General features: G+C 42.5%; 1 protein-coding gene and 1 long non-coding RNA gene across 5 annotated transcripts in view; both read left to right on the top strand.

The window, feature by feature from the left end:
- LOC105241769 overlaps window positions 1–3,064 on the top strand; it is a 14,516-nt gene extending 11,452 nt beyond the window's left edge. The window contains exon 3 of the long non-coding RNA XR_002144583.2: window positions 2,932–3,064. This is a non-coding gene — a long non-coding RNA (uncharacterized LOC105241769). The remainder of the gene's footprint in view (window positions 1–2,931) is intronic.
- A 23,133-nt stretch (window positions 3,065–26,197) lies between these two features.
- SMPX (small muscle protein X-linked) lies at window positions 26,198–53,426 on the top strand. Of its 4 annotated transcripts, none has more exons than XM_019809892.1 (4): window positions 26,198–26,227; window positions 36,299–36,356; window positions 48,610–48,696; window positions 53,265–53,426. In XM_019809892.1, the coding sequence occupies exons 2-4, from the start codon at window positions 36,318–36,320 to the stop codon at window positions 53,397–53,399; spliced, it is 261 nt and encodes an 86-aa protein (XP_019665451.1). In that variant the 5' UTR covers window positions 26,198–26,227; window positions 36,299–36,317; the 3' UTR covers window positions 53,400–53,426. The 4 variants fall into 4 exon arrangements, with proteins under 4 accessions (XP_019665451.1, XP_011234836.1, XP_019665457.1 ...); XM_011236534.3 differs by lacking the exon at window positions 26,198–26,227 and adding an exon at window positions 32,332–32,666; XM_019809898.2 differs by lacking the exon at window positions 26,198–26,227 and adding an exon at window positions 33,693–33,716.
- Window positions 53,427–72,089: the final 18,663 nt, after the last annotated feature.

Here is a 72,089-nt window from a genome sequence, read left to right as displayed (position 1 = left end):
GAACTCACCACCATGTTGTTTTTCAGGACTCAAGGTCTCTAGTTTGTCTACCTTCTTTTCTCTACCTTTCTGAGTCTCCTTATATTTGTTCGATATATAATGTCCAGGAGTATTAAGGTGTACTTAGTGGGTGAAATAGGGCAAAGTACAACTACTCTATCTTTCTGAAAGCAGAAGTCCTTTCTGAAAGTTGTTTTAAAATGCCATTTCATGGGGTCATACGCTTCTGGAGTGTTACCTCATGGGCTGCTATGGTGAGGGGAGAGTGTGACAGAGGGGAGTGTGAAGTGGTCTTTCAGTCTCTAGGAGTCCCTCCCTATGATTTCATAGAGCAGCTTCACTTTTGTTGATTTTATATATTGGGGTTCCATCTAAGATCTCAGGGATAGAAGGGTTCTGCTGTTTAAAAGAAGTTGGAAACCACTGCCACAAACTATTGAAATGTCCTCAAATTCCAATGTTTTGGTTTCCAAACTGTGTCTCTCTCACTGTCTTTCACACCTGAAAGAAGTGCAAAAATCTTTTGTCAAAACCATGTGTCTGTGTTTTTAATTTGGGCAACATGGTAGCCATAACCATATGCCATGAAAGCAAAGTGTCTTGGAAAGTTCTAGATATTTGCGCACCTAACACAGATTTTCCATTTTGCTGGTGGGACTGGGGAAAGGATTCAGCCTTTGAGGTCTAAATGCCTAGATTTGAGGCTAAACTAATTCCTGGCTGTGTGATCCTATACTAATGATAACTTCTCAGAGTCTCCATGTCCTTACCTGAAAACAGGGCAATAAGATCTAATTTATGGGATAATTTGTTAAATGCTGACAGCCCATACTCATTTAAAGGGCTGGCCTCTGCAATGTTGTCCAATTCAGCAGGCACTAGCCATGCATGTCTACTGAGCATTTGAAATATGACTGGTGCCACTGAGGAATTGAATTTTGTTTTATTTGAATTAAAATTTAAAAACTGATACTTGATTCAGTTATTGGAAAACTTTGTAGTATATTTGGAACAACTTGCGTTGTGAGTATTTGGAACACCTTGAGTATGGAACAACTGTAAATGTTATGAAATCTAAACATGGGTCAAGAATTTCTGATGAAAATTTAGTGTCTGAATTGTGGTGTGCTCTAAATGTAAGACACACTAGATTTTGAAGACTTAGTATGAAAGAGAATATAAAATTTTAATACTTTCTATATTTACTACATGTTGAAGTGATAATATTTTAGACATATTGGATTAAATAAAATATATTATTAAAATGAATTCCACTCAGTTCTTTTTATTTGTTTTTAATGTGGCTACCAGAAAATTTAAAATTATACAAGTGGCTTACACCATATTTCTGTTGGTCAGTGCTGTTCTAGAATGACACATATGAAGTAGGTTAATTAACATCACATGCTTTTTACTTTGGTGAGACTGAGTGATTCCTTTAGATAGCTTTATCGCTTAAGCAATTCAAATTTATTTTCTTAAATAGTTGAGCATATATGGGATATATAGAATTTTTGCCTAAAAGTTGGCTGGCTGAAGTTATAAGATGTAAGTTCCTCTCCTCATTGGTGGGAGTGCAAAATGATATAATCCTTACCAGATAACCATTCATTCATTCATTTATTCGGGAAGAAGTTTTTGAGCTTCTACTATGTGTGAGGCGTGCCAATATATGGGACTTTACTGAGCACTTAAATTTCATGGCATGCGGTTATTATGGCCACCATGTTTCCCAAACTAAAAACATAGACACATGTTCATGACGAAAGATTTTTACACTTCTTGCAGACATGAAAGACAGTGAGGGAGATAGAGACTGGAAGCCAAAATGTTAGAACTTACTGACTACTTTGGAAGTCAGTCATTTGAAAAATAATTACAAGAATAGTCATTTAGTTGTAGTTGTGATAGGTTCTACAAAGTAAAAAATACCTTTTAAGATAAACATGCCATTTGTACAGAAACTTTCCCTTTAGGAATTTACCCTAGAGAAATAATCATAGTTGTGCCCAAATATATGTACAGGAATGTTCCCCAAAGTGTTAAAATAGCAAAAATACCTTGAAAAAACCCAAATGGTCAACAATTAGAGCTTGGATATCTAAAGTAACCATTTGACAGAAAACTGTACAGTCATTAAAAATCATGTTGAGAAAGACATTGAATGATTTTAAAATGTGATCATAAAAGCAATATGTACATTATCATCCTGATTAAATAAAACATACAAATATTATAAATATTTGTAAAAATACAAATATTATATTATAAAACATAAAAGTACAGGAGCGATCTTCAACATGTTAATTGTATTTCTCTGGTGGGGCAATGAGTGATTTTTCCTTCCTCTTTTGTCTTTGTGGCGTTTCTACATTTCCGTCACAATGAACATCTTTTCATTCACTATCCAGAAAAGAAGATAAATATATATATTTTTAAAGGGAGCTGATTGAATCAAGCTGTATATCATTTCATAATTGTGCTTAATTGGGACAGAAGACAGGAAATGAAAAATGGGAGTGTTAGTCCTATAGGATTTCACAGTTAATTAAAAAAAGTTAGGCCATGTTTATTCTGTATTCATTGCTTGTTTGAAACAATTAACATTAAAGCCAAAAGAAATTTAAGATTAATGAAAAAGATAGCGACCTTAGCAACCTGAGGGGAATAGGAAATGATTGTTTCTTCTGTGCTTGATTGGGTTCATCATCATGAGCCAGATTTCTCTGCACATTTTGTAAATTCAGGTGCTTTACAAATTCACAGTAAAGGTGTTTAATCAAAGCTGGGATTGGTTCTATTACAAAGATTCAAGGTCCCCTTCAACAAGATGGAGATTACTTCGGGTTTATAAATAAACTACAAAAGAAGAAGCAGTCTTCATGTTTCACCAGCCACCTGATACCCCTTGGCTCATTCTGTGTTTTGCAGGACCAGGAGTTGGGTTCTTCCTTCCCCATTGTCCCTGCTCCTTGGGCTGTTCCTGCCACCGTCCAAGCAAAAGGCTCTGCAAGTCTCCTACTGTGACGGCCCTGAGGACTTTGTCTTCAGCAATAATCCTTTTTCCTTTCCTCAGGTAAAAATGCTTAGGTTTAAGTGGTTACTTAAACGGGGTTGGTGACACAGTGCCAGTGAGGGGAAGAGTGCCAAAGGAATCAGGGACAGACAACTTAGAGTGAGGACCAGACCAAACCAATGTTTCTATCTGCTCTATTATGAGGAGGATATACATTTCCAAATGCATGTCACACGCACCTGAGTAGAAAAAGAACTGTGGTCCGTTGGTCAAACTGCTGACCTGCAGAGTTTGAAGACATGTCCAGGGAGTAGAGGGGCAGGGATCAGTAAGGGAACATCACAAGGTCCCAGGCAAATAACAGCACACCAATAACAATAATTACTACATTAATTTAATATCTACTTTGAGCCAGACACTGGCCTGGGTATTTTATTTTTATTTATTGATTGGTTTTTATTTATTTGAGAGACCGAGCAAAAGCGAGCCAGAGCACAAGTGGGGGGAAGGGCAGAGGCAGAAGGAGAAGCATCCTTCCCACTGAGCAGGGAGACCGACTCGGGGCTCGATCCCAGGACCGGGAGATCATTCATGACCTGAGCCGAAGTTAGCCGCTTAAGGGACTGAGCCACCCAGGTGCCCCAAGGCCTAGGTATTTTAAGTGTTAGTTGATTTGCAAATTTATTCTCAAAACCCTTAAAAGGTGGGTCTTATTTTTCTCACTTTACAGATGAAGAAAGCGAGGTTGAGAAAGGTTACGAATTAATATGAACCTTATTACTATTGCTACCACTGGAACTGCTGGTTAATTTTATTGAGCAATAGCTATGCACCAGCTACATGCTCTGTATTTCTTTATCTCATTTAATCCTGGCAATAACTCAATGATGTAGACATCAGAACACACACCTAGTAACCTGGAATTTATGTCCAGGTGTGTTTGACTTCAAAGTCCAGCTCTTCCTATTACACCATATAGAGTCATTCACCACCAGTTATCTTTAAAAATGGCAATTTAACGATATAAATGAAGAATAGCTGAAGAATGAAAGTAAACTTAATTTGTCTTCTAGTTTTAAGTTTGCTGTAGATTTTTTTTAGGGGTTGCTAATAGGTTGTCTGTACCACTAATTTTTGTACTCCTCCTTGAGAAGATGACGTTTGGGGGACTTGCATTTATTGCAGTGTTTATTTCCATCCCATTCATTGAAGAAAGAACCCTTGGCTCACTCAGTGATGATTCTTGGACTTGATCCTCAATCTATTCCCATACTGAGTCTCTCTGCCAACCCAGTTCCCAGCAAACACGGAGCAGTGTCATTATTTTCCTTAAAAGCTTGTCCGAGATCAAATGGGAAATTATCTTCCACTTCAAATCAGGACGGTAGAGATTATGAATAAGTGTCACCTAGTCTATCGGATTTGTCCCCAGTGAGGTAAAAGGAATTCCCAGACCCAGCCATATGTTCTCTCTTAGGCACATTTGTTTTGTTCCTTCCTCTTACAGATCTTGTCAATCAAAAATGCTCATAAAAAAATTGTTTTGAACCTGAAAAAATCTAGACCACCCTGAGGCTCTTGTCAGTACGGTTACACACTTAAATGAAAAATCCAGTCTAATTCCAAAGCCTTCAAGAACAGTGCAGATCTTTATTCAATACTCAGCTAGCTCTCCTTTCATTTTTCCCTCCTTTTCCATTTATTTTCAGTCACTCACTCTTACAAGTATGCATTTCTACCTATTCCCCTGATCACAGTGATACCAAATATCAGAGCTGCACAAAGTAGAGGTTGGAGGGGCAGAAGAGTCAGGAGACACACTTTGTATATTTACAATTAGTGTCCCTGTTACTTTTTAAACAATGTCTTTGTCCCTTCAAGGTGGTGGTTCTCCACCTACTGCATCTTTGAATCATGTGGGAAATTTCTATAAAATATCTGAGGCCCCAAACCCCAGCCAGACCACTTAAATCAGGATTTCTGCATGGGACCTGGGTACTGTTTTTTTTTTTAATTTTTAATTGAAGTATAGTTGACATACAATATTAAACTAGTTTTAGGTATACAACATGGTGATTCAACAATTATATACATTATGAAATGCTCACCACAGTAAGTGTATTACAGTATGATTGACTATATTCCTTATATGCTAATTTTCATCCCCGTGACTTACTTATTTTATAACTGGAAATTTATACCTCTTAATCCCCTTCAACCATTTGGTCCATCCCCCTTCTGTTCCTTTGGCAGCCACCAATTAGTTCTCTATATTTATGGGTCTGGCTCTCTCATTTTTGTTGTTGTTGTTTGTTTTGCTTTTTAGATTCCACATGTAAGTGAAATCCTATGGTGTTTGTCTTTCTCTGTCTGGCTTATTTCACTTAGCATAATGTTCCCTAGCTTCATTCATATTGTGGCAAATGGCAAAGCTGGAAGTACCACAACCCCCAATTTCAGGACATACTACAAAGCTGTAGTAATCAAAGCAGGATGGTACTGGCATAAAAACAGACACACAGATCAATGGAACAGAATAGAGAGCCCAGAAATAAACACATGCTTATATGGTCAGCCAATCTAAGACAAAGGAGACAAGAATATACAATGGGGAAAAGATCATTCTCAAGAAATGGTGCTGGGAAAACTAGACAGGTACACACTAAAGCATAAAAGTGGACTACTTTCTTACATCATACACAAAAGTAAACTCAAAATACGTTAAAGACCTAAATGCAGGACCTGAAACCATAAAATTCCTAAAAGAAAGCGTAGGCAGTTATCTCTTGGACGTCAGCCTTAGCAATATTATTCTGCATCTGTCTCCTCAGGCAACAGAAGTGAAAAGAAAAACAAACAATTGGTACTACTTCAAACTAAAAAGCTTTGGCACAGCAAAGGAAACCATCAACAAAACAAGACAATCTACTAAATGGGAGAAAATATTTGCAAACAATGTATCTGATAAAAGGTTAACATTCAAAATATATAAAGAACTCATACAACTCAACACCAAAAAAAACAAAGAATCTGATTGAAACATGGGCAGAGGAGCTGAACAGACATTTTTCCAAAGACATCCAGATGGCCAACAGACACATAAAAAGATGTTCAACTTCACTAATCATCAGGGAAATGCAAATCAAAACGACAATGAAATATCACCTCACACCTGTCAGAGTGGCTAAAATCAACAACACAAGAAACAACAGGTGTTGCTGAGGATGTGGAGAAAAGGGAACTCTTGTGCACTCTTGGTGAGAATGTAAATTGGTGCAGCTACAATGGAAGACAGCATGGAGGTTCCTCAAAAAACGAAAAATAGAAGTAGCATACAATACAGTAATTCCACTTCTAAGTATTTACCCAAGAACAAAAACACTAATTTGAAAAGATATACACATCCCTGTGTTTATTATAGCATTATTTATAATAGTCAAGGTATGGAAACATCCTAAGTATCTATCAATAGATGAATGGATAAAGAAGAAGTGGTATATATACATATATATATATATATACGCAATGGGGAAAGCGTATTACAGTATGGTTGACTATATTCCTTATATGGTAATTTTAATCCCCGTGACTAACTTATTTTATAATTGGAAGTTTGTACCTCTTAATCCCCTTCACCCATTTGGTCCATCCCCCTTCCGTTCCTTTGGCAGCCACCAATTAGTGTATATATATACACTAATACACACACACACAATGGAATATTACTCAGCCATAAAAAAGAAAGGTTTGTTTTTCATCTCAGGTGATTTTAATGTGTAGCCAAAGTTTAAAACCTCTGCTTTAAGAGATCTGTGGTTGGATTCTTCTGTTTCATCTTTTCTAGGACTTAGCAAGTTTCCTTTTTGTCTTTCTTGCCTTTTTTTTTTTTAAGATTTTATTTATTTATTTGGGGGATAGAGTGAGCGAGAAAGAGAGCACACGAGCAGGGGCAGAGGGAGAGGGAGAAGCAAGCTCCCCTGCTGAGCAGGGGGCCCAACATGTGGCTCGATCCCAGGATTCGGGGATCATGACCTGAGCCAAAGACAGACGCTTAACTGACTGAGCCATCCAGGCACCCCTGTCTTTCCTGCCTCTTATTTCATTTTTTTGAGAGGTGATCCTGGGAAATCCCCGTTTGGGGATGGGGAAGTAAGACAGGGCAGGGAAGGCAGACAATAAAGGATGTATTATCCTGGGTGCCCAGTCTGGGCAAGTAGAGCTTAATCTGGTTGAAAAGGTAAACACATACCTTAGAGTTATACCATCCAAGGAGAAAGGGAGCTAGAGACTAGATCTACCAATTCCTGCCAGTCTTTGGTTGAGGACTGCTTCCAGGGGCTCTTAATTCTCTGCCACTTCTAGGCTGCAGGCAAAACGGGCTATAGTAGCTAGAGAAAGGGCTAAAGCCAGGACCACAGGTGCTGACCGCGGGAATTCTGGCTAGTACATGGCAGAGTCAAACCACACCACACTCTTGCTCTCAAGCACTGCTAAACAGATTCAGGTTCAGCACATTTACAACTTCTTTAGTATCTGCACCAAATCTGTTCTTCCTCAGCTTTCTTCTTTTTTTTTCCTCTCATTGTCTTATTTTATACCATAATACCTCACACTTCCTCTTTCCTCATATTTCTTCTCTCTTCTCTGGCACTCTCATTTGACACTGAAGGCTATCATAGTCTCCCTCCTGGGCAAATCTGCAGGACAGACTGGTGGTCTAAACACTAGTGTGTTTGTAAAACACATATTTGATCATGTCACTTTGCCAACTGTTTGTCCTCAAGATCTAGCCTTTCTTCTCTTCATGCCTTTACCATATTTTGCATGTGGCTGACTCATCCTTCAATATCTAGCCCAAAACTCACTTCCTCTGTAAAGACACCTTGCAAAACCATATTAATTCCCTTTCCTCAGTGCTGTCACTATGCTGTGTGTAAACCCCAATAACAGTATAATTACAAAACCTCCTGAGTATTTATTTACATGTTGGTTTCCTCATACATAACATGAAGACAGAAGTTATTTCTCTTTGTATTCCTTCCCCAGTAGAACATTCCATGAAATTATGTGTTCCAAAAATGTTTATAGGATTATACCAAATTCATATTGATTTGAAATTGGTTTTGAAATATGACCATTGTTTTATAGGTGTTCTAATAAATGCATTCATGGAAGACATACCTAATGGGTCTAGTCAGAGAAAATTTCATCAGAAATGAGTTTGGGAATTGTCTCAATACTGGGAGAGTGACAATAAAAGTTAGGAAGTGACTGAAATTTGAGGAACTATAATTATATATAGCCAAACTACCTCCTGGAGGACACATTATGAGAATATTCATTATGCTCAACTCATTGTCATGGTGAACTTTTATTTGCATGATAAAAATATAGAAGATCAATCCAAGGTACATGAAGCATCACCAGGTATGTGAGTCATAGTCATTTTCCATAGCACAATAAGTTAGAGGTGGTGGAGAGTGGTATTGGCCTGCCTTTGACTGAAAGAATGGCTTAAAAGGACCCCAGAAAGAATTTGAATCAGATAATCCATTGAAATGAAGCTGTTTTCATTTTGGTCTTGTTTGTAATTTTGTCTGTGTAATTTGACAAATCTGATTTAATCACCACATCGTTAGTAATTTCATTTAATACTTCACCTCCCTGAGATGTTGTTGTTCTTATGTTGGTACCTACTTGTATACATTTTATTTTCAACATTCTTGATTCAGGTGCAAGTTGGAGGTGCAGGCGCAGGGGTTTTACAGAGGGAAGGCACTGTATTGGCAATTGGTTTGGAAGTGGACCAAGTAAAATTTGAGGATGTCCTGGTAAATTTGCAATTTATGAGTTGGGGAACATTTCCTTATAAGGAATGGATAAAAGATTATCTCTGTCTTTCTTCTACCTGAATTTTTTAGCTACCTTAACCTTCTCCATTTTAGAGTAAATAAAATCAGTGTCTTAAGTATTTTTTCATTATTTGTTTATTTTTAATTTTGACTATTTTTTAGAAATATGGAAAAGTATGGAGACCAATATAATAAATACCTTTGTACCCATGAGCCATAATTTGCTAATGACTAACATCAAATTTATTTTTTATATAGAAGAGGCATTATAGCTAAACTTGAAATCTCTTTCCCCATTTTTCCCTCCCCTTCCTAGAGGTAATTGTTTTCGTATGTTTTGTATGTATCCTTATCATTCAATTTTTGGATTAATATATTTAGGTTTGCTTTTTAAATTTTTAGCAGAATTTTCTTTTATGAACATTCTTTTTTTTTTTTTTAAAGATTTTATTTATTTATTCGACAGAGATAGAGACAGCCAGCGAGAGAGGGAACAACAAGCAGGGGGAGTGGGAGAGGAAGAAGCAGGCCCACAGCAGAGGAGCCCGATGTGGCTCGATCCCACAACGCCGGGACCACGCCCTGAGCCGAAGGCAGACGCTCAACCGCTGTGCCACCCAGGCGCCCCTTATGAACATTCTATATCCCAAAGCTGGAGTGTCTTCTTCTAGGCTTCTCCACCTGGAAAACTCCTACTCATCCTTCAGAACCCAATCCAAAAATCATTATCTCTTTGAAGTCTTACCTCAAACCCTTAAGCAGATTAATGGTGAGTTCCTCAGCACTTCCATAGCATTCAGTACCTGCCTCTGTTACGCCCCCAGTCTGGTTACGTTTATCTGTTTTCCTCAGTATGAAACTCTCAGGGATAAGAACGTGTCTTATTTATCATTGCATTCCCAGGTCTAGTTCACTGCCTATCAGAAAGGAGCATCTCAGTAAATATTTGTTGAATGAATAAACTGAAGCTTAGAACATTCTAGTAACTAAGTATTGAATAAATATTTCTTTTATTCAAGGAAGAGAGTTAATATGGGAGTGGGGAGAAAGAACTTGATGTGTTAGGTAGTCTTCAAGAATTGGGACTCATTTGACTTGGGTTTCATTTGAGAATTAAATATGTTTACGCAAAAATCAATGAAGAAAACTAACAACCCAAGTTTGGTAAAAATTTACATTACCTGTTTGAAATTATGCTTATTTCCTCCATGATAAAGTGGAAATTTTAGGTTATTTCATCTAAGGAAGATATGTAAAAATAGGAGGAATGAAGGAATTATGAATATTCATGAGGGATTATTACTATATTAATAGAAAAATGAGTCAGGCCCAAACTTTGTTCAATCTGGGTCATAATTGCTCGCTGACATAAAATATGAGCTCTAAAGACAAGTGCCATTACAATTTTTATGAAAGCACATTATCCTTCAAAATATTTTAATTAAAAGTACTTAGGAAAACACTCAGAGCACATTCAAAGTTTTTTCCTCCATTTTTCCAGGTGGGGTGGTCAGGGAGAAAGCAGGTCAGAAACAGTTCTGGAGATGAAGAACAACACGCCTCACGCCAGCCCCAGAAGTGCCAATTGCAAGTTAACAGCTTGCAAACTGCATAGTTCACACTGTGGTGGCAAGTGATTTTTCTACCACTCAGCTTCATATTCCAAATTTGGGGGGATTTTAGATGTAAATGTTCCCAAAAACTCTTTACTTTAAATTTTCAAGGACGTTCAGGGCATCCGTCTAGTGTCTGACCTTGTTTCCAAGGGCTGTAAGATGAACGGGACCCCGAAAGATGACCTTGGGGCTTCCTGAGAGCCAAGTCACTGGTCATGGCATTTGACCCGATGGAATGCACCACAAAGATGTCTCTTCTGTTGTGTGTGTATGTGTGTTTGTATGAGCTACCTCACAGTTGTAAGATTGACCTGATAGCCATCTTCTAAATTCTACCTATTCCAGGGCTTCCTACCCTGGAGTTAATTTAGGGGGCTTAAGGACTTATATCTTTCTCTTCACTATATTCTAACCAAAATTTAGTACTTATCTCAATTATGAATAGAGGCAATGAACTATAACAATATTAGGTATTGATCTATAACTTTATCACCAACGGAGCATGTATTTTCCAAGGATGTTATAACTGTTGGAATTGTTGGAACACTTTATGTGCGTCAGTTGGAAATTATGACAGTTAATGGAACTACCTCTGGACTTTATTAGTGAATGCATTAATAAATCAACACATATATTATATCACAAGTTTATCTTTAATATTTTGATAACTATCTTGATATAATTGATTAGCTTTGTAGTACTATAGATTTTATTTTATGCATTAAATACATTATTCTGAGGAGGGACTCAAAGGTTTTCTTAAATGCAAAAGGGTTCATGGCAGAAAAGTAAGAATCCATGGTATCCAGAAGGACTGAGCTTCTTCAAATGAAACACTATAAATGCAGTTGTGGTGCAGACCAATGTTTTTGAATCTTTGTAAGGTCATTAAGCCCTGTCTTCAAACAATAGCTCTTGTGGAAGGCCAATATATACGGTACATCAAAGCATGGCCGCCCTGTTTGAGGTGGGACCCTTAGCCCACAGCCCCATCTTGTGGCCTGTCATTTCGAAGTTGGCCCTACACGATGTCACAAAATGAAGTCCCTGACTGACTACCTGTAGCCTTCAATGGTGTCAGAGAGGGCAATAGAGAACAGAGGTAGAAGAGAAAAAAGTAATGGAGGTTGAGGAAGGCCAGTGTAGAAAGCTGACTAACAAAAGATAGAGGAAAGATAGGGAGGCAAACCTTCATGCCACTGGGTAGGATATCTTTGATGTACCAGAGGCGGCTAGCCCTCCTTCCAGTTTTGTATTACAGTTGACTCTTGAATAACATGGATTTGAAGTGCGTGGGTCCACTTTTATGTAAATTTTTTACAGTGCAGTACTGTAAATGTATTTTCCTTATGATCTTCTTAATAACATTTTCTTTTCTGTAGCTTACTTTATTGTAAGAATACAGTACATACTACATATAACAAACAAAATATGTGTTAATTGACTGCTTATGTTATTGGTAAGGCTTTTGGTCAACAGTAGGCTCTTAGCAGTTGCACTTTTGGGGAGTCGAAAGTTACACTTGGATTTTCAACTGTGTGAGGGACAGGTGCCCCTAACCCCTGCACTATTCAGCTGTAGTTGTAGAAATCCAGTACTTTTATTATGAGAAGCCTGTTTGCTTGCAAGAGTCAGAGGAAAAAGGATGAAAATTTGGTCTTGCTGCATGAGGGCTGACTTGTACAAATGGGGTATCCTCTCAGACCCACACTGGAGGTTCAGGGGAGGCTTCTTGGTGGAAATGACCTCTAAAAGGGAACTCTTAGGACAACCTCTTGAATCCTAGTGGATGCTGTTGGTGCTCTGCCCAGATCTCTTTTTACTAGTCAGTGCATTAGCCACCTAGCTCCTGTGAGTTTGGAAGCCCCTGCTCCAGAGTTGCCCTTGGCTCAATGTGGCTTCTCCCACCTCCAGCCCCCCAGAAAAGACATAGGGGTGCCAATGCTGTCGCCTTATTGGCGGATGCCATTTGTACTCCAGAGCTCTTTACTGCATCAGGTAAAGCTGGTCTCCAGCTGCGACCACATTCTTGCAAAACATATACCCCTTCCTATCCTGTTTCCCTCACCCACTTATCCCCAGAGCACTCCCACCACAACCATGTGAACAAGAGTCCCATCTCAGACTCTACTTCCAGGGAACCCAAACTAAGACCTGGATTCCTTATTCCTCCCTCCCTCCCTCCCTCCCTCCCTCCTTCCCTCCCTCTCTCCTTCTCTCTCTCTCTTCTTTCCTAAGGCCAGTTTTATTGAAGGCAGGAGCAAAAAACAAGAGGCATAAGGACACAGAACTGGAGTTCACTGGCTTCATAATTTTGCCTTGGATTTGGGACAGGGATTACTCTATTTTTGTATAATCACTGCCTTTGCCTAAAAGCTTATCAGTTGCCTTGAAAAGCAATGAGTCTCTCCTACTTACGCCATAGATTCCTTGGTACCTGATCTTATTAATGTGACATGTATACAAAATCCTTCCTTATGGATTCCTCATCTTTTTAAAAAGGCAAATAACTCCTATCTCTCAGAATTATAGCAAGAATTGAAAGAGATGGTGGACATACAATAAGAAAATATGATAATTAAGTGCTTCTAAGAGCATTAAATTCAATTTCCTCAATTCTTGACCCCCAATGTCTTTAAATGACTACAGATTTTTGTCTTTTTAAAAACACACCATCTCCCACCTTCCATATGCAGAAAGAGAGAAACAAAATATAAATGTGTATGCGCCAGAATGTTGAGAGGCTATGTCACAGAGGGGTTAGTGTGTGGACTGGGGAGTTAGGCTGCCTGAGCACCATCAAGACTAGCTCTGTGACCTTGGGCAATTAACTTAATTTATGGTGTCTTAGTTTCTACAATTATAAAATGGGAAAAATACTAGTACTACATACTTTATAAGGGTGGCTAATGCACTACTATATGCAGTGGAATAAAGCACTTAACCACATTCAGTATAGAAACATTAAATATGTTTTAGCCTTATTATGTGTACATTCTTTTCCACTTTATTCATGTCTTACGGATTTGATCATAGCTGAAGTCTACAAACCGTTTTTTCTCACAAAGTTGACTATTATATTTTTGTTAGTATACTTTCTTACCTTAATTTTGCATTATTTTTAAAAAACGGGGCTCAAACTCATAACCCTGAGATCAAGACCTGAGCTGAGATCCAGAGTCAGATGCTTAACTGACTGAGCCACCCGGGTGCCCTACCTTAATTTTTACTTTTAAAGAGAGAATTTGAATAATTCATGTTTGAGATTTGTTTGGCTCGGTGAAACACAACTCTTCAAATGTAGAGATCTGGTAGATCCCTGTATAGTTACTGCTCATCAGGAGAAAAATAATGAAAGAAACTGAGATCATATACCAGAGGCGATTATGCATATCCTGATTTAGAAAAGCATCCAGTGAGTATTCTGGTTATTTGTGTTTTGAAATTAGTGTCTTTTTTTCAGATATTACACTCGTTCTAATCCAATGAGGAACAAGGAAAGAATGTATGCATTGTTTTTAATTTGCCAAAGAACTTTAGTTTGGAAACCAGAAGTGAAAAATTAGTAAGCTGGGAAACAGCTGCTTTCAAAGAGGGATGAAAAAGTGAACTAACCGTTACCATATATAGGAACACTAACGTCTGTACACTTGATCTGAGTTTTCTCTCACGTGGTCTACAGAAGGCATAAAACGAGGGGGGATGCCTTGTGATCTAGGAGCAGTGCTGTTATAGACACGCAGATGCCGACGGAGACTCTGATGGGGACACTACTGTATTCCTCTGCTAGGGCTGCCACAACAAAGTACCACGAATTGGGGGCTTAAACAACAGAGATTTATTATCTCACAGTTCTAGAGGCTAGAAATTCAGAATCAAGGTGTTGGCAGGGTTGGTTCTTTCAGAAGCCTGTGAGGGAAGATCTGTTGCATGCCTCTCATCTAGGTTCTGGTGGTTTGTTGGCAATCTTTGACTTTCCTTGGCTTATAGATACATTACTCAGATCTCTGTCTTCATCTTCACGTGGCATTCTCCCCATGTGCGTGTCTGTGTCCAAATTTCTCCTTTTAATAAGGACACCAATCATATTGGATTCAGGGCCCACCGTACTCCATTAGTATGACCTCATCTTAATTGATGACATTTGCAATGATCCTCTTTCGAAATAAGGCACATTCTGAGGTATTGGGGGTTACTATTTCAACGTATGACTTTGAGGGGGGACACAAATCAATCTACAACATCTATTACTGGGAAAAGTATCAATCATCATTTTAAAGCTTGGCTGTGCCCCAGAAGTGGATTGCTAATGGGTAAACTCTTCAGATAAAATATGGACATAAAATACATTCAGAATTAGCAAGAATATTTCTAGCATCTTTCTCTAAATAAGCAGGATTCTTCCTTCCTTTTTCCTGAAGACATTCCTCTTACCCACTTTCCAAAATATTCTCATGTTAATGAATGTGTTTCTGTCTAAGGCCTTTCTTGGCCTAGGCTGCTTTTTCGCTTCTGTTTTGGGACGATATCAGCCATTGCAACAGGTGACCTAACACTCCCAAAACCACTCAATGGATGGTGACTAGAACAAACTATTAGAAGAGAAGTCAGGGACTAGGGAAGTGCTGTGTCCAAATGGCAGTAATGAGCAGAATTGTGAATTTTAAGTATGACTGTCTTTGAGGTTTTCAAAGCTAACATTTGCCTAGTTTCTATTTCTTCAGGGCCTGAGTTCTAGTTTGGAAAATAAGCCAAAGGTTTTTTCCCCCCTAAAACCTACTTCAAATGTCAAAGCACAGAAAACCTGTTGATTCTAGGTAGAGTGATGTTTTTTAGAATACACATCAAGTACTACTTGGCAGGGAAGAAGAAAGTTCATGCTGCCATCTTGATTAGATTACATGGCTGTGGCTGCAGGGTTTTAATGATCACCAAGGCCTATGTGGGACTAATCCAATGCCAACTGATGTGCTAGTTTCTCAAAGAGTTTTTCACTGCTGGGTATTTGCTATATTCAAAGATTAAGTGGTAACTGAAACCAACCTTGGGTTAATGCAGCTGTCCCAGAGTTATATTTCAGTGTTTGTGTGGGCTACATTCATAATACACTTTGTAAGAGCTTAATATAAATTCTTGGAACTCAGATAATACCTCTATGTCTATTAAAAGAAGTTAGAACTTTGGGATTTAAGATGAGGTTGCTTGGCAATAATAAAACAGAATGAAGCAAGCCACCTAAACACCAAGCAATTATTTCTTCTATAAGAAAGACTGTCATAATTTAAGGACAAAAAAGCTTTCATTTAAAAAAACTAGAAAAAGGCAAGTTACCACATTGTTAGAATACATTTTTTTCATTTATAAAAGCAAAATTTTATTTCCTATGATTCAGTAAAATAGAAAGAAACAATAATTATAATTCTGTGTTCATCATATTAGCATATAAATAGAATTATATGTATTGCTGGAACAGTCGAGAACATACCATCCCATGTCTTTCATATGATTATAAAGAATTTGTATGAACAATGGTGGTTGCCTTCACACAGGAAAGCAAATACAGGTTTTTCCCACGGGGAAAAGAAAGAAGATTTAGAAGAAATAAAACTTGGTTTACAAATAGCGCCAGCAGGCTGTAGTTTGCCAACCCCTCCTATGTATCCAATATGGAGACCATTATGATTAAGTACTAAACAGTAGAAATAATACTATAGAATTTGGTGCCTTATAACCTTTCAAATAATCCCATACGCATTTTTCATTGGATCACTCTAGATTTCAACTCTTTTCTCACCACCGAGGAGGACAGCTTTAAGGAACATTGTATGAGAGCCTCTATCAGATGTGAGTTCCCTGAAGGCAGGCACTGGTTCTCCAGTGCCCTGCAGTGTGTGTTGAGTCAACTCAGGGCATTTCCTGTGAACTCAGTACACGAATTGTATTTCTCTGCCTACTTCATTTTCTGTCTCAGTGATGCACTTTACCCTTCAAAGCAGCTGTTCCTGTGAGTCTTGTACATTTGGAATCTTCCATATGTATGCTATTTGTATTCCTAAAGATATTTCAGTTCCCCCAAAGAATGAGGGTGGAGTCAGAGGCTTTTCTTCCTTGTATCTAACCTGCCTGTGTGGATGAACCTAATTGAGCATCCAATACCAGACTCTTGAAAAGGAAAAAAGGACTATTCTTACAGGCACAGCAGACAAGGAAGAGAAAGACAGAATCCCCTATTTCATTATTCCCCTGACATTGGAGACAAGGCAGGATGCTCTCTTGGTCTGGCCATGCCCTTGAGAAGCAGGAGGATGGTCAGGATGGGGGTTTTGGTGATGGTTTTGGACCAAGTGGTGACTGTTGCTGGCCCCCATTTCTAGTCATTTGTTCCTAAGCAGGAAGCATTTGAGCTCACTAAATTGGATCTCAAAAGTATCATCTAAACGAGAAGATACACCCTGCAGAAGTTTCCTAGTTACCTCTGTAAACCTTCATATTTTTTGCCTTCATGGTGATTGAGAAACACAGCCACACTATTTTGCAGTTTCTTGCATCAAGAAGTAGAGCTTTAGGGGCGCCTGGGTGGCACAGCGGTTAGGCGTCTGCCTTCGGCTCAGGGCGTGATCCCGGCGTTCTGGGATCGAGCCCCACATCGGGCTCCTCTGTTGTGAGCCTGCTTCTTCCTCTCCCACTCTCCCTGTTCCCTCTCTTGCTGGCTGTCTCTATCTCTGTCAAATAAAAAAATAAAATCTTTAAAAGAAAAAAAAAAGAAGTAGAGCTTTAGGGCTATGAATTTGCCTCTGAGTGTGCATTTTTTTCACTGGGGTTTATAAATGGGTTGTAGTTGTAATTTTCATGTTTTTCTTCAACCCCTGAGTTATTTGAAGAGTATTTTGGAGTTTTCTTAATAGTTTTAGTTTTTTCTTCTTGTTGCTAACTTCTAGTTTTTTAGCATCTGGGTCAGAGATTGTGGAATATGCAAATACTATATGTGGGCATTTCAGGTTTTCTTGGTCTCATAGTACCTTAACACTTTAAAAAATATTTCATGGCAGGGGCGCCTGGGTGGCTCAGTTGGTTAAGTGTCTCCCTTCAGCTCGGGTCATGACCTCAGGGTCCTGGGATCAAGTTCCGTGTCAGGCTTCCTGCTCATGGGGAGTCTGTTTCTCCCTCTGTCCCTTCCCCCACTCGTGCTTGTTTTCTCTCTCTCTCTTTCTCAAAAATGGATGGATAAAATCTTCAAAAAATATTTCATGGCAGTAAGAAATGAATGCCAAATTAAACATTTATGTGTGTGTGTCTGTAATCATGTACATACGTACATATATGTGTATATATATATAGTCAATCAGGCTTAATAACTGTAGTATTACACTCTTTTGTATCTGTTTTTAACTAGATGGTTTTCCAAATTCTGAAGAGGTGTTTGGTCAGAACTTTTTTTTTTTAATTTAAAATAGTCTCTGCTCTCTTTATTTCGATAAAATGTTGTCAGTACTTAGAGGTTCATGATTGATATATTTTGGTGGCTTATATTTGTATTAAAAATACTCCTAACTTCTTAGAAATATTAAAAAATTCTTGCATATAATACGTGAATAAAAGAGGAAATCAAAACTAAAGTGACACACTATAAAGAAAATATTAATGAAAATATCTTCAAATGAAGATTGATCCTGGTCTCACTTGAAATTTATGACCTTAAGTGGGCCCCAAGAACAACCTCAGAGCCCAACTATGTTTTCCAGGGCAATTCCCTCTCTCTCTCTCTAAGAGGGCTATTTTAAACCTTCTCAAAATTTCCAAACTTCTTCCTCAGTCCTTACTCTCAGGTGCCAACCTTGCTTATTTCACTGAAAAGTTATTTTCCATCAGAAAAGCACATCCCCCTGGCAACTGAACTGACCTGTTTGCCTCTGTACCCCCATGCCTTGTCCCCCTCTTATCACACTGGCCAGCTGCCTTTGCTCCTACAGAGGCCAGCCCCACCATCCTTGCATATCAGGTCCCCACTGTTAGTAGCTGCTCAGAGCTTAGCATCTGAGCATCTGTTTCATCACTGTTTCTCTCTCTGTGGGACCATTTCAATCTCAGCCTTGAAATCCAATGTGTTATCTTTCAAGTTAAAGTAAGACTCCTCCTATGACCACTTCCAGCCACTGGGCCCATTTTTCTGCTGCCTGAGGAGGTAACCACCTTCCCCATCTTGCCTAACTTATCTTCCCGATGCCTTTGAGCTCACTTCAAGCAAGCATTTACTTTTGCCTGTTTTGTTCTCGAGGTCACTGCCGCTCTCCACATGCCAAAACCAATGGTTAACTCTTTGTTGATTTCCCAGCAGTATTTGACTTGGTTGATCCCTCCTGCCTTCTGGAAACACTTCTTTCATTTGGGTTTTTGTACCCATTTGTCTGCCTCTCACTCTCTCTCTTCTCTTCCTTTTTTTAAAGTTGTAGTAAAATACACATAACATAAAATTTACCATCTTAACCATTTTTAAAGATATACCTCAGTGGCATTAAGTACATTCACAATGTTGTGCTGCCATCGCTCCCCTCCCTCCATCCACCGAACTCTTTTCACTTTGTAAAATGGAAGGGCTGGACCTATGAAACACTACCCCCACAGCTCCCCCACTCCTCAGTCTCTCCTGGATTTCTAAATGTTGTCATGCTCCAGGGTTCAGCACTTTGACCCTACCTCTGCTCTAGTTACAAGCCTCCAGGAGATCTCATCTAACCTAGTGTCAGATACCAACTCCACAATGGTGACCCCCAAATTTGGATCACAGCCTGGACTTCTTTCCTGAACTCTATATTTGTATATCCAACTTCTTTCATATCTCCATTTAGACATCTAATAGGCATCATGAACTTAAGAGTATCCAAAGCAAACTTTGTTTTCTGCCCCCAAATCTGCTTCTTCCATAGTGGCCCCAGCCCAAAATTATACACCTCACCATTCACTGACTTGCTCAGGCCTGGAGCTGGGGGTTCTTCCTAGAATATAAGATCCAAGAGGGCAGGGATTTCTGTTTTGTCTGCTGAGGTACCTCCAGCACCTAGAATTGCACCTGGTACATAGAATATTCTCTAAGGCTTTACACGATCTATCTGTGGATGTCTCTTTCCTTCCCCTCTGGCTTGCTGCTCTAAAGCCATTTGGGTCAGCATGACAAGCAGGTGCCTACTTTAGAGACTTTACAATTGTTCTTCTTCCACCTAGTTCTGGGGTGATTTTAAGAATATGAACTTAAGAGAAAGTTCTTAAGGGGGCTTAGGAATATCCAAATTAATCTTTTACTAGTCATTATCTCCTCCACCCCACCCCCAGATATGGTCCTCAAGGGAAACAGATGCACACAGGAGGCAAACCAGGCTCTCTTCCAATCACACTGCCAACTCATGGATATCACAGAAAATTTATTACCTCGTCCAGCTTCACCTAAAAAGCCAGCTTTTTTTTTCAGAGCCTAAACCTAGGTTGAGTCTTGGCCCTTCTAAGTGCAGAAGGCCACACCTTTCCACCTGTGCAGGAGGAAATGGGGGTGAGAGAGACCCAGCAAATGAGCATGTTTGTCTCGGGTGTTAGAGTTGCCTCCCCAAACCTTTTAATGCAGGACAAACAGCCCTGGGTGGGATGCCATGGTGGAGAGAGACCATAATAAAGGGGGAGACAAAACACTGGAAGGATGGATCAGAAATTGTGGAGGGGGAGACAGAGACCGACAGATAGCCAAAGAGCGATAAAGAGAGAACAGTGCAGATAGAGCCACAGATAGAGACAACCACAAAGAGACCTGGGGGAGCAGGTCAGAGAGAGCAACAGGGCAGAGTGCAGAGGCTGGGGAGAAAGGTAGCTAGTGACACTTTATACTAGTGATGTCCACAGCAGGAGGCTGAGGACATTCGGGACATTAGCTTAAAGTTGTTTATCAAGCAGGGCGCCTGGGTGGCTCAGTTGGTTAAGCATCTGCCTTCAGCTCATGTCATGAGCCCAGGGTCGTGGGATCGAGCCCCACGTGGGGTTCCCTGCTCAGTGGGGAGCCTGCTTCTCCTTCTCCCTCTGCCTGCTGCTCCCCCTGCTTGTGCTCTCTCTCTCAAATAAATAAATAAAATCTTTAAAAAATTATTTATCAAGCTGTGCAATGCTACCACACTCCTCCCTTACAGACTTTGTACATGGTGATTTGGAGGCATGAAGGGATGAGGGGTGTGCAGGGTGGGGCCTACGGTGGGGCTGCTGGATATACACAGGGCTGGACAAGGGGGCAAGTGAGGCTGAAAGTCAGCTAAGCATATTCCATTTGCCAAGTCCTGTGCCTGTGGGGCTGCACTCTCTGGGAGTGAAGGTGGTAAGTTTAAGACCAAAGGTTTTCATGGAGCTCTGTCCTTTTGCTCACCTAGTTTAGTTCCTCCCCATTTCCATCAATGTGCAACAGCCCAGGTTTGAATTGAGCTCCTACTACAAGAATGGAGGACAGAGCCATTGGGTAAATACCTGAGGCTCCCTGTCCTCTGGTGAGGTAACTCTGAGGTGTGTTCCACACAGTTTCTTGAAGGGTCCCCAGCAGGACTGAACCTCAGTTGCCCACAAAGGCAAATTGCTCACTATGGCACCTTTCATTGGCTTTTATAAAAATCTTTCCATCTCCTTCTCTCTGCTCCCTTGTTCCTGTTCCTAGGGAGGACTTCCCAAAGCAGCTACCTACACCCAACTTCTCTCAGCATCTGCTTTTAACACAGCTTCCTTTTCTGATTCTCCAGCTAGATTAGCTTTCTCTACCTTGAGTGCAGCCGCCCCTCTTTGTAGTGACTTTGTGTTTAACGACTTCTTCATAGACACAAACTCTATAAGGATGGGTTCTATGCCTGCCTTGTTCATTGCTTTATTTTTATGGCTTAGTGCAGTTTCTGGCACATGGTAGATGCTCAAAAGATATTTGTTGAATGGCTGAATGAACAAATGAATGAATTTAGGCTGTTTTCTTCCTCTGAATTGGGAGTCTCTTTTACATGTTTGTTTCTCCCTGCTTTGAATGGTTTACTGAGACAGCTGGGAAAACCTTCAGAAAGTGGGGGAGGTCAGGCCATGGGTGACTTGATGGCAATATTACTAAGGTTAAAACGGGTCCATCTTTAAAAAGTATTTTATTTATTTTTATTCATTTTTTTAAAGATTTTATTTATTTATCTGAGAGAGAGAGAATGAGAGCACGAGCAGGGGAGGGGCAGAGGGAAAGGGAGAAGCAGACTCCCCTCTGAGCAGGGAGCCTGATGTGGGGTTCGATCCTAGGACCTGGAGACAATGATCTGAGCTGAAGGCAGACGCTCAAATGACTGAGCCACCCAGGTGCCCCAGAAGATTTTATTTATGCATTTGAGAGGCAGAGAGAGAGTGTATAAGCAGGGGGAGTGGGAGAGGAAGAAGCAGGCTCCCCTCTGAGTAGGGAGCCCAAAGCAGGGCTCAATCCCAGGACCCTGGGATCATGACCCGAGCAAAACGCAGATGCATAACTGACTGAGCCACCCAGGTGCCCCTAAAATGGGCCCATTTTGTCAGATTCTACAGGCTTGGAAGATTAGGACCTTGGAATATGAAATAGTCTGAGAACATTCTCAATAGTTTTGTTTAACAAAGCAGAGACTCAAGGTCTACAAAGTAACAAAGAGGATTATCTCAAGGCTTCAAGAAAGCTGACAAGTTGGAAACGGAGACTTCAGTGAAAGAAAAGAGAAGGAAAATAACATTGATGGGTCACCTCTTATGTGCCTGGCCCTCTGCCTTATTTCCACTGGCTCACTTGGTGGTGGGTGTCATTATAACTACCCATTTTGCAAATGAAGAGATTGAAATTCAGAGAGAGGAAATGCCAGAGCCCAAATATGAAATTCAACTGCCCCTCTCCGAGGCTTATGGCATTTTCTGTTACAGAATGGGGTGTAAGGGGGTGTCTAGATACTGCCTGTATTTGGAGCAAGTGTGGTGGTGAGGCAGCCACTGGGCGAGAGTTTGGACATGATGTCCTTCCAGGCTCCTTACAATGGGAGTAATGTCTTACGGCAGTGACTGCAAGCTCTCCATCGGGCTTCCTTTGTTGGCTCACCAGTTTCAGCTCCGAGGCAGCGGGCATTTTCCCATCATTTACTTTCCCTGATTGCTTCTCATTAGTTAAGGCTCCACCTTAAAGATATCAAGTCCCTGGCATTTATTGCATTTCAACTGATAAGCTACTGCTTGGATGGTACACGGTTATCTTATGGACCCCTAAGAAAAAGAAAGCACTGCTAAACATCGTTAGAAAAGGCCATAAATTTTAACAAGTATCAATTTCAGCGATGTTAAAATGTGAAAAATGTGAATCTTTGAATCCATGAACTGTTGCAAACTCAAGTCCCATGACCACATACTCAGTTGCCCTTAAAGCAGGAACAATATCCCTGGCTCTCCCCTCTCCTTATCATCGATATACACTTAGTGGATGCCTGCTATGGATAAGGCCTGGGTCAGATGGTTTGAAAGGAATATAAAATAATCTGGAACGAGACCCCCAAATTAAAATCATGGTGAGGTGGTGTTAATATATGGCCAGAAATTTCACAGCATGCCTCCCATAGTGATGGGGGTCCATGTCCCCTTCCCTTGAATCTGTGCAGGCTTGTGACTGCTTGGGTCACAGAGTACAGCAGGAGTGGTGCTATGTGACTTCTGGAGCAAGACATAAAAGGTCATGCGGCCTATGTTCTTTTTACCAGATGCCTTGCTCTTGGAACCCTGAACCTCCATGTAAGAAGCCAACTACCCCGAAGGTGCCATCCTAGAGAGGCCACATGTAGGCATTCTGGTTGTCAGTCCCAGCTGACCCAGCCTTCCAACCATCCCTGCCAAAGGGCACCAGACATGGGAGTGAAGCACCCATCTTGGAAGTAGGTCCTCCAGCCCCGGCTCACTCAACTCCCAGAAAGAGGGCAATAATCCCTTGCGTAAATTAAATAATCCTAGGCTGTGCCAGTTACAATCTCAAATTTCTGTAGATTTACATGGTAAACATTTATTTGTCGCTCATGTCAGAGTTTGATGTGGGTCCAGTGATCATTCTCCATCTTGTAGTTATGACATCCAGGACCAATGGCTTCTAATATTGCCACAGATGGGGGAGAAAGGTCTGGATTGCACAGGATGCTTTTAAAGGCCAGGCTTGGAATGGCTTATGGCAGTGCTTCTTAAACCTTCTCAGGATGAATTTTTTTTAATATTTATGTGTTTATTTGAGAGAGAGAGAGAGAGTGAGTGTGAGTGGGGGAAGGGGCAGAGGGAGGAGAAAGAGAATCCTCAAGCAGACTCCCAGCTTAGCATGAAGCCCGAGGTGGGGCTCCATCCCAGGACCCCAAGATCATGACCTCGGCCAAAATCAAGAGTCGGCCACTTAATTGACTGAGTCACCCAGGCGCCCCATCGGGATGAAATTTTCTAATCAATCACACACCAATACTTTTACAAAAATACAACAAAAATGAATTACTAGGAAAAGGAAATGCTAATTGGATATAGTAGTAATGTCGAATTGCCATAAAAGTCCCTATTACTTACTTAAAAGTTTCTGTATTAGGTCATTGAAAACTGGTAACAATCCACAGGTGGGTACTGGTGCATGGCTTGTAGAAATTGGGCCCATATCCTATTGGTCAGAACTCAGTCACATGGCCCGATCCAATTGAGTGAGCCTGCAGGGAGCCTTCTTCTCCCTCTCCCTCTGTCCCTCCCTCTCTCTCCCTTTGCACCTACTCCTCCCTTTGCCCCTCCCCCTACCCCCCCAACTTGTGTGCCCTCTCTCTCACTCTGCTCTCTCTCTCTCAAATAAATAAATAAAATCTCCAAAAAAAAAAAAAGTTCTAGGTTAGGAACCCCCCCCTCCTCCGTAACTTTGCAGGGTAGGAAGGAAAGGAGAGCAGGGAAACTGCCCTGCACAGTGTATGGTGCAATTGTGATTCTCTCCAGTTTTACAGATCCTGACCTTGGGTAGAACTCCAGTTGGGTAAAAATTTTGTTCAAGGGCACACAGGCCGCAGTGAGGTTTGCGTCACATTCCAGATCTCTGGTGCATGTGTCAGATGGCTACTGTTACGGTTTCAGACCCTGGAGGAGGACCCTCCCCCATCTACCATGTGTCACCAAAGGGACTAGAGTTACCTCATTTTTGAAAAAGAGCCAGGTTATAGAGGTCTCATGTGACAATTCAGGAAGAAGTAATTCTAAATACATTTATAGGCTGCCAAAACTCTGCGAAAATAGTCCATTTCAACACTCATTAGACAATGACTAATAAGAAACAGAAATGCTCAACAGGGCAATAATATAACTTTGTAAGATTGTTTCAAATAAACGGGGCTTTTTAGAAACAAGGTGTCAATGTAATTCAGAACCACCTTGCTGAGGCCTAGGTGACATAAAGGACAGCTGTGTTGGGCAGACAATGACTGAGCTCTGCCCAGGTCCCCTCAGATCCTGTTTCCCCATTTGTTGTTTGCTCCTGGCTTCGTTGGGCCTTTGTTTCCAACACCTTAGTGCTCCTTTGGAGGCCTGCCCTAGGGCCTCTGGAGATGGCTTTCCAGCTGGTAAGGAGAGCCAAAAGCCCTGGGAATATGTTCCCCCAGGCAGCCCTGAACTTACAACAGACAGATGCAGGAGTACGACAGCTCCACCCCTTTGCCTGGGGTAGGACAGCTCTATGGCATAAGTTCTCACACTCCAGAGCTCTCTTGAAGGATCAGAAGGAGGATTCCTTCTGTGGGACTTGAGATCCCATCTTTGTTCCCCCAGTTTTTTCTGGAAATATTTTCTTAATTATCACTTATACACAAATCCTTATTTCAAGAGTGGCTTCTGGAGGAACCCAACTGAAGACACGTGTCCTTTAGAACTGACACCCCCGCAAAACAGTCACCATGTTGACAGACAAGCCATCTCAGTGGTGGCAAGGTTTCCAGCCTCAGCTGGAGTCTCAACCCCACTTGGTGGTACTTTCAGCTCTTCGTTGCTCTCTATGTCTGATTTCTTTTTCAAGACCCTTAGAAACGTGAGGCGGGCTGTCAGGTGGCCTCCGTTTTCCCCGTTCCTCCTCCCCAACCCCACAGACCCTCTTATGACCTTCTTGGGATCAGCTTAGTTTTTTCTCAGAGTAAAGAATATGTGTTCCTGCCTCCCCTCATTTGGAATTTGCTCTTCAGTGACCTCCTTTGGACCTTTATCATCCTCGTCACTCTGGCTTCTCAACAGGTTGAAATACTGTTCAGGCTGTCATAAGCTACAGCCCCCTGAAATCTCTTCCTATTGGAAATCTCCAAACCCAACTACTATCCCTTTTCTCCGTTCTTAGTCACGGGTCTAGAAGAGACAGGTCCACTTGCAGCCTCAACTCTTCATTCATGCCACAACCTGCAGTGACCTGGTTTTTGAACCAGCCCCCACAGTCCATGGAAACACTTCCCTCTGAGGTCAACACTGGCTTTCTGATTCATTACTTCACTCCTCCCCCAAAGCACCATGTTTCTCTCTTCCGTCCTCCCACATCCAATCAGCAAGGCTACTTTTTTTTTCGGAGGGAGGGTAGAGGGAGGGACAGAGAGAAGCAGACTCCTGCTGAGCACAGAGCGGACGGGCGCTGGATCCCACGACCTGGAGATCACGACCTGAGCCGAAACCAAGAGTCAGACGCTTAACCGACTGAGCCACCCAGGAGACCCAGCAAGGTTAGTTTTGACTTTATTACTAAAATACACTTTGAAACTCTCTTCTTGCCTTTATCTTCACTGCCAACGCCTTTGTTCAGGGCACCATCATCTCTAGCCTTCTAATGGTTCTCCCTTCTTCCCTGCTCATTCTAGTACAGTCCTTTTTTCCAATGGCAGTGACAGTGAACTGATCAAAGCTGAAATCAGGCAACTCCACTGCTTCTAAGGGTTCCTACTACACTTAGAAGAAAACCAGCATCTCTTGTCAAAATGGCCTCCAAAGGCCCTGCTAGCTTCTGCCTCCCTTTCTCACCTTGCCTCATGCCGTTCTTCTCTACATTTGGGCTGCATTGTTTTTCTTTGAGTCCTGAGGACATGCTTTCCTATCCCAGGGCCTTTGCACATGCAGTCCCCTCTGCCTGAAATATTCTTTTCTCGCCTTATCAATCTCACTTCTTCTTGGAGAGATGCTGCTCCTGCCACACCTCCCCCAGCTTATCCTCTTCCTCAGCCTTTTGTTTGTCTTTATATCACTTACTAGGATTTAAATTATCATCTTCTTTAGTTGTTTGCTTAGCTTTGTCTGTACCCTCTTTCCCCCACTGTAAGCTCTGAGGGCCAGAACATAGGCTTATTCACCCTTTTCACCAGTGACGGTGGGGACAGAAAGTGCGGGCATTTACTAGACACTCAGGACATTCAGTGTAAACATGTCCTTCTCTGTGAAGCCTTCAGTGCCATGGGAGAGTTGGAGCAACCTTCTTGTGAATTCCTATAACAGATTGAAGATAGCACGTAAATCTAATAACCATGTTGTTATTTACTTGTCTCCTCCACCAGACCATGGTGAACAGGCTCCTAGAACACAGAACTATTTCTTACTTATTTTTAAACCCTCAGTATCTAGCACAGTGCCTGAATCATAGTAAGCACTTAATAAAATAAATGATAAATGAATGTATGAATAAATGAATGGAATCTTATTCTCCCAGCTGGGAGTGACTGAGAGTTGGATGCCAGCAATTTCCTTTGAGGACAGAGAAACCGACACCATGTTTGTGGAGATGGAGGTCTGAATTTCACTTCTGAGGCTAGACAGCTCTTTTATTTCTGGAAGGAAAATACTTTGGGGGAAAAAGCTGTTGAGCCATATGAAAGGTGAAACAAAGGTCCCTTTTTGAAATGAAAAGTTAGCAGACAAGTAGATTCTAAACTGTTCTGCATAATTATGTAAAAGTTTTTTTAAAGATTTATTTATTTATTTATTTGAGAGAGAGAGAGAGAGTGCAAAAGAGAGCATGCGCACACAGGAGGAGGGACAAAGGGGGCGGGAAGAGAGAGCGAGAGAAGCAGACTCCCTGATGATCTGGGAGCCGGATGTAGAGCTGGATCCCACCACCCTGAGATCACAATCTGAGCTGAAATCAAGAGTCGGACGCTTAACCGACTGAGCCACCCAGGTGCCCTGTAAAAGATTTTTTCATGTGGGTAGAGTTATAACTCTGCACATTACTTCTTTTTGGAAAAACGCTTTTTCCTGTCTGTGGCTACTCATGGAAGTAAGGACAGTGTCATAAACATGGCTGCTACATCACCTTGAAGGACTGGGGTTAAGGAGAGAAGTGGTTTGGCTCAAGAAATCACAGAAAGGAAGTCATTACATAGCATGCACCCCAGGGGACAAACCTTGTCACCTGCTTTCCTGGATTAAAAACAAGCATTGGCATTTTTCATAGTTAACGGTGTCAAAAATTAAAATTCAACAGAGAAGTAAACATTATGGCAAAATAAAGTGTTAGATCATAGGTAGTTTCTTTTTCATATTTCTTTCTTCCTAGTTAATCATTCTTCATTTATTAATTTTCTTCTCTCTGTCAGCCTACAAAGTCTTTGGGGGGTTACATCTCTATACATAATGGTATAGTTATCTATTAATTCATTTAAAATTTTTCATAATATGGTTTATTTTACTCTTTGCCCAAACTGTAGGCAGACCTATGATAGAGTTGAACTGAGCAAAGAGGACCCCAAAAGAAGACTGTAATTTGGCACACATGATAAGAGTCCATGAGGGCATTCAGGGGTGGGACAATGGAATGAGCAGCCTGGCTTGCTTTATTTATTTATTTATTTATTTATTTATTTATTTATTTATTTAGGCAGCCTGGCTTTGTCTGCTGGCTTGCATATAGAAGAATAAGCAGAAACCTCTGGAATTCGGAGACTAAAGACCTAGATTAGGGTTCTGACACAGACACTTCTTAGTCATGTGACTTCACATTTTTCGAGGTCTTTTTTTATTTATAAAATGAATTTCTCATTTCTCCTTTGCAACCATGAGATCTAGTTCCAGCTAATGAAGTATAAGGGGGAGTCTGCTGGGGCTTCTGGGAGAGTGTCTTCCCTGAGAGGAGGAAAGCCTCTTTTCCCACCATCCCTGCTGTTCCTTCTCGTTTGGATGCTAGTGCAAGATCCTGATTTTTGGAGCTGTGGCAGCCATCTTGGGAACAGGAAGTAAGAAACAGGAGGATGAAAAACTGACTTGCTGAGAGTAGTAGAGTAAAGAACTAGAAATTGCCTGGGGCTTTTCGACTTAATAAAATTTTTGGCCCAATCTGGAACTACTTCCCTTCAGGTTGCTAGGCTTGTGAGATGACTAAACGACTTTACTCACTGAATTGCTGCTACTCTGCTATTCCATTACTTGCAGCCAATGCATCCTAACTGATAACTGTGTGTATAGTGCTTATGTGGGGCTTTGCGTGTGAGTGTGTTTCCTTGAAATCATTGTGGTATAATAGGAGAGAGCTAAATATGAGAGTTGAAACTTGGGGATAACTGGCTCTGCTTTAACACTCTGAACCTTGACTTACTGACCTATACAATTGGAATAATACCACTTAACCCATGGAGTTCTTGGGAGGACTCGGTAAAGTAACACAAATGAAAATGCTTTGCAGCTCAGCGAGGGCTATATGGACTTAAGGTGTTAGAGATCCTCCTGCTGTTGGACTGGACTGGACGAGAGATAAAGGCATGCAGGCAGGAATGACTTAGGTGAATTCTGTTTTTGCCAACAATCCCTCACCCTGCGCCTCTTCGGTGACCTCCACTGAAATATTCCCAAAGGTCTCAAGCTGTCCACTCAGTGGCCCGCACTGTTTCCCATACTCAAACACTGTTTCTTTTCCCTCTCCTTCCAGTTGTTCCCCCCAGTGAGAAATGGACTCACGTTGTGTCCATCCCCTTGTTCCAGTTAATTGTCACTCACCAATCCAGTTATGTGTTGGTGTGTGCCTGGGGCTTCTTCTGTTATGTAGGGGTCTTCAACTGATGAAGTGACAATGGTAGCAGAAATGGCAAGGGGCTGTGGCAGGAGGTCAAAGACGAGCATTTGGCTTCTTGGCGTTTCCGGGAGACCCCAGTTGTTCAGCTCACAGCTACTCCCCTCTCTGGAAGGAACCTCATCTGCAGATGTGAACCCCAGTGGCCTCCTCTATGCTAGGTGACCTTGCCCCTGGCCAGCAGTTGGGTGATTGACTTAGGCTGGGGGCAATCAGAACTCTGGGATTTTAAAAACTGGAGTTGGAGAAATAGATTTGGCACTCTCTAGGGAGGTCTGAGTTCTCGGTTCTGGTTATCTCTGAGGGTCACCACCACCCCTGCCACAATATGAAACTTTTCCAATGAACCTCTTTGTCTTGGTTTGCATTGTCTCAAAGCCAGACATGGATACAAGGACTTGGCTGTAGGCAGTGTATTTGGGTGATGACCCCAGGGAACACAAGTGAGGGAGTGGAGATGTGAGAAAGGGAAAAGAGAAAGCCAAAAGGGTATATTAGTGAGCAGGTTCCTGCTGTGAGCCACTGGGGCTCAATTCTGCTGGGACCCCTGGGAAACTGTAGACCACACCGAAGAATCAGTCTACCAGAGGACGGGAGGTGGGGCATTTACCACCATCCCCATTGCTTGAGGTTTGTCCCTAGGGTGTCTGCTCCCTGGCACTTACGGGTCATGCCTGCAGTGCACGCAGGCGACCTGTCTTGGAGTTGGAGAGAGCCCCGGTGCAGAGAGGCAGAGAGACTCAGGCTTTTGAGGTGTGAGGCTGACAGTGTACTGGGAACTGTCTACAGCTGCAGGAAAACTCAGGCAGGCAGAGGTGATATTGAGAAAGGCATCAACAGCGTCGGCCACACCCCCTCTTGGCTTACACTAATTCTCTTCGAGTTTCTGTCACTTATAACCAAAGAAGACCCGATAATGCCACTCACCTCAAGTTCTTCCCACAGAGGCAGCCACACACAGGTCGGGCCAGCCCGGTGTACAAGGCATTGCCCTTTCCTTGACGTATATGACACCATTGTCTACTGAGGGGTCACGGAAGGCAAAAGGACTGTGGCAGAATTTATGTGCTGACTGCAGGGCAAGGAATCAAGAATGGCTCATTGTTATTGTCTGTCCATGGAGTGATGCCACGTACTGTCTGGTGAAGAACTCCGAACACATAAGAGTAGCCAAACAGCTGGGGAAATACAAAGGTGGTCACTATATTCTCTCCCCAGTGAAAAATAACTCATTTTCTGCCAGATCATCTCAAAGCATGATGTTTAAACTGAACTTTAAAGATTCTTTTTTTTTGAAAAAAGATTTATTTATCTATTTTAGAGAGAGAGTACGTACGAGTGGGAGGGGCAGAGGGAGAGGGAGAGAGAATCTCAAGCAGAGCATGCTGAGCGTGGAGCTGGACACAGGGGCTCGATCTCACAACCGAAGCCGCCAAGAGTCAGATGCTCAACTGACTGTGCCACCCAGGAGCCCCATGAACTTTAAAGATTCTTTTAAGCAGCACATGAATAGAACTGAATAGTGAGCTCCAAACTGACATGAACCACAATTATCTGCTGCCCTCCTAATTACAGAAAGTTGGTTTTCTTTTCACCAACCCGAAAACAAGCTAGTTGCTTCAGTTTGGAATGTGTTCAGCTGCAGGGAACAGAAACATGACTTCAGGGGCTCATATGAACCGGAATTTCTTTTCCTTACGCAACGAGAGGACTGGGAGGAGATGGTTGCTGGTGGTGGTTCAGTGGCTGACCACACTGTGAGGGACTCAGACATGGAGTCACCTTCATCCAATGGATGAATTCTAAGTGTGCTCACTCTGTCTGATCCTTCTGCTGAAGGGAACTTCTATGTAAAGATAGTTTCTGAGACTGAAGAAGCAAAGTAAATGAATTGATTAATAAAAGCACTGTTAAAAATGATGAGCACAGGAAAAAGAAAAAAACAACCCTCCTTAACTGCCAAAAACCCAAACCAAACCAAAACAAAGAAAATGAGCACATGCCTTAGGATTTGGCAGTGCTCTGTTTAAAGAGTGTTCTGCCTCATACCTGGTCCTGGCCCCTGTCGTACTTAAAATAGCTCTTTCCTCTTTGTTTTTTTTTTGTGCTGTTGTCTCCTGTGCTCTGTGATCAAAGTCGTTGTCACCAGTAGAGGCAGTAGAGCAGACAGCAAGGACGCGGCCCTGGCACCACATTTGAGTGGAACGATCTGGGACCATTTATGACCTACAAAAAGGGTGATGTCTTCTAGTTCAACATAATATGATAATTATCATCATTTGGTGAGCATTTTTTTTAATTTATTTATTCAACAGAGATAGAGACAGCCAGCGAGAGAGGGAACACAAGTAGGGGGAATGGGAGAGGAAGAAGCAGGCTCATAGCGGAGGAGCCTGATGTGGGGCTCGATCCCATAACGCCAGGATCACGCCCTGAGCTGAAGGCAGACACTTAACCGCTGTGCCACCCAGGCGCCCCTTGGTGAGCATTTATTGAATGCTGATCATGAAAGAATTTTAAGAGCTCCTAAGTGACCAAGCTAGGACTCAAAAAGTGCTTGATGTCACTGCCCCTGCTAAGAAGCTCAGGGCCATGCTGCTTCTCTCTAATTTTTATTGAACGCTCCTCGCCTCCAGGTAATAATGCTAAAGATAGAAACTTTTCCTACTTTTCAAACTTCCTCATGCCTCCTCAGAACATGTGAGAAAGCACAGCCAGCATCTTCTGGAAGATTAGGAGGGCAGTAAGATTCCGTAGCCACCTTCCGGCTGACATTTGAGCCCTGCTTTCAGCACGGTCAAGCCTTACGGAGGCAGCCAGTATATGGCTTGTATCAAACTCTATATTTAGGAAGAACAACTGTGAGCTATGACAGGAATTCTCTTTAACACTTAGCCTTAAACCGAGTTTCCCTCCAGCCCCGAGCGGGGAGCAGCTCTCAGTACTGAGTGAGGCACGGAGCACTTGAGCTATTTCAGCCACATGCAAAGCACCGGAATTGAGATCACAGCTCAGAGAACACCAGGCGTCCCTTCCACCTTCTGAGGAGCCTCGTATTCTTGCACCTGGCTGCCTGGGACTTTCTTTAGGCAGTAAACAAATACGTAGAGCAGGTAAGCAGGAGGACCCAGCTCGGGCAGCTGGGCTTTCTGAAGGAAATTTCCTTGATACCTAACTTAAAATGACTACTTATAACTTTGTAGGCTTGTAACTAGTGGATGTAGCTTCCTTGTAAATTCACTATTCATTGGTGGTGTTGCTGATTCTGTTTTAGAAACTGTGTGTGTATGGGGGGGGCTATTTGAAAGAATATTGAACTAAAAGTAGCTTTCACTGATTGTGACATTAAGAAAATTTCCACCGTCCACATAGGCTGACTGTGACCCTGAACATTATTTTCATTCTTATGGCCAGGGTTACACTCAGTCAGCTGCAGACCGATTCGGGCTGGAAGCCTAGAAATAATCAGGAGAATTTGCGGCAGAAGAAAGCTATCATGCTAGCTCTCTGATTTACCTAAATGCAAATTATTGTTACCCAGTACAAGTTTAAAATTCTTTTCCCCTCTCCCTCAGCACCGGGCTTGGCCTCAATGATAAAGTTTTATCAACGCACAGATCGATGAACGTGACAAAACCATCTTTTTAGAAGCCCCACTTTGGTCACTGTGTTCCCTGTACCCAGCAGGGTGGAGGGCAGCACTTGTCTCTCTGCGTGGGCACCAGGTTCCGAGACCCGGCAACGATGAGTGCCTTCTGCCTCTCGGCATATTTCAAGCAAAGTGAATAAGGAGTTAGTCAGTTCAGACAGCTGAACATCTTTCTACACCCTTCTCAGGAATTATTTTTAGCTGCAGGACAGAAGATAATTCCCTTTGAGATTGAGCTTTAGCCATTTAACAGACCTTTAAAAAGAACAAACAAAGCCCCTTCCATCCAAATATTGATTTATTTTACTCTGAATCCCTTCTTATTAAATTAGTGATATTAATGTTGACAAATTTTTAGTAAGTGAAAGAGTCTTATTTAGAAGTCAGATATTAGGTCGTGCCCAATCAAAAAGCCAGCAGAGGTATACTGTATATGACTCAGCATACAGGCCATTAAAGTTCCCCACCGACTTGCAGATCTTCCAGGAAAACCCAACACAACTCTGCTAAGCCGGTAAGCATTTCCATTAGAGTATAGGCTTTGTAAAAGTCAATAGAAGTCTTGTCAAACTTTCCACGTTTCCAGATTTTAGCCAGAACCAGGACACACAGTAATAGAGTACTTTAAAGGGTACCTCTTTGGATGAAAAGCTGTGGTCAGCTGTGAGTAGAGTTGTGCATCTACGACATAGCTGTCATTTTTGGTCGCGGGACGAGGCATGCAGATAAAGAAGGAAGGTGCATTCTACACTGCATCCCTAACGGAGGTGAATGCAGGGCCAGGGAAACAGCCAGGGAACACTGTCTATTTTTATTCATCAGTGTGCTTTGCCCTGATTTCTCTGCGAATAATGAGGACAGCGGGAACGGCTGCAGGATGGATTTACACAAATGTTATATAGCCTGTTTGCAAGGAATGAGAGCTGGGATCTGATCAACTTTCTAAAGATGTTTCTATTGCAGATTGACATATGTGTTCAGAAGGAATTCATATGCAAATGAGATCATACCAAGACTATACAGGAGATGAGGCCTACGGTCTATCTGTTCTTTAGGCTCAGAGGCCCACAAAAAACAAAGCGATCAAATAGTTCAGTGAAAAATGAAATCAGCCTAATTTTTAAAAAATCAATGCAAAATAAATAACACAATTATTCATTGCCTGATTTTTTTTTTACATTTCAACATGCTTTTGTAGTAACAAAAGAAATTTCCTACTTCCTACATTTCAAATCGATGTATAGTAACTTCTTGTAAGTTGCCAAGTGTTATTGCTTAAACTGTAGCTGTACATGCACAGAGAAAACTATATGCTGAGATGTTTAAAGTCCTGTGAGAATTACTGCTTTGCATGCTTTCTAATAGCTCTTGAGGAATAGAAACATTAAAAATTAAACTACCAAGCTTTTCCTTTTGATATTGAACTGTGTATCCTACATCTGAAAATTAAAAAGCCTTCATTGACTCTTTGACACTGTGGGAAAGATAGAATCTTTCTGAAACATATAATAGAGAAAAATGCATTCCTAGGTGTTCGATTTGTTGTTGCTTTTTAACTTTTTAGCCAAAGCAAAAATAATTCTACCTCGACCCTTCTGGATGGAGGCTATCTATATCTATATATTACCAAAACATGCCGGTGAAACTTAAAAAAAAACTCATTGTTTTCATGTGTGTGACTCCAAAGACTTACAGTTGTATATAGTAGAGATTTTTAAAAAATTATGTAATTGCTTAACTTTGTATGACAGAGCCTACAACTTTGAAGATCTCAAAAACAATGTTTGTCAGAGTTCTCAGATCTTTGATATGTACAAGTGCTGAGGGGCATCGTCACTACCTCAATTCTTACTCTGTACTTGAAGCTGTATGTCAGTAAATTACTAAAAAGTCACGAGCTGTGGACAATGGCCACGAAACAATCAATATTTGCATCCTTTAGAGTTCCCGAGGCAGTTTTGGTAACATTATGTCATTTTGATTCTCACCACAACCTAAGAATCAGGTAAAATTTAAGGAAGAGGAAAAGGGCCTAGAAATATTGAGTGACATGGGCCACGTGACACAGAATGGGTCACAAACGCCCACACTGCTGCCTTTGTTCATGTGCTCACAGGTTAGCACATGCATTTACACCAGGCAGTTGAGGAAAGTCAGTCACCCATTTTACAGTTTGGGTTTAAATAGCAGCATGTTTCCATTCGCTGAATTTTCAACTTTTCCCGTTGGGCCTGTCAACATTTCATAGACCCAGCTATGACAATATTTATACGTGCAATAACAGGCCAGAGCTGGGGTGTTCTCCGTCCCCCTTGCACCAGCAAACCTTGGTCACTAGTCACCTCTAAGTCAGGTCTCCCCATGTGAAAGAAAGCACAAGTCCTTTGGGAAGGAAGCCTGCTACCTCTTGGGGAAACAACACAGTCATGTAAATCCTCATTGGCCTTCTGAGGTTGTTCCGTTAAAAGCAAAGCGGCTGCCTCGGTTTACAGAGCCCGGGCCCCGGACACCCGGAGCGGGCAGATGTGGCGCCGTCCTCACAGCGTTTCCCAGGGCCCCCGGTGGAACATACACGTGCACTGCGAGCCGAGGGCGGCGCAGTAGTGAGATCTTTGTCCAGGCCATTTCTCTTTGGGCGTTCAATGGAAAGGAGGAGCTCCCAACGGGCTGCCACGCAGCCCTGGCAATAGCTCATTCAGATCAGAAGTTCAATTTCAAGCGGAGAGCTTCCGAGGCCCCAAACAAAGGTGTTTTATTCCCACAACCTCTTTGCTTTGCTGCGCTCCGCAGTGGGGGCAGGAGGGCAGGCAAGGAGATGATAGGGCCTTTCAAGTTTCTGATTGCCTATCATTCGATCAGGGGCGAGGCATCTCAGCGTTTCTCCTCCTGAATGATTTATCCGGGCGCTCTAGTGTTCCCTCTCCCCAAGGTATTGGGAAGGAGAGTCTCTAAGTAACCTCAGAAACTGAGACTGAAAGAATATAGGGCCACTGAAAGGGATGACTGCCCAGTTGAATCATGAGTTAAGTTCTAATTTATCAAGCCGGAGAATCTGAATGCCGCCACCTCTAACAGTTTCTCACTTGTTTTTTTCAGGGATTAAGACCCTGTGAATATGTCGAAACAGCCGGTTTCCAATGTCAGAACCATCCAGGTAAGTAAGGCGTATTTGCATTTTAACATCAGCTCTGCGACTCCTAGCCTGTTTGCTTAATAAATCAGACCTTTTGCAATTGTTCACCCCTAACATGGTAATTCACTTCAAGAAAAGACTGACTCTTAGGGCACAAATGAGACAGGATCTGAAGCTGGGAAGGTACGACTGAGGAGGGAGAAGCTGATTTTGTTCACCTGTGCTGAATTGTGAGACAAAGTTATGAATGAGAATTAATTGACCGTCTACAAAATAGCAGTGTTTAGTTTTTTTGATATGTTTTTCGATGTATATGTTTTTGAAATGCTTATTGATACAAATTTAAAAATTCACTTTCCACTTTTATATCTAACTGAATTTGTTGACACATCTGTTTAGAACATATCCTTTCTTGTCAAGTGTCCTTCTTTAAGGCTTGGGTATGTATCCTGTAAAGTCTGGGTGCTGTTGTATGTCCTCATGCCTTCCCAGAAAATAAACTGGTTGCTTCAACTGACTTAAGAGTCACCCCCCAAAAAGGGGAGGGGGAAACAGGCATTTTGGAGCACAAATACAATTATGAAGATAACTTTCAGTATTCGTTTTTATTCCATAGTTAATTTGTTATTCTCGTAAGGTTTCTGTGTTTAACTCTCAAATGGCTCCCACATTGTGATGCCAGGCAGGATGCTTTATCGTAAAATTCCATCTTTCTCTTGCATCGACATGGAGTCATCTGTGCTACCTCTCAAGGAATGGTTGAACTTTTTCCCCTGGACTTTTCTGAATGCCACAGGACATGGGGCACAGTTCCTGAATATTTGGGGTTGGATGTACCATCACAGCATAAACTTAAGCGACTGACCGTATTTTGGAGGGGTGTGCATGTGGCCAGCTTGTGGGGTTAGAAATCCTAGCACACGCCAGTGGTAGAGGTGGGTGGAAGGACAGATCTTCACCTGTCAAGATGAATGCACAGTCTTAAGTAGATGGGCTTCTTAAGTGGCAAGATGTATTACAACCCCTGGAAACTTGTCATTGAACGAACTACCAAGGAAGAGCCTATTGGCAAGGATCCAACTCCACATTGCCACGTTTGGCCCTTTTGCATCCACCTAGTGAGTCTCTGACATACCTTGACATTGGTAGTAGAATTTATTTTGCCTCCCAGACCTGCGGCATCCTTGAGCCTTTGAGCCTTCTTTACTGGAGTTTGAATCCTTAATCCATACTGGTGTGGAATCATGGGAAAATTATTTTATCTCTCTGCCTCTCTTTCCACATCTGTAAAATGGGGATGATAACAGTGTTCACGTCCTAGAGCCACACATACAAATTGCTTAAAACAGCACAGGAAGCCCTCATTAAGTGTCGACTGTTATCATAATAATTATCATTCAGGAATGTTCTTTGTTAATGTGATGAGAAATAATACCATTTAATCACTGCATTCGAAGCTCCCAAAGTGCTATACATAAAATTTCCTTTTTATTTTGCAGGACGCAAAAACATAGTCTTCCCTCAGGCTGTCTTTGCTTCTCTTCCTTTTAAAGCTGAAAGTGTGTTGATTTTTCTTCTTTAGTGCTTTCTGGCTTCCCTCAAATCTACACCGAAAATTCACCAGTATTTTATCTACTAATTTTGACCTTGATATATTTTTAGGTCTGTAATATTTAAAAACCTGCTATGGACTCTTCTCAGTAACTGTTATTTTACTGCATTTAAAAAATTCCATCCACTTTACCAACAAAGGCAATAGAGTGCTTCCTTATGGATATGGTTTTGCCTCTTTCAATATATTTTATGCCACTCAAAAGGCCTAATTTAATGCACCTTCAAATGAAGTATTATTTCTCGTGGCTAAATAGGATCTGCACTATCTGATATTTTTCTATCATCTCTTCATTAACCTAAAGTAGGGTCTATTAAATAAAATATGACAATGGTTACACTATAAAAAATGGTTTATAGTAGTAACATTATCTAGGGTAGAGTCATGTGTGGAACAAACAGAAACCCCAAATGATGAGGAGGGCCCTCATTGTTTAAATACCACTTAAAGATGTTAAATGCCCTATTCAATATGTTCTAGTTGCTTCTGCTTTTTATTAGGATCTTATTACCAATGCAGTTCAACTGTCGTTTCCTGGGTATTTGTGACAGGCACTGTGCAAAGTGCAGGCCATGCAAAGATGAATTGATCCCTGATCCCTCTGTTTGAGGAGCTTGTCATCTCCAGGCCTTACTAGCTGTGTGACTTTGGGCAAGTTGTTTATCCTCTTTGTGCCTTGGTTTTCTCATCTATCAAGTGGGGAATTAATAACAGTACTGGTCTCATAGGGTTGCTGTGAGAGTTAAATGAGTTAGTACACATGAATGCTTAGGCCAGTGCCTGGCTTGTTGTAATTGCTTAATAAATATTAGCTGTTATCGTTACTCATCGGTCATCATTGTCATCATCACCATCATCACCGTCATCTAGTTCAACAGTTCCCGAAGTGTGTCTCTTGGAATATCAGTTTATGGGATGTCGTTTGTTAATTAAACGGTTCTGTGATAAAGTGTTTGGGAAACACTAAATTCAGCGAAGCTGAATAGGATCTTTACTGCAGGATTTCTCAGAGTCCATAACTTGCTAATGGCTCTGTATATTTTCAAGAAAGTGGTGATGTAGGCAGAGTTTTCTAAACATACAGAAACTTCCAAATGAGTATTTTGCAACATAGTACTTTGCAGTGCAAACTTCTAGAAAATAATGACTTAGATCTCTATTTTGTCTGGATTGAGCAAACTTACGCCGCCGTCAGCTATACTTAAAAACCGTTCGGCATTTAGATGGTTGAACTACTGCACCTCTGTGCATCAGACAACGTGGAGCCACGTGGTTACAAATCTCTGCCTGGTACTCACTTGGTGACCTTAGTTCACCCTTAGTTTACCCTTCTGTAAAATGGTGTAATCATACTACCTGAAAGGATTGTTATAATGAATAAAATAATGAATGGCAAGTGCCTGGTTTATAGCACACAATTCCTTAAGAGATGGCTCTTCTAACTGTCCAAGTAGTGCATGGAATGGCCTTGGTTTCTCTTCAACTGGTTCCATCCCCGCCATGGCCCAGGTTGACAGGGAGGCCAAGAAGTAGGCCTACCCTTAGAGGACTTGGACAGATGTCTTTCATACCCGCATCGAAAAGGTGGCCTTTGAATTGTAAGGGGATTCTAAGTCGAACTTTTTTTTCAGTTGTACTAATGAAATCACATTTATGCCAGGGACATACAAATATCCTGAAGGAATAAGTTGATTCTTCCTTTGCCTGGACAGGGCCTTTGTCTCCTAAGCAGCTATAAGGCTGTATACCAAATGTCAGCAAATCTTCCTAAAAAAGGGCAAGATAGTAAATATTTTAGGATTTGCACATCATTGGGTCTCTGTTCTAACTACCCAACTCTGCCATTATAGCACAAAAGCAGACATAGGCAATACATAAATGAACGAGTGTGGCTGTGTGCCAATGCAACTTTATTTATAAAAACAGGTGGCAGGTTGGATTGGGTCCATGGGCCGTAGTTTACTGGCCTTCATTCTGTACTTTCCAGGCTGCTTGTTAAACCACACTGTTGATGGAGATGCAGTTGCAACCAAGGTAACATCAGCACACTCAGCATAGTGGGGCTGATCCCTTCAGATGAAAGCATTTGACAGGACAGGTGGGGAATGCTAGAGCTGCTGGGAAATCCAATCCCATCAGTGATCTGCTCTGCAAGTCCCTCTAATGAGACCAAGTGACACTGGCCATGGGTAGCCCCTGCCCGTCCTTCCCCTTCCTCCTGAACACACCCACTTTGGAAACCACCATGGGCCTCCCTAGGGCCTCAGCCCACCCGGAGCCAATGTTCTCTGGGTCATCACTGGCTTTTTTCTCCACTGTTGACCAAAGTGAGCTGAGTATTATTTGTCCTCTCTCATGAGATCTGAGAACTTCATGGTTGAATGGAAAAGAGCCCTGTGCCCTAGTCTTAGCTCTGCTCTGTGATTTCACCCCCCTGGTCCCCATGATCTGCAAAGGGAAGGTGCTGCATTATATGGCCTCAAGCCTCTGTGTAGCTTCTAATAATCTATGAACTTCCTGAGAATAACTTCGAAGGTTCATTATTAGATGATAATAATAGTTACACTTTCTTCAGGGTTTACTATGTACTTGGCTCAGTGCAATGAGAGCTCCATGGATTATAATGAAAGGTTTAGAGAAGTGAAACAACTCGCCCAGGATCGCACAGCTTGTAAGTAGGAGAGTCAGGACCTGAACACTCACTTGTCTGATCCCAAAGCCCATGTGTGGAACCACTCGGCAACATTCTGTAGTCTCATTACTTACCACCCCCACCCTGGCACAGAGAGTGAGGATGGAGGAGTGGGTGGACCGCCTAACGGGTAATCATAAGTACCAAGCTGGGTCCTCCCTTTTAAGAGCTCAAGTGACATTTAAAAAGAGTGTCAGCATTTTAGGGAAGAAGCTAATAGCCCACCCTGATTAAAGTCATCTTAAACTAAGTTGGCTGGCAGTGAAAAGTACAAAGTAAAGTGACTTGGTGACAAGCATGGTCTCAAAGTACAAACAGCCATGGCCACTGAATTACCACCTCTCTGCTTAATTCACTTAACCAAGCTGCTTGTGAAACTAAACCTATTACTGGGGCGCCTGGGTGGCACAGCGGTTAAGTGTCTGCCTTCGGCTCAGGGTGTGATCCCGGCGTTATGGGATCGAGCCCCACATCAGGCTCCTCTGCTATGAGCCTGCTTCTTCCTCTCCCACTCCCGTTGCTTGTGTTCCCTCTCTCGCTGGCTGTCTCTATCTCTGTTGAATAAATAAATAAAATCTTTAAAAAAAAAAGAAACTAAACCTATTACTATACATCTTATTTTTTTTAAAGATTTTATTTATTTATTTGAGAGAGAGCACAAGCAGGGGGAGCGGCAGGCAGAGGGAGAAGCAGGCTCCCCGCAGAGCAAGGAGCCGCATGAGGGACTCGATCCCAGAACCCTGAGATCATGATCTGAGCCAAAGGCAGATGCATAATTGACTGAGCCACCCAGGCATCCCTTATTATACATTTTAAAGGAATGGTTACATGAACCCTGCATCGTTAGTGTGTGGTCTCTTATGGGAACTTGTCCATCGCTACCCAATCCATGTGTAGAACAGAACAGATTTCTAGTTTAAAAAGGTTGCCAGATACATGACGATCCTTGGCACAAAGGAATTAACTATCACTACCCATGTTTGACCACTTAACCAAATACATTCGTTAAAGCTAAAAATAATTTAATGATACATACCTTCTTTTAATATCTTATTTAAATTTAAAAAGTAAGGGGCACCTGGGTGGCGCAGTCATTAAGCGTCTGCCTTCGGCTCAGGGCGTGATCCCAGAGTCCTGGGATCGAGCCCCGCATCAGGCTCCTATGCTGGAAGCCTGCTTCTTTCTCTCCCACTCTCCCTGCTTGCGTTTCCTCTCTCGCTGGCTGTCTCTGTCAAGTAAATAAATAAAATCTTTTTAAAAAGTTTAAAAATTAAAAATGAACTTTCATTTGCCACTTGTTTTAATGTAGAGTCAAGGCCTTTTCTTTGATCATGGATCTACTGCTTCTTTCTTATGTAAACTACTATAATACAGTGTTTATCATTTCTAACCCTGGTTTCTTTAACATGTAGCCAGCAGTTGAATGTTAACAGACTGACTCTAGAAGGGTTTCAGTGCTACCTTCAGCTGATAATCTTTGCTGCTCTGACCAGGGCCCCATATTGGTAACATGAAGCGAGTAGTCTATATGTTGGCGAAAAGACGTAATTTTTTGAGGCTGACCTTTACAAATACCTCAGATATATGGCCTGCCCTCAACCAATTGTACACATTATCTTAATAGCCATAATGCATTCTTGAAATCTGCTTTTCCCTGGGTAACAAGACTACAGTTGAGTCATTCAGGAAATTACTGAAAAGAGCAAAGTGATGAGAACAGAGAGAGAGAGAGAGAGAGAGAGAGAGAGAAGAAAGCCTTTCAGTATGAAACACCCTGGGTGATGGACAGTGGCTGAGTGGGAATTTTTCAAGATTGTGTTGAGAGGGTGAGTTGTGTATGTTCTGAATCCTTTCCAGATTTCGAGAATCCCTAAAGACAAAGAAGTTAAATTCTAGTGATATAGAATTGTATTTTAAAATAGGTTGGACTGTATTTTAGTTGTTAGGTTCATCTGTCTCTCTTAATTTAGGCTAACAAATCAAATAATCTCATTTTCTAATTAGTTATTGAGGAACCTCTTTCTGAAAGTCTTCTATGAAGATGCTAGAAATCTCAAAAGGTCATGTCCTGCTCCATTCAGAGAAGGTTTAGGACACTAAGAATAGGAAAGTGCAGAAAGAAATACTTCAAAATGCAACCCTGTAGGGTTTCCTCTGCCTGTGGCCTGGGAGGATGGCATGGGTGGTGGCAGCTATAGATTCTGGCAGGAGCGGCTGGAGGCCTTTGAAAACTGAAGATAAAATCAGTGTGTGTGTGTGTGTGTGTGTGTGTGTGTGTGTGTGTGGTGGTGGGGTTATCTGAAACAAATATGCAATGGGAGGAAACTCCAAAAGTGTCAACACTAAAAGAAGAGACAGAGTGGGCACCAACTAGGAGGACAGGGAGGGAGAGAGAGAGAACACTGCCTATGGAAAGCAAACTGGATAGGGATTGAAGGTAGCCTGCGGTGGGCAGCTATCAGAATCCAACCCACTGGGGAAAGAAGATGTCACTCCATTGTAAGTCACACAGGAGTGGCTGTGGAGGGCATATTGTTTCCAGAATCCTCGGGCTCAAAGCCTGGAGCCAAGCAGGAGAACAATACAAATAATTAAGGGAGTAGTGGAATTAACTTACAGGGAATTCTTTCTACTTTTCTTCACCTGGTGAGATCAAGTGTAGTATTCATTTCACATCAGATAGGTCCATTATCAGGGAACTGTATCCTGTTCTGGCAAAAGATGATCTAGTAGATTTTTTTTCCATTCCCAACTTTGAGGCTGTAACAAATTATGTGTAGCTTGGGAAAGCGATGCACTGGGCTTGTTGCGTCAGGGGCATATTTAAAAATATCTAAGATGAATAAAACTCAAGGAAGGAAAAGAAATCCAAGGGAATGTGTTATGAAAGGGAAAAACAAAAGCTTGTCTCCTGTGCATTTATACAGAGTCATAAAGAGAAGGAAGAAGTCCAACCTTATAGAATAAACAAACCTAGAAAAAGTCTAATAAAATCAATGATAGGGAGTCACCTCAACACAGAGAAAGTCTAACATCAGTGACCTGGACTGACTCCATTTTCTTTCATAAAAATGTACCTTATATGCAAAATTCTTTTAGAATAGTGAATACCATACCCAATTTGCAGATGGAAAAATGAATTATTGAAAGGTGTTTTATTTGCGTTCTAACACAGTGAGTCAGTGAAAAACAAGAATATGACACAATTCTCTGGCCGTAGAATAAAAAAGAGAGCTAAGGTCTATGTATTTCTATCAAATTCAAGTTATAAGGAATTTCTCTTATGGCTATAATTTAGTCTATAATTTGTCACTCAAATATCACCACCCTACAATTATATTAATGAAACGTCTCTAATCATTTACAAAGCACTCTTCTGACACTCCCTTCAGGTGCACATTAATGACTAGATATTTGACACATTCTTGGGCTGCTTTGGATCCTGTCAATATTTGCTGTCAAAAAATCCATTTAGGTTCCTGGTTTCTTGAGTGATGCCTTAAAGATGAAAAAGCATCAAGTCAGTGAGTTAATGGCTCATTTTTCAATGTGGCTTTTCTTTGACACCTATTTTGGAATTATCCATTTAGTGTGCCCCTTGTCCAAGGCCATTCTCAAAGTGTAAGCCTGTAATTTTTGTGCCAGTTTGGAGCATTTTAGAGTGGTTAGACCTCACTTTGGTCAAGTAAAAAGCTCTTTGGAGAGGGCTTGACAGAGTGAAAAGCTCTGTCCCTAAGGTCAGGCAGCTGCGATTTGGAATCCTGGCTTTTCCTCGAACTCTTTGTGTGACATCTACCTTCGAGGCTCAGTTTTTTTTCCTCAGCAGTTTGTTGTGAGGATGTAGGACCTAGGCTGAATCAGGGTTTGGGGGTGGCTAAGGTAGCACGTGATGAATGGCCGGGGGAGTAGTTACTATCCCCAACCTCGCACTGGGTTAAGATGAAAGCCAGTCTCAACCCAACTCTGCCACATGTACAGACGTTTGTTAAACACACATTCGTTAGCAAGCCGGCACAAAACCGTCTACGCAGGCTGTCTGTGAGCTCCAGGAAGCCTCAGCTCTTGTTTCCTTAAGTGCTCGAAGTGACTGTCACCTCACATAAAAGGCTCACATGAGGCAGGTGGGGATTCTGTGCCCCTTGTTGGCAGCACCCAGCTGGAAATCCTCATTATTAATGGCTGGAGACAGGCCCATTTAGGGATCCCTCCTCGAGCTCAGTCTCTGAAGATGCAAATCTATAGGCTTTCAGATTCTTAGACTCTGTTCAGCACAGGGGAGGGATTGTCTCCAAAACATTCCAACCAATCTACATACCCTAACCTCCTCTGATTTCTTCAACAAGAGCCATTTCTAATGCTCATGCCATTATTTCCCCTATTTTTGACATTTGTTCAAACATCAAAACCTCAGGTGTTAGTGGACAGATGGCTAAAAGAACGACTTGGAGTAGCAACCATGGGAATGTGGTCTTAGTGATATTTTACCACCCACTCACCACGCTATGAGGATAAACTCCCACTTAGAGTAGTAGAATTCTCTAGAGCTGCAGTTTAAACCAACCTGAACATATAAAATATCACGCGGTCTATGCTAGTTGAAAGTAAATTACAGACAACCTAACAATGGGAAGAATGAACATTTTAAATACATGTCAATACTCATCCATTTAAGGATGATCTCTTTCAATGGTTGTCAGATTGGGCACCCCCCCGCCCCGCTGGAAGGAACTGCTTATGGCCCAGGGTTTGGGGGAAGCAGATGGGGTTCCGCACTCCCTCCCGCCTTAGCCAGAGCAGCTCTACCTCTACCTCCACCTAGTTTGCATTTTAGATGTTCTCACAACACTTTACTTGAAGGAAGGGTTCCATAGCTGAAAGGTTTGACAACCACTGACAAAGCCTAATATTCATATTATGAACGGGAAAGATGAGACCCAGAACGGTTGACACTTTTTCAAGGACATGAATCTGTAACAAGTCCTAGCACCGGGCTCTTTGCACTAGCAGAAGCCACCCGTTTACCGTGGAGAGGCGACACGCGTTGCTAAAATTAAACTCTGAGCAAGAAAAGGTGGTATTCCCATAGCATGTGCTTTACTGAATACATTATCCTGGATGATCTTATGGGTTCCTTAACTGAAAGCGACAACCCACTATAGAGCATGCACACCTCATCAAATAAGTTAGTTTAGCAATCAAGTCTTTCAGAAACTCTATGTGAACTTCAACTCACCATTAGGAAGATGCCTTCTGTACATGCTTAATAAATGGGTCAGGGTAGTGATGATCTAATTAAACTTTTAGCCAGTTAACCTTCTCCCCAAAGTTCCTATATCTACTTTTCCCCCTTTTCCAATCAAACTGTAGCAATGGAGATAGTTATTGCTTCAATATAGATAATCGTTTGTGGGTCTTATTTACACGGTTTTCATCTTATTTCAGGACCCTAATGATATTTCATACAGTCTAAGATACTGCCAGTTGTAAAATGCCATTATGTTATGTCCTGCTAAAAAATAAAACAAATGTGCCAATTAAAAATTTAAGAAACCACTGGTTATAAGACACATTTTGATTTCAGAGATATTAAAAGAGGTGCATCTTGAAATTCATGAAGTATGCTACCATATTTGCTACCATATAAGACATATTTTCCCCCTTGCCTTATGCCCCTCCTTCCTCCCACTCTAGGCCACCTGATATCTCCATGAAGCAGAGGAATAGCATAAAAGGCTCAGCCTTAGACTTTCCAAAATGCCTCCCTCTAAAATTGTGCTGCACTTGTATTTTGGCATATATAGTACACACTGATAAAAATACTCTTGGCTTGTTAGCTCTAGGAATGGAGATGTACCTCTTTTGATACCCTCCATGAGCACTTTGGATCTGTTTCCTTTCTGTGGGATCAGCATTATTCTAGTAGGAAAGGGAGTCTGAAAGACCCTAGGATCACTCCCTGCTTTTGGGAGAACACAGATCTGCAGTGTTGCAGATGGACATGGACCCTGGATATTTCCTGTGTCTTGAGTTAAACATTCCCCTGGCAACAGAGCTCCTATCAGGCAGTTCCAAATGGACCTTACTACAGTTCCTAATAATTTTGTTTCATGTGGCACCAAAATTGTCCAAACTATATCATAAGGTCGTAAAATGTTTTGTCCCCTTTGCTCAGGCATCATTTTCATGCATAACATCAAAGTGCAATTTCAACTTTTCAAGTCCACATATCCAATTACTCATAAGGCAACACTTCATCTTAAGTGGAAAAATTACCTCCTACCTTAAAAAAACGCTTTTGTTTGTTAGTTTTTTTTTTTTTTAAGAGAGAGCACGGTTGGGGGTGGGGAGGAGCAGAGGGAGAGAGAGAATATTAAGCAGGCTCTACTACCAGCACAGAGCCTGATGTGGGGCTCGATCTCATGACCCTGAAACCATGATCTGAGCCTACAACTAGTCAGATGCTTAACCAACAGAGCCACCCAGGTGATCCTTAAAAAAATTTTTTTTAAATTTTTAAAATTATTTTTTAAAGATTTTATTTATTTATTCTACAGAGATAGAGACAGCCAGCGAGAGAGGGAACACAAGCAGGGGGGAGTGGGAGAGGAAGAAGCAGGCTCACAGCAGAGGAGTCTGATGTGGGGCTCGATCCCATAACGCCGGGATCACACCCTGAGCCGAAGGCAGACGCTTAACTGCTGTGCCACCCAGGCGCCCCCCAAAAAATTTTTTTAAAGAATCTGTGCTTTTTTTAAAAAAATATTTTTATTTATTTATTTGTCAGAGAGAGAGAGGGGGTACAAGCAGTCACCCCACATGTTATCTTAATAAAGAACAAGAATCTATGAAGTGTGACACCAATGAACTTGACTTTCCAGCTCTCTCCTTACACACTGACCCACACAGTGGTGTGTTGGGGAGAAGGCAGAGGAGTGTCAATTATGGAGAGACATCAGGAAGTGCTGGAACAGTCATAGGACATTATAGAAAGGAACAGGTGGTTTAGGAAGTGTGAATGCAGCTCTCCTAGGGTGAATCTGAAAGAAGCTGAAGGAGGGCTAAGGTGTGGGATGGCTTCTTTGGATGATGTTTCCTCCTTTCCTATCACTATGTGTTCCTTCCTCATCTGAGGGAGAGGAAAATATTAAGCACCATAGGAGGGCAACAGCCAGAACAAACTGTCTTGAAATTCTTCTATCCAACAGGGAATTGTGAAATCACTGCACAGACCTAAGGATGAGTTCCAGAATTTTTTTTTAATTTTTTTTATTATATTATGTTAATCACCATACAGTACATCCCCAGATTCCGATGTAAAGTTTGATGCTTCATTAGTTGCGTATAACACCCAGTGCACCATGCAATACGTGCCCTCCTTACTACCCATCACCAGTCTATCCCATTCCCCCACCCCCTCCCCTCTGAAGTCTTCATTTTGTTTCTCATAGTCCATAGTCTCTCATGTTTCATTCCCCCTTCTGATTACCCCCCTTTTCTTTATCCCTTTCTTCCCCTACCGATCATCCTAGTTCTTATGTTCCATAGATGAGAGAAATCATATGATAATTGTCTTTCTCTGCTTGACTTATTTCACTTAGCATTATCTCCTCCAGTGCCGTCCATGTTGCAGCAAATGTTGAGAATTCGTTCTTTCTGATAGCTGAGTAATATTCCATTGTATATATGGACCACAGCTTCTTAATCCAGTCATCTGTTGAAGGGCATCTCGGCTCCTTCCATGATTTGGCTATTGTGGACAATGCAGCTATGAGTTCCAGAAATTTGTAATAAATGGAAATCAAATTTTCCTTTGCATATTTTTGTCCTGTCATTATGACAATTTTCTTGAGGTAAAAAGCTTTAAAGATGTACTTTTCAGAGCGTTTTTCCTTGTAATGATTATGGTCTCTGCGTGTCATTGCAAGTTTATACCCTTTTAGAGCAAAATCTTTCCTGCTTTTTTCTTTTAGGCAAATATCAACATCCCAATGGGAGCCTTTCGTCCGGGAGCTGGGCAACCTCCCAGAAGAAAAGAGTGTACTCCGGAAACAGAGGAGGTGAGGAAAACTTAGCTGGCAGAGTTCAGCCCTGTCTTTCCCCTCCAGACTCCTGACTAGAGGGGGGGCAAAGGCAAGGTGAGGGTCGGCTCCCCAGGACAAGGAAGGCATGAATGGACATGGGTCAAGGAGTCACCACATAGTATACACGTTTCTTTGACTGTCTTGGTCACTTAGCCATGAAACACACTGTTCCTCCCTTCCCTTCAGCTCTTTAAGTGCCTGGCACAGTTACTTAAAGATGCTGAGTTTGACATGTAGTTTGTTGATTGATTGAGTGAGAGAGAGAGAGAGAGTGTGTGTGTGTGTGTGTGTGTGTGTGTATGAGTGTGTGTGGTGGTGCGGGGGAGGGGGGGAGAATAGCTCTCACATGCTCTTGGTCTCTCAACAGTCACTAGCTCAGTAAGGTTTCCCTTGGAGCTTATACTGAACTGAGCAGGATGTCTTTAGTATAGCTTCTGATGAGTGACAAACCCCAGTGGGAACTCAGGTAATAAGCACATTAAATTACTTGTGGATTCAAACAAAAAGCCCCAATCTCTGGGTATTTCCTTTGAAAAGAGGACTTTGCAAAGGAGCCGATCAATTTCTGTCTTCTTTTCCTGCAAATTTTTACCTCTCCTCCAAATTCAGACTGCCCATATGGCTGAAATGGAGGCTAAAATGAGTAAGTGCATTAAATAGACAACCCACCCCCCAAATGTCTGCATTCCTTCACCAACTGTGACTTTTCTGATGAAACCTGGAAGGTCCGATTCTGAAAAAAATTATCTTGTTTGCAAACCTGGAATTGCTTATGTACCTAGTTTCAGGATTTGTTGCCTAGCCTTGCATTAAGATAATCACTGTATAAAATGGAGATCATAACATATCCCTGAGCACAACAGGCCACCTTGATCACAGCCGGTAGCTCTCCCATCTCAATCCTGACACCATCTCATATATGAAGAGGATGTACCCCAGCAGGAAGCCAGGATCAGCCTGTGGCCATCTGACAAGGCCTGTGAGCTCTGGCTGGGTCTCTGGGAGCCCTTTGCTCTGCTCACGGAGCTGGGGCACGGCATCCGTGTGCTCAGCGCAGACAGAGTTTGGCATGTGCTTGACACAGAGGCCTTACAGCCAAGTCCTTACAAGCAGGGCCCATCTTTTAGGTAAGACAAGGCAGCTGCTTGCTTGAAGTGACTTGAAGGGTATTGACAAGCCTCCACTCTACCTCCCAAGTCTCTCTTTTGACTGTAATTCTATCATTATTAAGCCAGAAAATAGCATGTTGGGACTTTCTGTTATTTCCCTCTCCACCTTGTCCCTTCACAAGATGCAAACACACTATTTAATTCCAGTCCCACTCCTTCCTAGCTGTGAGGCCAGGGGCAAGTTTCTTACTCCTTCCCTCCCTGCCTCGGGCCTCAGTTTCCTTAGCTAAAAAATGGGGATAATACTAGCAGATTTATAGGGCTGGTGTGAGGATTAAATGAGTTAACATGTGTAACTTAGAACAGCTAGCAGTGTAAGTGTTTGCTGTTATTACTAAGTCCTCAGTGTGTGACCACGAACGAGCACAGCGGACTGTATCACTCCACAGAGGTGAGGTTCCGGGAAAACTCAATAGGGTGTCTGGTAGAAAAGGGGGAGATGAAGGCAAGATAGCTGGAAAATAGTTCACCATTTTGCCAAATTTTACAAATGCTCTGTCACCCCTCAGGGGAATGTTTCCCTTGACAACAGCCATTCCTGAAACTGATAAAGGTGCTGGGGCTGATAAGCCCTTTCTCGAGCTCTCTTTATTTCAATCAAAGAATGTCTTCCATGTCCCTTTTCAATTCAAATATCTACATACAGAAGAAAAAAGAAGTACTATGTATTTGTCAAATGGAGCCATCTGGAGCCCTGCTTACTCATGCCTGTATTTATTCTAATTCTTACAATACATTTTAGAAGAAATGGGATCCAATTCCCATTTTTTAAAAAGATGAGAGAAGATGCAGTTAAGAATATGGCCCACCATTAACCTCTTCCTGAGTCAATGTCATGTCTACTTATTGAATATATCCACTTACAATTTCCAGTGGTTATATATTTCCAGTATGTGACCATGTCAAATCAAGTGCTGAAAGTCTTAAGTGTATTGAGGTTTTAATAACTTGAAAGGGCCTAATATTAAATATTATCATCCTCTATCCGTGTATGTTCCCTAATAAGTCTTTGCACATAGACGCATGACTACACACATTGGCTTTATGCAGTCAATGTGCCAAAATAGCATATTTTGATATTACAAACACAGTGAATGTGACGTACCCAGGAACTTAACAGAAGGAATTAGAAACATTTTTCTTCTTCATGCTTCCTTATTAAGATCTACCCACCTAACAACCATGGGAACATTCATAAGTGAGGAAACATTCTTCATTTCATTGCTACACATATTAAAAAAAAAACCCAATTTATAGCCTTGTTTCAAACCTCTTTCTAAAAGCCTAGAAAAGAACATTTTCAAATACCTGGTCCTCCAAGTGGATATTTAATAGTTTTAATGATGGCTTCTAAATCTGCATTTATAAATGATGAATGTGTGTGCGTGATAAAAGGAAGCCTATCCTATGGCTCTGTACGTTGGCCTGAGGAAACAATATTTTCCAGATATTTACAACAGGTACAGTCTACACTGAATTACTTTATCATTTTGTGTGGGAGACACGTTAGCTCTTTCATCAGTGCTGTGCCGGGGAGTGGGAGAGGAAGAAGCAGGCTCCCAGCAGAGGAGCCCGATGTGGGGCTCAATCCCAGAACGCTGGGATCATGCCCTAAGCCGAAGGCAGATGCTTAACGACTGAGCCACCCAGGCGCCCCTGTGCTGAGATTCAAACAAAATGACTATAGGAAAAACCATTAGCCCTTAGTAGAAGAACAGCACCTCAATATTTTATATTTCTACTCACTACTCAAACAGGCAATTCTATAAAGGACATGCCTACCAAATAATTGGTTAGAGGCTAGGAATCTTGAACAGTTTCTTCCCTTTTCCTTTAGGTTCTAGACAGTTCGAGAACTAGACATAGAGGCCAGATGGGAGCAAAGCCCAGCATTAGCTTTCATGCCCAAGTCATGGGTCTGCCTGGTTAGGCTGGCAACGAGTATGGGCTTAGGGCTTGAACCAGAGGCAAATGTGTGGTTTCTTCCTTCTTTTCCCCAGAAATGTATTGGTTCACCCAGTTGTTGGCTGAGCACATGAAGCCCTGCCAGTCCCATGCTGTGACTGTGTTAGTTTGGGTACTCCAAAAAGCTGGCACAGTGATGGGCTTAGACATGCAGAATATTTATTGGTGAAACCACATGTAAGGAAGAATGGGAGGGTGGCTAGACGGGTGATGTGGGTGAAGAAGAGTGGGACAGAAGGTCGGGGTGAAACCTCTTAGACCTCACTGCTGTTCTAAGGAAAATTCTTTAGCCGAAGTTCCTCCCCAGGAGTCTTTTGTCTCCCAGGAACGGGCTGGCCTTAGGATCCTGTGACACTCAGTCATTGGGCACAAGCAGCCGTGGGAAATGTGACCTCAGCGCGGTGATGGGCGGGTTGCAGGGCGAAGCAGCTGGGGCCAGTCATTTCATTACCCTCCCGGGAGAAAACCGATCGGAGAGGCGTGCTCTTGTGGCTGCCACGGTGATCAAATGTTCCTCCAACACCTTCCTCCTGGGGCCAGAGAGTATGATCCCCACCTCTAGCAGAGGAGGAATGAGCTAACAAGCAACTTTCTTCTGTAGTAATGACTCGGGAGTTCTAAGAGCCACACACAGCAACTGATCCCGTTGTGTTATAGTCAGTGTTAATGTGTATGTTTGGCGTATATACACAGAGGCATATATTTGTCATTATGGTACATTCTTGGCATTAATCAGCTAAACAACAACGGACAAGAGCGCACGTCTGTACCAGGCATTTGAGGAATCATAAAAAAGGTATAGGATGTGCTCCTGCCCTAAAGCTGCAACAGTATGAAAACATTCAATAATAGGAAATTGAAAATCGTTCCCAAAGCTGGGAGGGAGAACTGGGCCTCCTCTGTTGCTCCATCTCATGCCACCCACATTCAAGAAGGTTTTGCTTATGTCAATATCAGTTTGTTTATGCTTCCTGGAGATGTTGGCACATAAGGCTGGCAGCTATTGCACCCCAAACAAAAAAAAAATTAAGCTTCTGGACTTAGTCACTGTTAGAGCCAACTGTGCACCAACATTCTACAAATCTCTGCTGTTCAGCCATATTAGGATTATAAGACCCCAGATTAAATTCTCTCAGAAGGTGCTTCTCTTGGAATCACAAATCCTAACTAGTCTAATTTTTTTAGTTATCAGATGTTGACTAGTCTTGTGTTTTCTAAGTCATGTGGAGATTACCTGTTTTCTTCTTCCAATTTTCTTCCATATTTGTCTACAAATTTCAGGGATCTTCTGGAAGCTCTGAGGGTGTCTCAGTAGCACAGGAACAAGTGACGCAGCTAGAATTACACTTTGACAGAGACCAAATGCCTTTTTCAGCGAGCTGATCCCTTCTTTCTTTTCTTTCTCTTCAGGGTGTTCCTCCCACCTCGGATGAGGAGAAGAAGCCAATGCCAGGAGCAAAGAGACTTCTGGGACCTGCAGTCAATCTTTCAGAGATCCAGAATATTAAAAGTGAACTGAAGTATGTCCCCAAAGCTGAGCAGTAGTTGGAAGAAAGAAGGTGAGTGAAAAATTATTTCCTTCCACTTAAAAAGACTGCTATAAAGTGGATTAAGGAAGTCTTCCACAGAAGGAGTCTGGAATTACAGAAGCATTCATTAAGTACCAGGGCCTTTTGTTTGGACCAGTTTTTCTGGTGCGAAGGTTTTCTGGTAAAGCTGAGCTTTGGGGCCTATCGTATTTCATAACCAGCCAGAGAGCCATTGAGGATGTTTGCCTGCCAACTCCTTTCTGCTCACTTTCTTAGTTGAGGGAGGACAGGGTTGGGAGAAGGAAGATGCTTGGGAGGGGGCCCTGAGGAGCTTTTGATCTTGGGGTTCCTCACCCAGATGCCAGGAAGAGTGATGAGCTAGTTCTGAGGAGAGGCTCATCGGAGCAAGGTGCTGAGGAGGTTTGGAAGGTAAAGGGGGTAGAGACCGGTTCAGGCCTTGAGATGAGTAACCCGGGTATGTGCAAAGCAGACCATGGGGACCCAGTGATGACTCAGAATGTGCACGAGGGAAGGGCAGGCTCAAAACTGTACCTGCCACCCTCCCGAGGAGGCAGTGCAGGCAGGACCTGTGACCTTATTTTCATTGTTATTGGATCTGTTCAATGATGACCCTCTGGTGAGGGCTCGGCCCTGACCTCCATCTGCAGACCTGACATGTGTGAATTCTGTCAGCAGGGGGCGTGTGGAATTTTCTTTCTTTCTTTCCAACTCTCCTGCCGGACCCTGAGAGCAAATCTACTTTATCCAACATTACTGAATCCCACCATGCACAGTTTATTCCGTTTCTTAAGCAGAAGCTTAAGTTTAGAAGAGAGGAATCTATGTTGGTAACATGAAACAGGTATTTACCTGGCTGACTGCCCATTCATTCGTTTGTTCATCAACACACTCATTTCTTCAGCCAATATTTACTGAGCAGCCGCTAGAGCTGAGCACTAGAAACATTTGTTAATCATATACCATATGCCAGACACTGTGTGAAGAGCATTGTATCCACTGTTTCTGTTAAGCCTTATGATACCCACTTATTGCTCCTATTCTTGAGATGACTCCTACAGGAACACTGGTTTTCCCCATCTGTCGTGCATCCTCAAGAGGGCGTGTGACTTCATCCCTTCTCCCCACCGTGCCTTACAGATGGCCTGCACTCTTCCTATGGGTGTCAGGGTGAAATCCTCTGACCATGTAGGCAGAGGCAAGCACAGCCCTGGAGCCCTGCTGTGCCTTCTCCTATAGACATAACGAAGAACGCAGTGTTCTCTGAGATAATCCCGAGTGTAGCAGCAATGTGCCTTGTGTCATGCTTATGCTGGCTTACTAGGACATTTGCGAGTTAGTTCTGCAGAAAAGATTTCTTTATAGCACAGAGAAAGAGGAGCTGTTTTGAGTTAAAATAACACACCTAGTATTATTCAGTATTTTCAGCACAGTTACATAAAAGAACAAAGGAGTAAGGATAAAATACCGTGGATTCTCTGACTCTAAGAATGAATCCCAGGAACCTGGTCGGGGACAAAGCCATGGCAGCAGGAACTGACCTGAACCGTGGCTACACACACTTGTTATTATTTATGATGGAATGAAACACGTTGATGGTAAGCATCATTACACTCAGTCCTGCTCATAGAGCCAAGCTGAGATGAAATACTCCAATAGGCTTGGGACAAAGCTGCAGAACTTTCTTGTGAGAAAGTCCAGGGAAAGGAAATTAATGTTTTGTAATATTTATTATCATCACCCAACCAAGGCCAGCTAGACACATGAATCTTTAATGTAAACGTTACAGGATTTTGCTTTTCTGAAATCCATGTCGACCTAAATTTAACCCCAGTTACAGTTTCAGAAGAACTTGGTTTTGAAGATTCAAAGGAATGCTGTTTTAAAATGAGCTCAGAGAGGATCTTGTAGTGTTATCTGCAGTGATTCTGTTGCCTTGGATTACAAGGTTACAGGAACAGGAAACTATCAGCTCAATAAAATATCGAAAAGTTACCAGAATATCCAGGACAAGTCTTTGTTACTTCATTTTCTCAGAGAAGACTTTAATGATTCTTCCTTCCCGAACAAATTCTAATAAGGCAAAACCACACAGAGAGGCCTGTTTTTCCTTATTCTTACAGGAATGTGAAAAACCTACGTTGTCAGGGTAATTGCTCTGAATTCCAAATGAGCACAGGCATTGTTTTAAGCCAAGGAATGATTTTTATTTCTCATAGGAGAGGTATTAGGCTGGTTTGCTTTTGACCTATCAATTCTTCTCCTGCAATTATGTCAGATTTTGAGACTTCCATGGTCATGGTTTGTGGTCACGGGAAGGAGAGCATCTTTTAACATTGATTGATTCAGTGGACTCATAAGCAGTAAATATCGTGGACCAGCCATCATTTAGCCCCTTACTGGTTGGATTGATTTCCCCCTTCTTGGGCCACCACTCTGTCTCCTACCCTCACCATGTCCTGTTCAATGATTTGATCAAACAGACTGTTGTCTGAAGTTTGAGTGAGTCCATAGTGTCAAACACTGCGAACACCATGTGACCCAAGGCTCAAAGTCCAGGTTATAACTATTACAATACTTTAACATATACGATGGACCAGCATGCCCGTCCAGTTGAGATCAATGACTCCTTTTAAGTGGGATTTCAGATTCTTTCCATGCCCTGTGCCATGGCTAGAATCGTTCATGGAAATCAGTTAAAAACGTTACGGGATAGGAACCAGAAAGGACAGTGATTAGCCAGTTAGGGATCAGGAATCACGGCTTTTGGCAAAGGACTTAGGGGCTGGACCCAATCGGGGACCAGAGCCAGGCTACACAAGGACAGCACGTACTGAGTCAAGGCCAAGAGACACAGGAGTATCGCAAATGGGACCCCAATCCAGGCTGGCAAGGGCATGGGGCATGGGGCAGTTAGGGTGTTCAGTCATGTATCTCTTGGGATTCTCCTGGCTGTGATTTAAGGTGGCCAGATGGTAATTTAAGCAAGGCCAGAGGAAGAGACAGGGCCAGCAGCAATGTCTGAAAACTAAGAGCCCTCCAACACTCCCGTGCCTGCTGTTTGCTGCTTGATCAGGAATTCCCCGGCTCTACAGTCAGAAGACACCATCGGCTTGTTTGCTTGTAGCTACAGCTCATTCCACCTCAGACTTCATAGACAGGCATGTGAAGAACCCAGAGGACTGTTCAGGGCTGCTTTCCAGCACTCTGTGTCCATTTCTGCTCCCTCTCAATCCTCATGTCAGACCACAGGGGCCCTGTAAAGAAACCTCTATGACTAGCTTCTGTACCACGGGCATTTTCTTCATTCTGTGTTAAGATGTATAGATGTCAAACTTGGTCTCTGCTCTCAGGATACTTCAATCTTGGTGGAAAGATAAAATACTTCAAAGGCAATTGAAGAATTAGAGGGGGGGGTGGGTCTGGGTGGCTCAGTTGGTTAACCATCTGCTTTCAGCTCAGGTCATGATCTCAGAGTCCTGGGATCAAGCCCCACGTCGGGCTCCTTGCTCAGTGGGGAGTCTGCTTCTCCCTTTCTCTCTCTCTCTCTCAAGTAAATAAAATCTTAAAAAAAGAATTAGACAGCAGCTCAGTGATTCAAGATATCCAATGGCTGTTTATGACCCCCTAAGTAGGCAGTAAAGATAACCAATGTTATGATTTATGAGAGGGGAAACTCATGATGATTTTGGTACAGGGACAATTTGAAAGAGGTGGTGGGAATGGAATAGTTTAACAGAGGTTCAGAATTAGCTTCTGGACGTATGGAATGTCCAGAACATGATAATAAACAAGCCTAGTGAAATCAAAGAGTTCCTCTAGGACAATATCCTTAAACTTCTGGGGAAGAGCAAAACAAGATCCTATGACTGGCCCACACCATCTCTTCTCTTTTTCCAGCAGTGAAAGAACTAAGTAATAACAAAGAATTGGAGAGAAACAAAATAAGTATCAAAGGGGTAGCCATGCGGCAGTTACAAATTAAATGATTAACAAAGGTAAACCCTCAGAATAAGTCCACAATTATGTTAATGAGCACAAAGAGCAGCAATCGAAAGTCCTGGGACCCGTGAAGCCATAGAAAGAAACTGTCATTCTGAGCTTGCAGGAATTCTCCCTCTCTGTGGTGGACATTGCGGCCTGACCACACGTTGTGTGGCAGCCAGACTTCACGCTTACCTACTACACCAGGCTTTCAGAGAGATGAGAAATTTAGTGATTCTTAATAACTCACTTAATAGCTTTTGGCCATGCATCTAAGTGAAAATCTATGGACTTAATCCCCATTTGCCATTAAGAACTGAGAAAGGGGGTGCCTGGGTGGCTCAGTCGTTAAGCATCTGCCTTTGGATCAGGGCGTGATCCCGGAGTCCTGGGATCGAGCCCCACATCAGGCTCCTCGGCTGGAAGCCTGATTCTTCCTCTCCCACTCCCCCTGCCTGTGTTCCCTCTCTCGCTGGCTGTCTCTCTCTCTGTCAAATAAATAAATAAAATCTTTAAAAAAAAAAGAAAAAGAAAAAAAAAGAATTGAGGAAGGCATCAGAGGGGGAGACAAACCATAAGAGACTCTTAACCATAGGAAACACACTGAGGGTTGCTGGAGGGGAGGGTGTGGGGGATGGGGTAACTGGGGGTGGGCATGAAGGAGGGCATCTGATGCAAGGAGTACTGGGTATTAAAGACTGATGAATCACTGACCTCTACCTCTGAAACGAATAATACATTATATGTTAATTAATTGTATTTAAATTAAAAAAAGGAGAAAAAAAAAGAACTGAGAAAAGCACTTGCATTTTTGCATCAGGAAGACTTTTGAGGTCAACCAGTGGGCACTGGACCATTCTCTGAGGAACACTGTGGTAGGGCAGTGAGAGTGAGTTCAAATGATCTGCAAAGGCTGTATAGCCATACGCAGCCACATGATCTCGAGTTGGCCTCTATCCCATTCCTCACATCAGCCAACCAACCTTGCTTCTGGATTTTGTGGATTTGAAAAGAACCATTATAATGCCCTGATAGAGGAGGTATGCCTTCTTCCAACACTCTGCCCCACCCCTAGCATCTTCTGTTTATGCCGTCACAATACTTAGCAAAGTGATGTATTGGTTTCCTTGTTTATACCTTCTTCATGATGCCAGGATACAGCTTCTTAAAGGCTGGGGGTGGGGGACACCGGATAGATCACGAGCATGCAAGGCATGTCTGTAGAATGTTACTGGTGCTGTGACCATAGCAAGTCTGGTGGTTCCTAGAAATGTGTGTTCTTGTAGACTTCCCGAGTCCTTGTATTTTCAGGGAGATTACTACTTAAAATCAAGACTAGCTTTTCTTGCAAGGTCTGAAAGTAACCTCGTTGACCACGATGAGCAAAGGGCTCAGAAATTTGACTTGAATTCACTGATCATAACTTCATTATTCCTCTGGGAAACTGAAAAATTAGGGAAGATGTCAAATTTGGCTCATAGTCTTCAAAGGGGAGAAAAAATAAAACTAGAAGAAAATAATTTAATTATCCAGAGTTATTTGGCTTTATTTTTCAAAGACCATCTAGGTCCAGATAAGACATATTTACCAACCATTCATCCAAGGAGATGTCATTTCTGCTAGAAGAGAACATAAGGTGTTCATTACTCTTAAATGTTAAATATTATGCATCACTGTTTTTCCTTCTGATTCCAGGGCTAATTTTGAGAATGCTGGCAGGAGGGAAAATTGATGTACCCAGACATTTGATGAGAAGTGCATTTAGTACCTAACAACAGACCCCTAAAGTACATGATGCAGAAACTGACAGAATTGAAGGGAGATAGACAGTTCAACAATAATAACAGGAAATTTCAATACCCCACTTTAAAGAGTGGATAGTAGACAGAAGATCAAGAAGGAAACCGTCTTAGTCTTCTGGGGATGCTATAACGGGATACCATAGACTGGGGGGCTTCTAAATAACAGAAATTTATTTTTCACACCTCTGGAGATTGGAAAGTCTAGGACCTAGATGCCAGCAGATTCGGGGTCTGATGAGGCCCTACTTCCTGATTTATAGATGGCCATTTTCTCACTGGATCCTCACACAGTGAAAGGGATAAGGGAGCTCTCTGGGGTCTCTTTTATAAGGGCACTAATCCCATTCAAGAGGGCTCCAGCCTCATGACCTAGGGACCTTCCAAAGGCCCCACCTTCAGATGCTATCACATTGGGATTACAGGTTCACCATATGAATTTGGGTGGACATAAACATTCAGTCTACGGCAGAAATAGAAGATTTGAATAATACTATAAACCAACTAGACCTAACAGACATCTATAGAACATTCCACCCAACAACAGAAGACACATTCTTCTAAAGTGCACATGGCACATTGTCTAAGACAGGCCACAGGTTAGGCCATTAAGCAAGTCTCAATAAGTTTAAAAGGAATGAAATCATGCAAAGTATGTTCTCAGACCACCGTGGATTGGAATTATTAGAAACCAGCAACAGAAGGAAATTGAGGAAATCCACAGGTTGTGGGGCTTAAAGAACACGCTCCTGAATAACCAATGAGTCAAAGAAGAAATCACAAAGGAAATTAGAAAATGCTTTGAGACAAACAAAACCAAAAATACAATATACTTGTGGGATGCAGCAAAAGCAGTGCTTAGAAGGAAATTCACAGTTGTAAACACCTACCTTAAAGAAGGAAGATCTCAAATCAATAACCAACCAATCAAATCAATATTAGCAGCTCCATTTTGGGAAAACATGCCTTTGACTATCTTAAACTTAGCTGATATCTACATATGTGGCAGATGATTACACTGATGTGTACATGGAAATATCCCTCTTTTCAAATGGTAAGATGTAATACATTTAAAAAAATCCATTTGTATAAATACCATAACAACAAAATAGAAGGTGGGAAATACAAAATAATCACCCATAAGATCACCATTTTAGCATGATACTGAATTTGATAGCTGCCCCTCCAGTCTTTTCCTCTGAGTTTACATGTTGGATACAATACAACAAAGTTGCTAACAATATGGGACTTGGGGTCATTGGGCCATGGAAGATTTGGTCTCATTACCTTCTACCTTTGCAATTTTGAGCTCAGGGTCTCTATTCCCTCATTTCATAAATAGCAGAAAATGGCGTCTTCCTCAAAGGGTAGATGTGAAGGATCAGGGATATGTACAGATTTAAGGAAGTATGTGTGGGCATGGCACCCGGGACAGGGTAATTATGCAAAAATGGGAACCAGTTCTGCTTTTACTTTTTCTTACATAGCATCATTCACAACATGTGTACGATTTCATATCTTGCTTTTTCCATGCCACACTTTTCCATAAGTATATTTTTTATGCAGCTCTGTGGCCTTCAGAATTAAGATGATTTATTTCTCCTAGTGTTTGGGTTACCATGACTGCATCATCTTTTCCCTTTTCCAGAAGACAAAGGACTGATTTATTGTTGTATACAGAACTAAAGTAAAAAAAAAAAAAAGGAGAAAATACTACTCCAAGTATCTTCTCTGTGATTTGTTAGAAATTTTTGTTTTCAATTTTAAAACGCTCCCCGTTTTGACTCAATTGCAGAAGCTTTATTCACTTTCTTGGAAGGAAATGGCTTTATCCTGAGATTTTTCTTCTGATTTGTGATGTTCTTTTTTTTTTTTCTTTTGCTCCCCACTTGTTTAGGATAAAGATGAGTTCTGCTGTGGTTCTGAACTGCATCAAGGTTTTATTCATTTGTTTTCCTGACCAGCAAAGCTATTATTCTAGGCCCTGGTTACAAACTGTGTGGGTGCAAAGTGCTCTTGAGAGTGAACGTAAGAAGCTTTTGAGCTGATTGTGGCAGTTGCTTTAAGAGCCTCTCCACAGCAAACACACAGAGCTATCTGGTGGGTTCTATTAAAACAGAGATCTGGAGAGCCTAGTGTGTGAGCTGGTGGGAGGGAGCTGGAATTGGTGAGAGTGTGCATTTGGGGAGTAGACCTGAGAGCTCCAGTCAGCTTGGTAGAAGGCCCAGGTGACTCAGGACCCAACTCTGTAGAAACTTGGACAATGGCACGGAGATTTCCATGGGCTAAGGGACGGTGACAACGGGCAGCACTTGCCCTGCTTGCCGCACAGAGAACTCATGACCCCATCTTAGTAGTTTGGGGATTGGTGGGGGGGGGGGCAGCAAAGTCTGCAGACAGCTTGAATTGTCACAACTGGGAGGAGCTATGGGCATGGGCTGCTACTGTCATCTAGTGCGAAGATGCCAGGCATGCTAGTAAATGTCCCACAATGCCCAGGACAGGCCCCTCTCCCCGGCCCAAAACAAAGAATGATATAGTAAGTAACCCTCATTTACCTAGTTTAAAGGCTGACGTCGGGACAGATGTTTTGCAAACTTACCTTTCCAAACAATCAGTGTGTTGTATTTTACAGAAATTAAAACATTAATAAAAAGAATAATAATTAATGGCCCCATATTTATTATCTCTTTACAGTCATCAGGGACTTAGGAATAAAAATAAAACCCTCTTAAAAAGGATTCTTTTGTCAGCCGGTAAACTAAATATATTTATGGCGTATGGTATATACGGAATATTCCCGAGTTATAGTATTAGGCCTTTAACACAACTATTTTTTGTAGGTTATTTTTTCATCTTAAATGTATCAGAAAGCGGTAGGTTATCTTAGCAGCTCATCAAATCTTTAAAAATATGAATATTAAGCATTTGTAATCATCAGCACCAACATCAACATCATCATTTTCTTGCCCTCATTAGCATGACTACATGTAGTGTGTGTTCCGGGGATGCCGGATGCCACAGCTTGTGCCTCACATACATTATCTCGTTCGCTCCTCGTGCTGACTACATGGGGTATGTACGATGCTGCCCGGTCACTTATGGGGGAAAGAAGGCTAAGAGACTTTACGAACTTGACCAGGGTCACCCCACTTGTAAGCCACAGAGGTGAGATGCAAACTGTCATCTGTCATACTCCACAGTCCCTCATTTTAATCTCTGTCACCCACTGCATTCTTTTAACATGTTCTCTTAGTTGTATCTTCCAGGCTTTGCAAATATTTCACTGTGTTGGGTCGGAGTAAAACAAGCAAAGGCTAAAGAGACTACAGAAACTGTCACCTTTACAAAGAGGTGGCACTATTAACTCTGAGATGTTGCTTTATTTGTTCATTCATTCATTCATGAGTGCATTCAGTCACTCAACAAGCATTCATTAAGCACAAAGCACATGCCAAGTGCGGAGGGTATCAGTGTCGTAGACTCAAATACGAATCAGACTGTCTACCCGGCTTCAGGTGAATGTGCAGAACACGGCCCGAAAGCACAACTAATTTGCTCTTTTCAAAGGTTTTGAAAAAGAGGAAGGGTTAATTCCATAAATATCTGAGCAAGCATGAAAGAGAGAAAGGCAAAGGAAGGGAAGGGAAGGAAGGAAAGGAGAAGGGGATGGGAAGGCAGCGACAGTGGCCGTGCTGGGTGCTGACAAGACGGCCGCAGAGGAAGGCCAGGCCTCTGCAGAGGCCGCCTTCACTCCGCTCCGGGGATGAGCGAGGGGTTGGCAGGCATCTCTGTGTCATCACGAGGCAGCCGGCTCCGACCCTTGAAGGCTTTTCTCTCGTTCCCTCTCCCGCTGTGTGCAGCCCACACAGAAAAAGTGGAGAAGTGAATTCCAGGCTGTCTAATCAGGCTTGGCTGCATCGTGACAACACTGCTCGTTTTAACTCCCTCCACACGTTGTGGCATTTGCGAAGCAGAAGGAATCACGAGGAGCAAATCAAGACTTGCACATTTCACTTGTACTCCCTCGCCACCGCTCCCTGCCTGTGAACTGATCATTCCACACCCTCTGGTTTAGGGCTTTATGCAGATGGCGAGGTGGTGGCTGCTTTAATCCCAGGCAGGGTCGGTCAATCGGCTTCTCACGGAGGGAAATTTCTATTAAGCAGTCGACAGATTGGAGTCGCTTTCGTCCAGGCAGGTGGCAGAAAGGCTGCTCAGAACAATGCATCTTGACTGCTGGAAAACCAGCAGAAAGCAAGTGGGTCCTACTGCCCCAAAGTCATGGGATGCCTTCGGGAGAAAGGACGGTGGTGCCTCCTCCCTCCCCGTGAGACCTGCCCTCCCGCGTAGCAGGCACAGCCTAATCCTTAACAAGTAAAACACATTGTACTGCCTCGCTCTCACCTCGCCCCCAATTTTGGACACAGATGACAGGAATCATGGCTGCCCTTTAGTTCCAGAGGCAATGATTAATTCTTGAGAACTTACCAAAAAGGTTTATTAAATTCTGAGTGTTCAAGCATCCACTTATTCAGACTCAATTACGTTTCATCTTTTAATCACTTTGTACACGAGCTACTTGGAATTTACTTTAGCTGAATTAACCTTTTCCTTCATAATGCAAGTTAACAGCATGAATTGGATTTCAATGGGAAGGCATGAAGTTCTAGAATAATTTACTCGTTTAGTAAGTGAACACCTGCGCGCCTCCTACAGGCTGGGCAGCGCTACGTCAGAGGGGGCCCTACAGCGCAGGCCCCTCCGGAGCTCACGGTGCAGGCGGGTGAGGATGAGAGCGGGAAACTTAGCTCGTAAAGGCTGCAGCACGAGTGAAGACACAAGACACAGCCTTCGAATGTAGGTGATGAAGACCCTAGAGAGGAAGTTAGGAAGCAGATTTCTACTGAAACAAGGTTGAGGAGCAATCACTTTAGAGGTGATTTGGGTTCAGGCCCCGGCTTTGCTCTTCCCTTGGTCTGCGATTTGGCATAACTGCTCTGTGTCTTTGTCTGAAAAAGGAGGCAAAGATAGCTACCTCACAGGGGTGATTTTGCTCTCTACCCTAAGGGACATTTTGCAACGTTTGGAGATATGTTTGGTTGTCACACCTCAGGGGAGATACTATTGGCATCTAGTGCGTTGAGGCCAGGGATGCCTCTGAACATCCCACAACGCTCCCCGGGACAGCTCCCACAAGAAATGTCAGTCTCGCTGGGCCTGAGAAACACTGAGTTGCACGGTGTGTAGGAAGTCCTCAGCCCAGTGGCAGCCGTGATTACCAACGATAGCGTGTCACCATCGGGCACTGGGTGTGCTAGGGTCGGGCGCACCTGCGCTCCACTTGCAGCTCTATCACGTAGTGACTCTGTGACCTTGGGCAAGTTGCTGCTCAGTCTGAGCCACATTTATAAATAGGAGTGATAGTAACAATGTAGAGAGGGAACCACAGAGACATGGGGTTGACTCGGAAGGGGCACCCGACATGAACCAGGATCCACAAAGCGTTCATTCCCTTCGTTGCCCCCACATCTTGCCTATACCCTCTGTTCTCTGCCCCTTTCTACCAAGGGCAGGGATCGGTTGGTTGTTTTTTAGATGACATACTCTCTAAAGAGTACCTCTGCATTTCCCAGAGAATACGGAAGAGCTCACTGAAAATGAAATCCCTTTAATTATCTGTGACTAGTAGGCTCTTACTGAAGCAGGGGTAAGCCTCGGAGAGGCTCTTTCTCAGCCACCACCTACCTTGCATCATCTGAGCTCGAGCCTGTTCAGATGATTTCTAAGCTGCACGTATGCTCCTTCTCCTGGAGGAGGCACTGCAGTCCCATTTTTCAAAACCTCCGGCAGCTCCCGTTTCCAAAGCCCTTGTCTGGACAGTAAAATTACAAACATTTCACTCGAGCACTTTCATTTTGTTTTAGAGACTTCAAGGGATTTCCACCCCCAGACCATTTTTAAGCAGCAAATACATCTGGTTTGTAATTTCAGACTTTTCCCTGAAGAAAATCCATTTAAGAAATATATGGAAGGTCAAGCTGCCATTCTACTGTCAAGGAAAAGGGAAACAATGCATTTGAGACACCATTTTACTGAGCATTTTGAACGGGCTCCATGGCCAAAAAGAGGCATCTCATCTTTTTAGGAATCTTTGGTGCACAGACTAGGTACTATTGGAGTCTGGTCTAGACACAAAAACAAGACCCTATCAACCTAAACATCCAGAAAGTGCCCTCAGTGTCGTCTCTGTGACACCCTGTCCTGGCTTATGCCCCATTCACATCCAGCTTACACCTATCATTACTCTCCAGGAAAGTTTTCTCCCTCTTTGTCACGTTATTTCACTTGATCATTAAGTAACATCTACTTTGCAGTAAGAGTGAAACAAGTAGGCAGACATTAATAAACACAGGTGCCAAACAACACGGCAGCTCAGCCACTGTGAAGAGGCCACTTAAAGGGTCATCAGGAGGCAGGCGACGAGGAAACAGAGGCTCATTTGGAGTTTTATGGCAAAAACGAAATCATGTCTTTTAACGAGAGGCTAACAGTAGCAATAGTATTAACAAGCCTTTGCACTTCATTTTAAGAATACCAAAGTACTTCTATGTTCTCTTTTGAGGCTCACAACGGTTCGTGAGACAGGCAGGGCACTGAATTTGCAGGTCCTTCTTATGTGACTTCCAACTTCACACAGGCTAGAAGACCGTGTGATGTGTCATCATCTCCTCCCAGAGAAAGTTCATTTTAAGACTACCTAAGTGTATGTGTAAAAATGGGTGTGATCTCTTTTAATCAGAAAAGTAGAATCACCACACAGTCTCCAGCAGGTGCCCAAGAAGGGTTAGTTACAACATGTGCCATGGACCAGAACTGAACAGGTAATGGCTCTGCTTATACCCAGGAGGATTTTTCTCACAGACAGGAAAAGATAGCCAGAATTAATCTATCCACTTCTATCTATAGATATAACTCAAGGGAAATGTGCTATCTGAACTTTCATCTCTATTTATGGTTTTCTTGCTGCCTCATTTTTAAAAATCATATTGTATCCTTCATTTTATTTATTTATTTTTTTTAGAAGTAAGCTGCATGCCCAACATGGGGCTTGAACTCATGACCCTGAGATCAAGAGCTGCACACTCCGCTGATTGAGCTGGGCAGGTGCCCCGTTTTGTACACACATGAACATACGACACACACACACACACACACACACACACACACACATACACACACAGATTTGATTCCAGATTTGAAAATCAGGTTGAAATGTTTTCATTTCAGATAGACCAGGTGGCAAACAGTTGCCCCCGGGGAAGAATCCAGTTTAAGAAACCCCAAAATCATCACCGTAAAGGTAAACTCTCCTGAAGAGCTCTCCATTGTCACCAACAGCCCAGAAATGGCATCCTGGATTCCCTGCAGAATCATATACGAAATTTACTGCTGGTTATCTGTCAGGGGAGAGAGAGCCTGGGAATCATTCTGAGCCAAATCCAATTCAATTATGGGCCAATTATAGACCTGCTTCCACTGCCAGGAATGGGCCACACCACCAACCCAGCTGGTTTCAGAGCCCCTGGCTGGCAGGGACTCCCCCTACATGGGTAGAAGAGCTGTGGCTCAGAGAAGACAAAATCGCTGGGAGTGTTTAGAGAGCAGCACAGATGGCAAATGCCAGTGTGCCCCCCCGAACCTCTTCACCATCTCACGACCAATCTTTTGCAATTGACTCCAGACTCAATTTCCCTTCTGGGTGGCACCCTTTCTCATGAGGTGATCAAATTATGAAATACCAAGAGGTGGCAGGCAGGGCTTTGCTCCTGCACTTGCCATCAACCTGCCACAATCTCGCAGCGCTGGCCATGGTGCTAACTAGGAACACAGTGCCTGGATACCCACGTCACCACTGACAGCTTCACTGAACACGTAGGAGTTAAAATGCCAAGAAGCTTGAGTTAGAAACTTGTGATAGGTGAAAATAAGGCTATCTCTATTAAAAATTAAAATGCCTTTGTGAAGTTCGGCTGGCACTCCCAGCCGACTGACATCATTTCAGGTGCCTATTCTAGCATCCAGTGGTGCAGTTATCCCTCTGGGCTGGCTTTGCGTATCTGATCTGCTAATTTAAGAAGCAAGTTCATCCCTTTCTTTAACTGAGATCTTGAGGAGAGCGGGGACAAGGCAGCACCAAGGACAGCATCCTGTGGGGTTTTGCAATGGAAACACTTTAGATTGGCCTCCAGCGGTGGTTCTCAAACTTCATGCATCCGCATCATGTGGAGGGCTTCCTGAAACTCAGACTGCTGGGCCCCACCCCCAGAGTTTCTGATTCAGTAGGTCTAGGGTGGGTACGAGAATCTGCATTACTGACAAGTTTCCGTGGGCTGATGCTGCTGGTTTGGGGACCACACTTTGAGAACCATTGACCTAGAGCCACTCATCTAGATTGTTTAGGTCTGGACATTCGAAATCTCTAACCCATCATCGGGTCCACAGTTTTATAGCTAGTATCCAAAGGTATAGTGAGCAACTTGGTCAACTTCTTTGATGAAATTCAGATACACAAAGCATCAATGAAGCAACGATCATTAATGCTTACAATAGTGCTTCTGACGGTCAGGCACCGTGCCAAGTATTTTACCTTGTGATTCTGAAATGAGTTAGTATACATAAGAGCTCCATTTTACAGGAGACAAACCTGAGGCACAGACAGATTATGTCACTTCCCCCAAGGTAGCCCAACTAGACAATGGGGCAAGCAGGGATTCAAATCCAGGCTGTCTGGCTCTTAACCCATTACCCCAGGCTGACTCTCTATATAGTAGATAAGATAAGCTCCATGGAGGCAAACGTGCTGTGTAAATTAAGAAGGACACTCCTAATATAATGGATGAGGAATTCTGCCAGCAGCATCAACTTACCTACCAGTCACTGATTCAACGTCAATTTCTGTAACCATTTATTAAGTTTGGACACTGTTACAATACAAAGGTTGGCAAACTAGGGCCCACAGACCAAATCCTGCCTACCATGCAGTTTTCTTTTAAAACTTTTTGTTGTGAGATAATTCTAGATTCACATGCGGTTTTAAGAAATAGTACAAAGAGATCCCCGGATGCAGTGACTGGGAAGAAAGAAGAAAAATCATTTTTCTAATCTCTATAGAAGTATTTCTAAAGAAGGCCTTGCCATGTTTCAAATATATGCAGAGACCAAAAATCTGGGTTTGATAATCTTCATTTAAGCATGCTGTTATGGATGTCCAGGAAGTAGAAAGAAAACACAAAAGAGGTTCTAAATTTGAACACTTTTCAAGTCCAACACAAGATATGACCGGGATCACAGCTACTTGGCTGAGTGCAAGGCAGTTATATAGTTTTTCTCAAGTATTATGACCTAAGAACTGAAGCCAGTTTCTGAACAACTGAGTGGCCCAGCCTTGGGCTTTGGGTGGGAAAAACTTGTTTTTGTTCTAGTTGTCATAGTCTTGGAGTCAGGCAGCAGTGAACTGCTGGATATAGTTAGATCTGACATCCGCAGTGTGGGCTGCACCCTAGGATCACCTGGACTTGCCTGAGCCCCACCTCTGACCAATTAACCCTTTGAGTGAGGAGTATATTCACAAGACCCTAAGGTGAGTCCAACGTGCAGCCTGGGTCAGAAGGACTGAGTTAGGGAATGTTTCTCAGTTCTTCTCAGGACAAACCAAAATGAAAGTGTGTTTAGCCAGGCATATTCTCATAGGTCAGGGGACCATCAGTGTCACTTACTCCAACCCTGTCCAGTAGGTCCTCTCTATACTCCCTGCTTTCCAGATGTGTCCCCTATCCTGGAGAGTCACTTGGGTTTCACTATGAATTCAGCAACTTTTAAGCCCTGTCCCAAACCATCTCACTCTAAAAACTGCCAGGGCTGCTGTTCTCTCCAAATAATCCCAGTTGCACCCTTTGGAGTGACTCATTGAGAGGAGGGTCCAAGTAAGTCCCATTCCATTGGAGTTTCTTTTAACTTGTTCAGTCTCTGGGTGTAAACATAATACAGGGATTATGGTTTGGTACGACATGCAAAGCACGAATCGCTGGGTGCAGAACTGTTGCACTGTAAGCTTCAGTCAAAGATCAGTCAGCTTTGTTGGCCTGCTCCCACAAAACTGAATGCCTGAGTTCTCAAGATGCCAGGTCTCTAATGTCTAATTCAGAAATGCCTGAAGCAGTATGTTCCTATCCTGTGGCTAAGGATCTGGTTTTTGACATAAGTGCCATTTTCTTATGCTTCCCACCAATAACATATATTCATTGACACATAAAATACAAGAGCTGGACTTGGCTTATAGCAACTGTATTACATATATATGTGTCTATATATGTGTGTGTGTGTATGTTCTTATTTAAATTCTAGCTAGTTAACATACAATGCAATATTAGTTTCAAGTGTAGAATTTAGTGATTCAACACTTCCATACGACAGCCGGTGCTCATCACGACAAGTGCCCTCCTTCATTTGCATCACTTGTCTCACCCATCCCCTGCCCACCTCTCCTCTGGTAACTGTCAGTCTGAGCAACTGTATTATCTATTGCTGAGTAACAAATAACCCCAAACCCAGCAGCTTAAAACAATAATAAATATTATCTCAGAGTTTGTGTGGGTCAGAGATTTAGAAGTGGCTGAGCTGGGTGGTTCTAGCCTGGGGTCCCTCATGAGGTTGCAGTCAGAATGTCAGCTGGGACTACAGTCCTCTAAAGCCTTGACTAAGATGGAAAGATGGAAAGATCCACCTTCAAGATGGTACCCTCATGCCACTGGTTAATGGGTGATGACTGTTATCAGAAGACCTTGGTGCCTTCCCATGTGGACCTCACCACTGGTGCCCTCACAGCATGGTGGCTGGCGTCCCCCCAGAGCAAGTGATCCAAGAGAGAGCAAGGCAGAATCTGCAGTGGCTTTTATGACCTAGCCTTAGAAGTCACACTCAGTCATTTGTGTAATATGCTATTGATTACCCTGGTCAGTCCTGTTTGGTATGAATACCAGGAGGCAAGATTCACTGGGCACCACCTGGGAGGATGCCTGCAATAGCACCATTTTTTTTTTTAAACCAATGAGAACCAGAGAAGTGAGTTTTGTCCGAAGTCACATAGCCTTAACATTTCATTATTTGTTTTTCTTTCAACCCCACTAATCCTTACCACCCACAATTTCTTGTATTTATTTAAAACACCAAATGTTGTTTATCTTTGGGAAGATTAGAAAGATTATTTCCAAATGTGAAGCCAGTTTCCCTGATGTTTTTAACAGAGGAAGCCTTCAGAAACCAGACAACGTATAAGCAAAGTGTATGTTCCGAGAACTCAGGAAAGGTTTTTGTTCACTTCCTTGAGTCATTAGAGAGGAAGTGCTCCAGAAGGAGGGAGAAAAAAGCAGAGACTCTAACGGAAGGCAAATCCAGAAGAGAACTAAAAATCCAGTGTTTGAGGGATAAATTTTACCTTTTGCATGCTGTTTTCTCTCCTCGGCTTGTTCCCATATTGTGATGTTTTCCTGCTCTTTCTTTTGATTTCTGAGGGTGAAACAAGAACAAGAAAAAGAAAACAAGAAATAAGAAAAAAGCAGAAAGTATCACCAACAATCAAACCAATGGCAAGGCCACACTCCTTAGGAGTTTGGGTTTCATTAATCCCAGATAAAAAGACAGTGATCTGGCCACGGGGACTCCCTAGGAGAATCACAGAATTTTTTTCTGTAAAAATTAAGTCTCTGAAAACACACACACACACACACACACACACACACACACACACACACACAGATTTTTAAGCACAAAACTCAGAACTGATCAATATTATCAGTTCTTTTCTCTTCAGGATCCTCTTTGAAATGGCCATCTTCTAAGAAAGATAACAATAAGAAAAAAATCTCTTCTTTATTCTCTATCCCTTCTCTATCAGTTAAAAAATGACAAGGCCTGTCATCTCTGATCACCACAACTAGTCAGGAGATATGACGACTTTCTCCCTGCCTGACCTATTTTGTCTAATGGGGCCCACTCCTTTGCCCTCTGCCATGCTACCTTCTCTCCTGAGTTCCATTTATAGCAGGGCTTTATTAATGGCTAAATCGTTAGGAGCGGATCTGTGTCCCTCCCAAGGCTTATTCCCCTATTCAATAAATTAAGCCATGGGATCGGAAAGACTGTCCATTTCTGCTCTATTTAAGCTCAGAATCTTCCTCACCCACAAAATATTGTGAACTGACAGGCGAGAGCTCAGTATGAGTTCCCACTGCCTGCCCAGCAGTCTGTGGTCACTCAAGATCTGTTTCGTATTTAGTTCTCCGGGTAATGCTTGTGTGGCCCATGGGAATTTTCCTAAGCCTTTGATGCAAGTCTCATATCTGGAGCTGAAACGCTTCGGCTTCACTGAGGAGGCGTTGGGACTTTGCTAATGGTGAAGGGCCTCCTTTCTCAATCTTCAGGCCTTGGACAAGTGCTAGGAGGTTCTGACATGTTTGACCCCCTCTCCTCACCTTGAAAGAGGGTTTGCAAACTCCATTCACCCGCCATTCTTGTTGCTGTCACACAGGTGACCTCACCGAACAATTGGAGCATTAATGGCGCACAGCTGTCAAAGTGACCTGTGCACTTCACTTCTGAAAGGCTTTTCTCACTTGTTTTTAGTTGCCAGAGCCCTGCAGTCAACAGACCTTTCAAAAGAGAAAAAAAAAGAAAAATCACAAAAGTGATAATGTCACTGCTTGCTGAACGTCCCTCAGTGGCTCCCCACCACCCCCAGGGCCGCATTAACTGGCTTGCACTCACCAGTTTTTCCCCGTCTTGCATTTCTGCCCACTGAGAGCATTCCTTGCTCCAACCCTAGTGAACTTCTCCCAGTTCATGAA

Source organism: Ailuropoda melanoleuca, chromosome X (assembly GCF_002007445.2).
Source record: "Ailuropoda melanoleuca isolate Jingjing chromosome X, ASM200744v2, whole genome shotgun sequence".
Lineage (NCBI taxonomy): Eukaryota > Metazoa > Chordata > Mammalia > Carnivora > Ursidae > Ailuropoda > Ailuropoda melanoleuca.
Note: the sequence above shows the minus strand (reverse complement) of the source record. Positions and strands in the feature narration are given on the sequence as shown.

Bases quoted from the DNA above. Each gene is read 5' to 3' on its own strand.
- SMPX (XM_019809892.1), top strand. From the start codon at position 36,318: ATGTCGAAACAGCCGGTTTCCAATGTCAGAACCATCCAG. The intron at 36,357-48,609 runs GTAAGTAAGGCG...TTTTTCTTTTAG, and splicing joins CCAATGTCAGAACCATCCAG to GCAAATATCAACATCCCAAT. The intron at 48,697-53,264 runs GTGAGGAAAACT...CTTTCTCTTCAG, and splicing joins GTACTCCGGAAACAGAGGAG to GGTGTTCCTCCCACCTCGGA.